Here is a 64,466-nt window from a genome sequence, read left to right on the forward strand (position 1 = left end):
GCCATTGAAATGAAACTAAAATGAAATTAAATAAATTTTAAAAGAATATTGTAAATATTGAAATGAACTGGTAGAAATTGCTAATGGACATCTATTACTTAATCTAATTAATTAGCTTATCTTATCAGAGCAAATGAAACAAAAAGTGTAAAATTACATTTAAAATAATATTGAAAAATATTATATTCACAAATATTAAATATGGTGGCTCAGTGGTTAGCACTGTCACCTCACAGCAAGTAGGTCGCTGGTTTGAGTCTCAGCTGGGCCAGTTGGCATTTCTGTGTGGAGTTTGCATGTTCTCCTCATGTTGGCATGGGTTTCCTCCAGGTACTCTGGTTTCCCACACAGTACAAAAACATGCTGTATGGGTGAATTGAATAAACTAAATTGGGCGTAGTGTATGTGTGTGAATGTGAGAGTGTATGGATGCTTCCTAGTACTGGGTTGCAGCTGGAAGTGCATTTACTGTATGAAACATATGCTGGATAAGTTGGCAGTTTATTACGCTGTGGCGACCATGGTGAATAAAGGGACTAATCCGAAAGAAAATGAATGAATGAATGAATGAATGAATGAAGTGAAATTTTAAATAATATTTAATAGTATTATATTTAAGAAATATTAAATATTACAAAAAAAAAATTATTTAAATGAATTATAAATCATAGAAAATATATGACAATTGAAATCTGGCAAAAAAAGAAAATAGCTTGAATTAAAACATAAAATAAACATAATAACCAAAATGAAACTTATAATCCCTATTTATAATATTGGAATATCCAGACCAATACAATAAGCATTAATTAAAAAAAGGAAATTATATATATATATATATATATACACACACACAAATAATATTTGACTAGATATTTTTCAAGACACTTCTATACAGCTTAAAGTGACATTTAAAGGCTTAACTACAGTAGGCTAATTAGGTTAACTGGGCAGGTTAGGGTAATTAGGCAAGTTATTGTATAATGATGGTTTGTTCTGTAGACTATCGAAAACAAAATTGCTTAAAGGGGCTAATAATATTGACCTTAAAATGTTTAATAAAAAATTAAAAACTGCTTTTATTCTAGCTGAAATAAAACAAATAAGACTTTCACCAGAATAAAAAAAATATTATCAGACATACTGTGAAAATTTCCTTGCTCTGTTAAACATCGTCATTTTTTTAAAAGAAAAATAAAATCAAAGGGGGGCTAATAATTCTGACTTCAGCGCTCTCTCTCTCTCTCTCTCTCTCTCTCTCTCTCTCTATATATATATATATATATATATATATATAAATGTAAACATGTACAAGAACTAACTAAGCAAACAATATATTGTTGTGTTGAACCTGGTTTGCATACAGATAAGTTCTTTTTTGCATTCATGTGACCAGTAATGGAAGTTAAATGACATTTGTTTTTAGCAATATATGCATATCTTGAAAAGACCACCTAAAAATCCACAGATTCTCTGGATTTACTGTATTTGTTATGGGTTTGAGTAGAATTTTAATTTTTTATTTATTATAATAAGGTCTTAAAATCATTGTTTAGTCAGAAAATGACTCAAAAGAGCAAGAGCAAAAAATGTTTTCATTTGTTGTAATTGACAACAAATAACTCTTCTGAAGAGAATTTGGTAACGTGTTGTCTAAAAATGAACATTAATCTGAAAATCTAGTATCTTTTTGTTATTTTATGCAAAGAAATGACAACATTTTTATCTTAAATTCAGACCAATGTAATTAGTCGTTTTCAGAATAAAATCTAAATGATGTTTTACCCCAACACAAAACTATAAACCGTAAATCCAGATAAACAGAGCATTTTGCAGTGGTCTTTTTATTATTATCATATATATATATATATATATATATATATATATATATATATATATATATATATATATATATATATATATATATATATATATATATATATATATATATATATATATATATATAATAAAAAAAAATCAGGAAATTGTCAGGAAAATCACAGTGAGGTCTATTCCAGGAGAGGAAACAGGAAACAATCAGGTTTCTCGAGAGAAAACACATACTAATAACTTCTAAAATAAGGTTAATGACCAAAAAAAAAAACTGTGCTACAAATAGTCTAAAGATAATGGGGTTTTCTAGTCTATTTGGCACATGAGGAGCCTTGGGCAGAACGACAGAGAATATGAGCTCAGAACACCCAAAGCGTGTCTCAGAAAATGTAGATCATCACAAACAGACACACAAATCTCTTCAGTATCACACGCATGCTTTCGGTCAGGAGTTTATAGGAAAAAACAACAATTTAAGGCCCAGTTAACCCTTAATCTTAGCTTATTCTGGAAGAGAAAACATGGAGGATAAGGGAAAATGTTCCTTATAGAGGTTGTTCTTATGAAGATCTGATCCATTTATCACTGAAAAAAGCGATGGTGGCTCAGATCAGCAGCTAGAGATGCACTGATGTCACTATTTAGCTGATACATGGTATAAAAAAGAAAGTCTGCCAAAGTAATGCCAGTAGTATGTTTTATCTATTTTTCAAATTGTAAATTCAGTTTTTGCGTATATTATGAGACACAAGGCATCAAAAATAAAAGTGAAAGAAAAAGAAAGAAAGAAAGAAAGAAAGAGAGAAAGAAAGAAAGAAAGAAAGAAAGAAAGAAAGAAAGAAAGAAAGAAAGAAAGAAAGAAAGAAAGAAAGAAAGAAAGAAAGAAAGAAAGAAAAAGCAGGTTGAATTACAATTTTAAATAAAATAAAATAATGAAAACAGCTGATAAAATTAGCTTGCAATATAGGGAAAAAAACGATTTAAAAAACAGTTAATTAAATATATAAATGTATATATTTGATGGTGATTATATAATTATACAACACATTTGGTACTGAAAAAAGAGGACAATTGCAATTTGAATAAAACAATATAAAGTAATAAAATAAAATCTGATATGCTTCTAATCTGCAATTAATCTATGTAATACTTTTCAATTAAAAAAGATTCAAATGAGATTTTAAAATTAACAATTTTGATAAAATCTGCTTTCTATATTATCCACTTCTGCTTATTAATTATGTAATAATTACAATTACTAATAAAATGGAATAGTTTCAATTAAAAACAGACATAAAATAAATATATCAGATAATATATGCTTCTTATCTGGATTTAATCAAATCAATGCAATAATATAAAACTATTTAAACTAAATAAATAAATAAATATACAGAATTAAAACTTAGTCAAAACCATGATAAAAACTAAATAAAATAAACAAAGAACTGATGATAATATACTTATAATATTTTCAGCATCTGCTTCTATTATCATTTTTTTTAATTATAATTTTATTGCAGTAATTAAGCTGACTATAAAAATGGAATATATTCTTCTAAAATAGACTTAATCAGATCAATGCAAAAATTTGAAACTGTTTTAACAAAAAAGATTAAAGCATGGTTAAAACAAGACAATAACAATAATTATAATAAGTAGATATATAAACAGCATCTGTTTCTATTATCCATATCTTATTAATAAATGTAATAAAATGCAACAATTAAAATTCCTATTAAAATTGAACAGTTGTAATTAAAACAGAAATGAAATAAAATAATATAAAATTAAATGAAACTAAAAGCTGTTTTAGGTGAAAATGAAATAAAATAAGTTAAAATAAAATAATAACAAAATAAATGAAATTAAAATACAAAAATAAACTAATGATAATACTAATAATACTGACATAATAATAATAATAATAATAATGATAATAATAATAGTAATATTTTAAAAATAATAATTATAATAAATAGATAATTAATATTAACAGCATCTGTTTCTGTTATCAATATTTTATTAATAAATTTTATGAAATGCAATAATTAAAATTACTTTTAAAATTGAACAGTTGTAATTAAAGCAGAGTTAATTTAAATTAAAAGCTGTTTTAGTTGAAAATTAAATGAAGTTAAAAATAAATAATACTAAAAATTAAATAAAACTAACTAACATCAAATTAATAAAATAAATAAATAAATAAAAATTAAAAAAAATAAATAAATAAAATAAAATAAAAAGCTGTTTTAGGTAAAAATTTAAGAAAATAAGTTAAAATAAAATAATAATAAAAAATAAATAAAATAAAATAAAAAATAAAATAAAATAAAAAATTGTACTGAAAATAATAATAATACTGATATAATAATAATTATTATATTTTTTATAATAATTATAAGAAAATAGATATAATTAATATTAACAGCATCTGCTTCTGTTATCAATATTTTATTAATAAATGTTATGAAATGCAATAATTAAAATTACTATTAAAATTGAAAAATTGTAATTAAAAAAGAAATGAAATGAAATGAAATTTAATTTAAAGCTGCTTTGGCTGGAAATTAAATAAAGTTTAAATAAAATAATAATAAAAATAAATAAAATTAAATTTTTAAATTAAATAAAACAACTAACTAACATCTAAAATAAAATTAAATAAAATTTAATTAATTTAAAATAAAATAAAAAAAATTAAAATTAAATTAAAAATAAAATAAAATAAAATAAAATAAAATAAAATAAAATAAAATAAAATAAAATAAAATAAAATAAAATAAAATAAAATAAAATAAAATAAAATAAAATAAAATGCTATCAGTATCAGCCTGTAACCAGTCCAACTTAAGTTAAAACCTTTCTAACGGACACTGATATGGCCAGCATTACTGTGCATCCCTAGCAGATAAGAACAACGCTCATAGAAACCTGTGAGATCTGAATCCGGGGATCAGGTTCAGGGTACAGTCTGGTTCAGTGTAAATAAAGACACACGTGTTACATGTTCGGCTCACAGCAGCAGCGGTGGCCAACATGACAACAAACCTTCGTCCTCCTGGAGTCCAGCAGGTGCTGCGTGAGGTTGAAGACCACCAGAACAGAAACAATGCAAAAACACAGCAGAGTGAGTGCAGAACGAGATGAAGCAATGACAAACACACAAACTCACAGCATTATTCAAACACCGCAATTACAGAGAATAATGAGGTAATTCACATTCAGAACACACCGCTAATGGAAAAACTGCAACAGAACACAATTAAAGAGCACACAGGAATTGATGAAGTGAATGTGAATGATCCTTCTGGAAAAAGGGGAGATGAATTCATGGTTACATATTGATAATTTTGACACTCTTTGTAAATATGAGGCAAATGTTGAGGGAAAGTGGCATAATTTTTAAAAACTTTTGGATTTTTTGCTCAAAATATTAATGAGAAAAGGCTCTGATCTTATTTAGAACATTTATTTAGTACAGTATATATATATATATATATACAGTTGAAGACAGAATTATTAGCCCCCCTTTGAATTTTTTTTTTTTTAAATTTCACAAATGATGTTTAACAGAGCAAGGACATTTTCACAGTAAATCTGATAATATTTTTTCTTCTGGAGAAAGTCTTATTTGTTTTATTTCGGCTAGAATGAAAGCAGTTTTTAATTTTTAAAAAGCCTATTTAAGGTCAAAATTATTAGCCCCTTGAAGCTACATTTTTTTCGATAGTCAACAGAACAAAACATCATTATAAAATAACTTGCATAATTATCGTAACTTGCCTAGTTAACCTAATTAACCTAGTTAAGCCTTTAAATGTCACTAAGCTGTATAGAGGTGTCTTGAAAAATATCTAGTCAAATATTATTTACTGTCATCATGGCAAAAATAAAATAAATCAGTTATTAGAAATGAGTTATTAAAACTATTAGAAAAAAATCTTCTCTTTGTTAAACTGAAATTGGGGAAAAAAAATTAAAACAGGGGGCTAATAATTCAGATGGGCTAATAATTCTGACTTCAACTGTTTATATGGCAACAAGGTGGCTCAGTGGGTAGTGCTATCACCTCACAGCAAGAATGATCGAGCCTCAGCTGGGTTAGTTGGCATTTCTGTGTGGAGTTTGCATGTACTTATGTTTGCATGAGAACATCCAGGTGCTCTGGTTTCCCCCACAAGTCCAAAGACATGCGCTATAGGTGAATTGGGTAAGCTAAACTGTCTGTAGTGTATGTGTGTGAATGAGTGTTTCGCAGTGATGAGTTGCAGCTGGAACAGCATCCCCTATGTAAAACATTTGCTGGATAAGTTGGCGGTTCATTCCGCTGTGGCGAACCTGATTAATAAAGGGACTAAGCTGAAAAGAAAATGAGAGAATATATATATATATATATATATATATATATATATATATATATATATATATATATATATATATATATATATATATATATATATAAATTTTTTTTTTTCATTCATTCATTTTCTTTTCGGCTTTGTCCCTTTATTAATCAGGGGTCGCCACAGCGGAATGAAACATCAACTTATCCAACACGGGGAAACTATGCAAACTCCACACAGAAATGCCAACTGACCCAGCTGATGCTTGAACCAGCAACCTTCTTGCTGTGAGGCAACAGTGCTACCCGTTGTGCCACCGCGCTGTCCATGTTTCATTTACATTTTTATATTATTATTTGTTTTATTTAAATTGTATTTATTTTTATGTATTAGTAGCATTATTTTAGTAATTGTTTTTAGTAATTAGTAATCATAGTAATTTTTTTTTTAAACATTTTTGTATTATTACATTTTTCTAAATTGGAGACGCAGTCGTGCAGTAGGTAGGGCTGTGTGGATGTTTCCAGAGATGGGTTGCGGCTGGAAGAGCATCCGCTGCGTAAAACAAATGCAGGATAAGCTGGCGGTTCATTCCGCTGTGGCGACCCCAGATTATTAAAAGGACTAAGCCGAAAAGAAAATGAATGAATGAATGAAATCCTAAATTTAGTTTTTTATATTTTTTATTTTACATTTTCATATTATTGTTTTTTACTATTAAACATTCATTCATTTTCTTTTCAGCTTAGCCCCTCTATTGATCTGGGGTCGCCCTTGTTTTACGCAGCGGATGCCCTTCCAGCTGCAACCCATCACTGGAAAACATCTATATACACTCATTCACACACATACACTACAGACAATTTAGTCTACCTAATTCACCTATAGCGCATGTCTTTGGACTTGTGGAGGAAACCGGAGGAAACCCACGCCAACACGGGGAGAACATGCAAACTCTACACAGAAACGCCAACTGACCCAGCAGAGGCTCGAACCAGCGATCTTCTTGCTGTGAGGTGAACGTGCTACCCACTATTAAACCTTTGAATAATTTTTATAGATTATTTGTATTTTTAAGAGAGAAAAAATAATTATACATTCTTATATTCTTCAATTTATTTGTATAAATTGTATTTATTTTATTTATCATTATTGAGGTAAAACAAAATACAACTTTTATTTTTTTATTATACACTTTTATTTTATTACTTTTTATTAGAATTTTTATTTAATTGTATTTATTAGTACTCCATATATTATTAAGGGAAAACAAAACTCAAAACTACATAATCCTACATAACTGGTGAAGTTAATCCCCGGTCAGATCACACGGTTTGCATTGTCGGTTACGAAAGTCACCATGTCAAATTAAGTGATTTTGTCTTGATAAATCTTGACTTGTCGTTGGTAACAAATGTGCCAGACTACACGTTCCTTCACGATCAGTCATCCTGTGATGTCTACGACGAACACTATTTCCCAAAGCAGTCACAAGTGTTAAATAAGTTGAATCTTCAAAAGTCAGAGCAAAGGGTTTGAAAGGGTTTCAAGAAACAACAACAAAAAACTCTATTATCATTAAAAAAAAACACCCTCAAGCATCTTCAGTATATATTCGTTATATTTGGAGATTAAAAAAAATCATTTTACACAATAAAAGCATTGTTTCACAGCCCACTTTGCACATATTAAAGGGATAGTTCACCAAAAAATGACAATTGACTCATTATTTACTCACTCACATGTGCTTTAAAGAGTTTCATTCCTCTGTTGAACACAAAAGAAGATACTTTGAAGAAAGCTGTAAACCATTGCCTCAAAAAAAAAAAAACATTGAAACTCAAACAGGTTTGAACAAGTGAAGGATAAGTAAATAATGAATTTTGAGTGAACTATCCCTTTAGGGAATATCAGCAGACGACAGTTTTGTATAATATAGTTGTAATGTGTGTTTTTGTCCAACAGATGGAGCACATGAGCTGTGTGTGGGACGCTGTAGTGAACCGCTGAGTTGAGCTGTGGTGTGTCTGCCTGTCTTACTTCCAGATCAACGGACACTCAGTCTTATGTAAGAAATGGCGTTTTGGGCTGCTTCACTTCTGCCATTATACATTTACTTCACACAGACACAAACACACACTAAAACATTCAGACCGCAGATATACAGGCATACACAGGCCTATACTGCCACAGTGCTCAGCATAAATGACTACACATTCTTTTGAATATGAACGTTGTTATGCATTTCCCAGTAAATATAGACATTTTTGGTGCATTTTAACAAAATAGTTTAATAAACAGTATTTTATACTGGTATTTTACACTTATTATGTATTATATTATTCATACATTCATTTTCGGCTTAGCCCCTATATTAATCAGGGGTCGCCAACTTATCCAGCATATGTTTCATGCAGCGGATGCCCTTCCAGCTGCAACCCATTTCTGGGAAACACCCATAGACTCACTCATTCATACACACACTCATACACTATGGACAATTTAGCTTACCCAATTCACATATAGCATGTTATTGGACTTGTGGGAGGAAACTGGAGCACCCGGAGGAATCACACCTAGCCAAGGCTTGAACCAGCGACCTTCTTGCTGTGAGGTGACGTCGCTACCCACTGCGCCACCATGCCACTTGAATTATATTATATATTATTATGTATATAACAGTATTAATTAAACAGCATTTATTAAATCATTAGGAATCATCTTTAGGAATAGAAAGATAATACATTTAAATTCATTTGTTTGGAAAAAAAAAAAGATAAACTACAGAATTTCAAGTAAATTAGATTTTCTTTTTATGTTTCTCTTAATTTTTCCATTGTTTACCAACATAAATATGGGTGAAAAAATGTTGGACTTTGGACTGTGATCTTTTTGCTAGATTAGTTCCAGTTTTGGCTTTGGTACTGACTAATCTAATGTATATATGCACAAATATATTATTGTAAAGCAACTTATATTATTTATTGATTTAAAAGAGAGATTTGTGAGGTGTGTGATCATTTATGTAAAGCAATGCTTCTAGTGGATTTGATAATGCACAATGCCCACGCCGTTTTTCATCCTAATATTAAAATGAACACCTTTTAGCTTGTCCATATTTGGCCCAACTCTTGGTATGGCAACCCAGTATATTTAGAATGAAATTAAAGAGTAATTTTAAAAGCTTTTATTATAGAAATACATTTAAATGTTAAATATATTGCACCATGGGTCAAAAAACGCTTATAATACAGTTGAAGGAAATACAAATAGTCTTCTTCTAGTAATTTGATCTCAATTATTTCATTTCAGTGATCTTAAACTATTCCAATTGAGCAAAATCCATTTTATTAAGGGGTAAAATATGGCTTGGATATCTTTTTGAAATGTTTTAATGAGATTCACTAATCCTCATAATTCATTTATTCATCTTCTTATCGGCTTAGTCCCTTTATTCATCAGGGGTCGCCACAGCGGAATGAACCGTCAATTTATCCAGTGGATAAGTTAGGGTTTTTTTCACAGCGGATGGCCTTCCTGCCGCAACCTAGCAACGGGAAATGCCCATACACTTTCAGATTCACACATATATAGTGTGGCCAATTTAGCTTAGGGACTAAGCCGAAAAGAAAATGAACGAATGAATATAAAAGCCTTAATTATGGAAATATATTTCAATGCCAATCTATATATTACATCGTGGTATACACTTCTATCTAAATGTACAAATGAAGGAAACACAAACATATTTTACATACATGTCATATTTATAATTAAAGATTACATTTCGCTCTAAAGAGTCTTCTTGCAAATTGATCTCAATTGTCAAACTTGTCTGATTGAGTAAAATACTTTATTATTTATTATATTTTATTAAGGGGTAAAATATGGCCTGGGTATCTTCTTGAAATGTTTTATGAGATTCACTAATCCTCATAATGTAACTTCATAAATATTCCATCATTAAAAATGACTAATTGTCTTTTATGACTTTATGACTCACCTGCAGGCTATATTAAGTGTATGCTAAAGATATAGTGATAAACAGTGATGTGATGTAAATGTATCTTGGTAATTTTTTTCCACTTTCCATTTTAACATTGATAAATGCAAAGTAGATTTAGAACACTGTTTTTGAAATGGAAAATGGTAAAACTATGGCAAAACTGTCTGAATTACAACAGAATGTAGATGTATGAGATAAAATAAAACAAAATACTAATTTGGTAACCGTTAATCCATTACAAAATATATATTGAATCACTTATTTTCTAATCATTAAAAATTTATTTTTAGTTTGGCAAAAAATGCAAGCTGTTTTAGGTAACATAATAATAATAATAATAATAATAATAATAATAATAATAATAATAATAATAATAATAATAATAATAATAATAATAATAATTTATTAAAAATAAAATAAAATAAAATAAAATAAAATAAAATAAAATAAAATAAAATAAAATAAAATAAAATAAAATAAAATAAAATTGGTAAATGTACATTTATCACATGCTGGTTTATAAACATTTCTAAAAAATAGTTTTTTGGTCTGGTAAAACTGGAAGTTGTTTTAAGTAAAAACAAAATAGAATAAATAATATAAAGAATTTTTTTAATTAATTTAAAATAATAAAAAAACAAAAATATTTGGTTCATTACCATTTCTTGAAATAACATTTTTGTATGGCAACAAAATGGAAGCTGATTTAGGTAAAATCTAAGCATTAATAATAATAATAATAATAATAATAATAATAATAATAATAATAATAATAATAATAATAATTATTATTATTATTATTATTATTATTATTATTATTATTATTATTATTATTATTATTATAAAACAAAATAAAGTTTTAGTCTAGAAAAATATAAAGCTGCTTTAGGTAAAACTAAAGTTATAATAAAAAATATAATAAATAAAATTAATAAATGAACAAAATAAAATTAAAATAATTTGGTAACTATATAAATTTATTACATGATGGTTCATTAACATTTCTAAAAAAATTATTTTAGTCTGGCAAAAATGGAAGTTGTTTTAGGTAAAAACAAAATAGAATAATTAATATAAATAATTATTCAATTTAATTAAATACAATTTAATTAATTAAGTCAAATTAAATAAAAATAAATTAATTGAATTAAATTAAATTAATAAAAATAAATTAATTATTTGGTTCATTAACAATTAGGTAAAAAGTAAACATTAAAAATAAAATAAAATAAAATAAAATAAAATAAAATAAAATAAAATAAAATAAAATAAAATAAAATAAAATTACATTACATTACATTACATTACATTACATTACATTAAATTAAATTAAATTAAATTAAATTAAATTAAATTAAATTAAATTAAATTAAATTAAATTAAATTAAATAAAATATTTGGTTCATAGGCGACGCAGTAGCGAAGTGGCGCCTCACAGCAAGAATCATCATCTAAATCATTATTCCTTTTTTTATTCAACAGTGAATTATGCTTTGATCAGATTTTGTGAGATTCCCTCCACCTTCTATGTAACTCTACATAGTCTCAGAAGTGACTAATGGTCTTTTATGAGTCAGTGCTGATGGTGTGCTCCGTCTCCACTCATTACTTCTTAAAGCTGTAAGGAATCGTCTGCATTTACTGCAGGCACATTAGCAAATTAATTCAGACCCTTAAACAGACACTCACGTTAATGCACGACTGCAAACACGCAAAATCAAACACGTGAGCTCCTTTAACACAGATTAACTCTACAGATAAATCCTTCGAGATGCACACACAAAAACACCAAAGAGAATTCAATATGTTGTCTGAATAGATTCTACATTTCTACAGCTCTATTTCTGCTGTTTTTCACTGATAGATCGTGTCTCCTGTAGGTCAGGAAGTTTATTGAGGATACAGTCCTCAATCCTTCCCGATTCCTTCTCTTTCCGTCCCCGATCAATAATCTGTGTTGGCTGGTGAAGAATTCAAGGAAACGGTCCAATTATTCCATTTGCATAATTACAAGCGTTTGCAAAAGAACCTCAATCCACTGGGTTGCAAAAAATGGTGGTTGGAATTGACTAGAGATGTATTTAGATGTATTTTCAATGGATTTACAGTGACCCTTGCATGTTTTTTCTTCTTCAGATTTTACCTTTCATGTCGTCTGTAATAAAGCTGACTCAAAACAAAAGAAGCAATTGTGGACTGACTGAAATGAGTTTCAATGATGAAATGAAATGAAATGAGAGTCTGTAATTCTGATCTCATTTTGTGCTAACACTATAATTACTTTCATATAAAAAGCTATATATTTTGTGCAGTTAATGTACAATTTAATAGATTAACTAGGTTAACTAGGCAAGTCATTGGACAACCATAATCTTAAATTAAATTAAATTAAATTAAATTAAATTAAATTAAATTAAATTAAATTAAATTAAATTAAATTAAATTAAATTAAATTAAATTAAATTAAATTAAATTAAATTAAATTAAATGCTCTGTTAAACATCACTTCAGAAATATATTTTTTTAAAATTCTCTCATCATTTTTGGGTGAGCTGTCTCTTTAAGAGCGTGATGTCTGACTAAAGTCAGCTGAGTCATTCAGAAGTGTTCAGCTCTCATGTTGTGTGTGTTTATATGTGTGTGTGTGTGTGCATGTGTGTGCACTGAAGCATAGGCAGGCATGAATATGTATTCCATACGGCAGTGTGTGATAAAGGGAGAGGGAGGGAGAGCTGCAGCCGGAATAATCCACAGCATCACTTCCTCTCCCTCTCTCTCTCTCTCTCTCTCTCTCTCTCTCTCTCTCTCTCTCTCTCTCTCTCATTACTCATTACCCCCCATCACTAGCACAAATGTTTCAGCCTCGTACATCCAAGAAACTATTTTTCAGTCAATTTGTCTTTATGTAGACAAATTGTTTCCTCCGGATTTTGCACCTTTATGCTCTGCTTATGATATAGGGGCAAGGTATTATTTTAAAGAGGTTCCTAGACATTTCTTTTCAAGTGACTACCACGTGAATACATTAAATTAATCAAATTGGATTTTTTTAAACGTTCTATTAAATCAAAAATAGTGATAATACATAGACTTTAGTTTTGATCAAAATAAATTGAGCAGCAAATCATTATTTTAGAATTATTTCTAAAGGATTATTATATTAATATTAATATTATTTTTATTTTTTACACTAAGGCCTAAAGTAATGATGCTAAAAATTCTGTGTTGAAAAAAAAACTTCAATATGCTAAAATAGAGAACAGTCGTTTAAATTTGTAATTATTTTTCCTATATTGTTGCATTTTTTTATCAAATAAATGCATTTTCAATTATAATTTATTTTATTACTTGTCCTAAAGTAAAAACATTTTAATTGTACTAAAATATGACAAACCTCCTTCATTTTTGATCAGATAAATGCAGCCTGGATATGCAAAATATTCTGAGGTGATTTAAAGATTTTATGTTTTGTTTTACCAATCACAGATTTTAGAACAATGGTTCAAACAAAATAAAATAAAAAATACACCGAATGTAAAGTCTTTTTTATTATTATTATATAATCTCACTCATGATAGAAGTTTTACTGTAACGTTGATCGTTGTCAACACAGTTATTGTTTCGCAAGAAAAAATGCTATAGCTATAGAAAAAGTGCTATATCTTATCTTATCGTTTCGTATTAAATCTTGTCGTGTTGTATCATATCATATTGTGTTGTATAGTGTCATATCATATCGTATGGTGTTGTATCGTATCGTGTTGTGTCATATCACATTCTGTTGTACTGTATCATTTTGTATCATTTAGTATCGTATTGTATCATATCGTATTCTATTGTATTGTATTATAACGTATTGTATCATATTGCATCATATCGTATTGTATCAAATCATATGGTATTGTATTTTTCATATTGTATCGTATTCTATCATATCGTGTTGTGTCATATCATATTCTATTGTATAGTATCGTATCATATCCTTTCATATTGTATCATATTGTTATATTCTACCATATTGTATTGTACAGTATCATATCATCCTATCATATCATATCATATTGTATTATATCGTGTTGTCATATATTGTTTTGTATAGTATTGTATTGAATCATATAGTTTCGTATTGTATCATATCCTATTGTATCATATTGTATTGTACCATATTGTATCATATAATATTTTATTGTATTGCATCTCGTTGTGCTTTGTCATATCATTTTCTATTGCATAGTATCGTATTGCATATCATTTCGTATTGTATCGTATCGTTTTGTATCATATCATAACATATCATTATGTATCTTGTCATGTTGTGTCAAATCATATTCTATTGTATAGTATTGTATTGTATCATAATGTTTCATATTGTATGATATTGTTTTGTATCATATCGTCTCATATTTTATTGTATTGTATCTTGTCGTGTTGTCATATATTCTTTTGCATAGTATTGTATTGAATCATATCGTATTTTATTGTATCATATCGTATCAAATTGTATCTAGTGTTATGTCATATTATTTTCTATAGCATAGTATAGTATTGAATCATATCATTTTTTATTGTATCATATGGTTTTGTATCATATTGTACCATATCGTATTGTATCATATCGTGTTTTATTGTATTGTATCATATCATATTGTATCTTGTCATGTTGTGTCATATCATAGTCTATTGTATAGTATCGTATTGTATCATAACGTTTCGTATTGTATGATATTGTATTGTATCATATCGTATCGTATTGTATCTTGTGTTATGTCATATCATATTCTATAGCATAGAATCATATTGAATCATATCGTTTCATATTGTATCATATCGTTTTGTATCGTATTGTCTCAAATCGTATTGTATTTTATTGTATTGTATCATATTGTAACGTATTGTATCTTGTCGTGTTGTGTCATATCATATTTTATTGTATAGTATCGTATTGTATCATAACCTTTCGTATTGTATGATTTTGTGTTGTATCTTGTCGTCTTGTTTCATATCATGTTGTGCCATATCGTACTCTCTTGTATTGTATTGTATCACGTCGTGTCGTGTCATATCATGTTTTGTATCATATTTCTTTAGTATTTTAAACCCTAAGTTCAAAAGACACAAGAAAGATGAAGAAATAACATTTAATAAAATAAGCATCTAAAAATACAATGTTGATTTCCGTGTTATAAACTGTTATGAGCTCTTGGTCTCAGCATTAGAAAATGTAAAATTAAATTAAATATTTAAACCCAGAGAAAACACTGCCTCTAACACAATGGCTTACACACACACACACACACACACACACACACACACACACACACACACACACACACACACACACACACACACACATGCACACACACACACGCACTGTGACGTCCTGCCCCATGACAGATGCTTCATCTTTCTGCACAACATCCATCAGCTCAGTCCAAATGTGGAAATATTTAGCTCTGGCTGTCAGCCTCCACAGTAAATGTTACTGCGCCTCTAAATGAACGATTACAGTGAAAGGCAAAACAACATCCGGAATAGAAAAACAGCATTAGATCAATTTTGTTGTTTTTCATTTTCCCCCCAAAAGCCTATAAATCAAGGTGTCTTGATTCAGAATGTTCTCCAGCCTCCCTCATATTTGTGAAATTACAAGATCCCTCACAACATGCACATTAATGTATATATTTATTTAAATTTAACGCTCACTCAAATTTAATGTATCTAGAGGGACGTGCTAAATAAATTGACTTGATTTATTGACCTTACTCGGCGATGTGGAAGTGTGCTTGTATTTGCGATTGTTTTAGAACTTCCGATTTAGTTGCCTATGGGAGAAATTACCAGGAATAATAAATGGTAGAAAATGGTTGTTCCCTGTCGATTTTTTTTAGGCTGCCAGGTACCACCAGTAGTTTTAGGATTTTCACCTAAATTGACAGCGCTGCGTTTCATTTGAGTAAAATATGAATCACTTTGAAGAGATTTTATCAGAAACAGATATGACTGTACAGACATCTTTATGATCCATCCATTATATTTCTAATTATTTTGCAAGATATTATTCTTATTGAAGTGCAATTTAAAGACTTAAATAAGCTATTATGTTAATTAGGCAAGTTAAGTTGATTAGTTATGGTAACAATGATTTGTTCTGTAGACTATCAAAAAAGAAGAAAGTTTTTTAGGGAGGCTAATAATATTAATCTTAAAATAGATTTATTTTAATTAAAAACTGCTTTAAATCCATGTGGCACCAGGCAAAAGTATAAATCCAGCTTCAGGCATAATCACGAGTACATGTTACGACACACACACACACACACACACGCACACCCGAACACACACACAGACACACACACACACACAGACACACGCGCACACACAGACACACGCGCACACACACGCACACGCGCACACACACACACGTGCACACACGCGCACACACACGCACACATGCACACACGCACACACACACACACACGCACACACACACACACACACACACACGCACACACACACACGCACACACACACATGCACACACACACACACACACACACACACAGAGAGAGAGAGACCGGAGCTCAGCAGATCATACTGTAGATCAATAATCACAATCTGTGCCTGAGCAACTGTAGTTAAAGCTCTTCTCCACAATCACCACTCCACACACACACACACACACACACACACACACACACACACATGCATTTATTTATATCCTCGTTATTCACAAAAACAGTGGCCAGAAAATGCATTTCTCCTCTCTTCAAATCCTCCACTTGTCTTCTACAGAGCGCTGCTTTGCTAATCTGTCTTGTAATTCCCTTCGGCCACTATTTCCCCTCGCAAATGTGCTTTTCAGCCATCCATCCATCCCTATTTAGTTTCCATCGCCGCTTAGACTGGTAATCACGGTGAATGCAAGAGAAAAATCACTGATTAAAGAATCTGTGTCTGTGCTTCGGATTTAGTTTTAAGCAATTAGTGGGAACAGGGAAAGAATGCGATCGAAGATCATTACTTTGTTAGCTGTGACAACAGGGACTAGAGGTCTCGCTTCTCGCTTCTGCCACGAGTCCCTTTTTTTGGCTTAGTCATTCCAGAAACTGTGCAAGGAGACTGATTCATCATAGATGAACTGCAAATATAGCATGGTAAAAATGGAAGGAATTTCATGCTCATTGTATTTTTAACAGAACCCTTTTTTAGCATAGACAAAGGACAATAAAGGTGCAGTATGTCAGTTTTTGACTCTTCTAAAGCATACCATAATATGTTTGCAGATATTTAAGAAACATGCTAAGTGACTATTCTTGTTTATCTGAAAAACAATGCTGAAGTCAGATATTCTGCTTTGAAAATGTAAGTTACATGCTGGAACGGCTGTCTTTGTTTTGGTTCTTTTAACCCGGCAAATGCTACTTTAGCCAATTATATTTCAGCACCCCGGGTTTCCTAGTTGGGAAAACAGCATCTTTCATTCATTGAGTCAGAAAGGCTCTCAAAGCATGCGTACGTGACCGAAGTGCGACCTCCGGTGGACAGCAGCAGACTCTGAAATGAGGCGCATATTCAGAGATCTACATGAGGTGGTTATTAATTAGCAAATAATATAAATATTATGAGCGTAAACATTAGGTCAGCAGGTTACTTTGCTCTACACAGAAACAGAAACTGGTCCGGCCGGGACTCAAACCAGCGACCTTCTTGCTGTGAGTGCTAACCACTGAGCCACCGTGCCACCCTTTGATACATTTAACCACCTCCATTTTGACATTTGATCAACTTAATAAAAAAAAATGTGTATATACATACTTTAATGTCTTTTTTCAAACGTGTAATGGTAGTCTAGGTTACATGTTTTATGAATAGATGAGAATAAAACAAAGCACTTCTGACTAACTTCACTTTCTCTACGGTATCCAGGGAAACCAATCTAAAAAAATCAGTTATTAGATGTTTTGTCAGAAACTCCCTCACAAGATCAAGCAGTGTGACGGACTGAGCCTCTTTGTTCTGATTTAGCTTGCATGCGTCGACTGGATGCTTGAGTTTCCAAAGTATTGAATGTTAAGCTGCTAAGCTTCCACAGACCTCTGGATCAAATGCCAAAACTGGCTCGTTTCTCAATTACAGCAGAAGCCCACGCTAGCGCTGGATGAAATAGGCATGTGATTTAAATGCTAATATTCTAGTTGTACAGCATTAGATTAAGCCCTCGATAATTTAGAATACCATGAAATGTCATATTTGATCCCAATTACTGTACTACAGAATGCACAGAAAGGTGCTAACCTAACCTGCTAAATGCTAACCTGAAAATATACTGAGTACTGTGGTATATTAATGGATATATTTAAAGAAGCCCTATTATGCTTATTTTGTTACAGGTTTAGCTTCATTTAATGAGTAATGTTGCCATGTGAGCATGATAAAAAGGGTTTTACAAAGTTTTTCCAGTGGGATTTCATAAACACTGAACGTTTTTCAGGAACAATGTTATCTTCATTAAAAATTTCTTTGCACATCAGTGGTTACTGGACATCACGAGTCTTTGGAGTAGCATTTTAATGTTGCTGACAAATCCTAGGCTTACTGATGTGTGTTATCCAACCCAGGCTCATTCTGAAAGCCTAGTCCTGTGGACATTTCTGGAGACTGTGAATTATGTAGGCTGAGGTACGTATGGCTGCATTACATTTTTTTAAACGAACGCTACGGGGCGGTGTGACGCCGTTCCTTTTCGCGCTTACCGGCTGACAGCTTACCCCATGTGGAGGGCTTTCCCGCTGAAACCAGTTTGTCCAGTTAGCTCATTGTGTACGTCGGCGGACTTGAGACTCAGAGAAGACATGACCACGACGGTGACGACGACAGGTCCAAGTCCAGGGAAGAGCGGTTCCAGAAATCCAAAAAATCCAAAAAATTAAATGAACGAGTGAATAACAGGGTGAGAATATGACGAAATCCGAAAATGTGGTAAAAATCGAGGACTTTTCTTTTTTTGGACGGCTTTTGTAAATCGTTGGTTGGGTTTTGGGGAAGTAAGTGGGTGGGCGGGTCAATCGACAAAATTGGTTGGGTTTAGGGAAGGAGGAGGGTGGGTCTGTCGATTGGTCAGCCGGTCAGTCAGACATCCAGTCAGTCAGATAGACGCTCGGTCGACAGTGACCTCTGGTGGGTTTATGCGAGAACAGCGCAGGCACGAATGGCACTCGCGAGAGAAATTCGAGATACGAAAAAGAATCTACCTCTCGTAGATTCGCAAAAACTGCAAAAATACGTACCTCCCGGGATGTATTTTGTGGTCTCCAGAAACATCCATGGGACTACGTTTTCAGAATGAGCCTGGGTTGGTGTTATCATCCCCTTTGAGGAAGTACATTGTGTGGTTTGTATTGTTCTGTTTGTCTTCTGTTGATATTGAACCTAGAAATAATGTTGAATTTAGTTGTAGTGAATTTGTCAACAATTTTTTTCCCTAGATGTTCAATCAGGTTTAGTTCAGGACTTTGGGCTGACCATTCCCTTATACCAATATTTTCAGCTTCAAGGAAGTGCTTTACCCATTTTTACTGTGAAATAGGACTCATTGACCTTGATAAAATTAGAATGGCTGGCTGAATGAATGTTGAACACAGGGAATTAACCGCATGTTGTTGAAGGAGCTTCTGATAATTTTGCTTTCCATCATATTACACATTTTTTTATTATATATTTAACTGTCCCTTTAGGATTTATTTCTAAATTTGAAAATACATGTTACTTTGCAAGGGTGGCATGGTGGCTCAGTGGTTAGCACTGTCGCCTCACAGCAAGAAGGTCACTGCTTCGAGTCCCGGTTGGGCCAGTTGGCATTTCTGTTCGCATGTTCTCCCCGTGTTGGCATGGGTTTCCTCGAGGTGCTCCAGACAAAATTGGCCGTAGTGTATGACTTTGTGTGAATGTGAGAATGTATGGGTGTTTCCCAATACTGGAAATGGAAGGGCATCCGCTGCATAAAAAATATGCTGGAATAGTTGGCGGTTCGTTCAGCTGTGGCAATCCCTGATAAATCAGGGACTAAGCCGAAGGAAAATGAATGAATGCATGATACTTTTCAAAAATGCTTAAAAACTGCAGGTGTTTTGTTTGTTGCTGTTGAAGTAAAACAGGCACAATCTAGAGAAGTGGGTGAATGCAGTAGCTTATTTACATTTAAAAAGACACAAAAACAGATTTTGTGGTCCCTGAACCCCTCCAGCCCAAGGCTGCACTTTGAAATTTTGTCCATAAATATTATGAACAGAATTGGTGACAAAGGGCAGCCCTGCCAGAGTCCAACATACACTGGAAACAAGTCTGACTTATTGTCGGCAATGTAAACCAAACTCCTACTCTGTTCATACAGTTATTCGAAGACGATGCTGTTCTGTTGGCTTTAACGAACATGGACCTTCAGCATGCACTGGGGCAATTTGCTGCCGAGTGTGATGCGGCTAGGATGAGAATCAGCACCTACAGTACAAGTCCGAGGCCATGGTGCTCCACCGGAAAAAGGACACTTGCCATCTCCAGGTTGGAGGAAAGTCCTTACCCCAGGTGGAGGAGTTCAAATATCTTGGGTTTTTTGGTTTACGAGTGAGGGAAGGATGGAATGTGAGATTGACAGGTGGATTGGTGCAGCAGCTGCAGTAATGCGGTCGATGAACAGGTCAAAAGGCAAAGCTCTGGATTTACCAGTCAATCTATGTTCCTATTCTTACCTATGGTCATGAGCTTTAGATCATGACCGGAAGGACAAGATCTCGGATACCTACTTTAAAGATAGGGTGAGGAGTTCTGACACCCGGGAGGAGCTCGGAATACAGTCTGTGCTCCTCCACATCGAGAGAAGTCAGCTGAGATGGCTCGGGCATCTGTTTCGGATGCCTCCTGAACGCCTACCTAGGGACGTGTTCCAGGCATGTCCCACCAGGAAGAGGCCTCGGGGAAGACCAAGAACACGCTTGAGGGACTATGGGCGTAATCACACTATGTACAGTTGCCTTGAACTGAAGCACGCTTGTCCCCCCCTCCTTTCTCCCCTGACGGCCTGCACTCACATAGCATTCGAGTCGAAGTTCGCTTACATCATTGATGATGCACTGTTCAGTTTAACAAAACAGAAGCGTTCTCCCTCAGCACACTGGACGTTTCTTTAGTTATATAATTTTAGTCATTTGATATGCAGTGACACACAGTTAAATATTTTGCCAAACAGATCAGCCTCTTTTGATGCTCATAAAGGATCATATAGTCCTCGTGCTGCGGGTATTAGGAGGTTTGTTGAAGGTGCAGCTGTCGTGCAATGAGGGGTTTGCGTCTTTTGACAACAGTTTGCGTTTATTGAACAATAAGAATGATTAATAAATCCATATGAAACTTAAAAGTCACGAAACATGAAACATAAGTCCCTTAAAAGTCACGTCTCGTCTTCAGTTTCGGGCTCAGGCGGTTTGCACTCACACTACAAGCAAACCACGGCAAAGTCAAAGTGAACCACGCTCTGGCACACCTCTTCCAACCGGGTCAGGGCCGGCCAACCAACTGAACCACGCCTTAGCCCGATTTAGAGCACTTCCCTTTCTCAAACGAACTGGGAAACGCGCCTGGGCATGGTTCAGATAGCATAGTGTGAGAGCGCCCTATGTCTCTCGGCTGGCCTGGGAATGCCTCGGGATCCCCTGGGAGTAGCTGGAGGAAGTGTCTGGGGAGAGGGAAGCCTGGAGTTCTCTCTGCCCACACGACCCGGCCCCGGACAAGGGATGAAAAAATGAATAAATGACACAAAAACAGGATGTACTGCTTCCACACAAAACATGTGTTTTACAACATATAAATAAATGACCTTTGAGGTATTTTGATCTGACACCACTTTAAATTTACTCTGTAAATCTTACCTTTTCATTAGCATTCTCAGTGATGCCGAAACACGGATCATTATTCTCCTCGATAGCATCACGCTTAAACACAGACCATCAAATCTTGTTACTGTACAAATCACTAACAAGTCAACCCCCACTAATCCTTTTTGTATTGGCTTTCTTTCAGGCACCCCAGGGGCAAAGAAATTGAGACAGCTGAAACAAGGAGTCGAGAAACGGAGGAGGCGACGGGGAGGAAACGAGCTCAAAAAAACAAGCAACAACATTTGAGCTAAACTAGCAGCGCCCGAGGACATTCACTCATCCGTTCACCTCCGAGTCCTGAGCTACAAAAGAGCCATTAGCATTGAGCACTAGCCACCCAGCGGATGAACCCCATCATCATTCATCAAAGCCCAGCTATTAACATCAAGGGAAAGCATCAATCCTGGAGAGAAGAGGATAATTTTGGAAGAACTAGACTAAGATCAAGAGGTTGCACCGTCTATTTAGATCAATACCACTTTTTTCCTGACCTACTGACCAAGAGGATTAACCAGACTTAACAGTAAGGTCACCAGCAGTGCTCTTACAACTGTTTTCAGATGTATTTTATGCATGCAAAGTACAATGTAGCCTCTTCCAAGCAAATAGAGTCTTACAAAACATGAAGCTTTGTGAGATTTTCGTTAGCATTTGCTTAATATTTTTATGACCCTGTACTAACACTGTGGTTTAAAATTATTCAAGTTAATAGAAATCAATTTCGTTTAATTAATATTAACTGAAAATATGAAATATACAAAAAAAATCTTAAAATAATCCTTAAATATTCTCAACAAAACTAAAATTCATACAAATTAATCAAAAATACAAGCTACAGACTGGCAAATAAAAAATCATTAAAATGATAAAAACAAAACAACATTACCAAAGCTTCAAACATTTAAATGAAAACCTGAAAATAAGAAGTATCTCAAACTATTAACAAAGCTACAGTGCATGCTCAATACAAAATTAACACTGTGGTACACACATACATAAATAGTAATTACTAATTGTATTATATAAATGATCTATTTTTAGTATTTTAAATAGCTAGACAATGTGTTTTTACAATAATTACAAATAATTATGTAGGATTGGGTTTTAAACCACAGCGGTTCGAACTGTAGTTCTGCCGAATGGGCAGTATTAATAGCTATAAATGTGGGAGAGCGTTGATATTATGTGATTGTATTGTATTGCAATATGGAACAGTTAAGTGTTGATGTTAAATCAAAAGTAATTCACAAATACTTGAAAATGAGATGATTTAATGACAATAATTCTCTATGGTTACAACTGAATTAATTACAAAATAACTGTATAAAACGATCAAATATGGAATGATAAAGTATATGATATAAATTGTACCCAGCTTAAATGTATAATTAAAGTTACAAGAGGTAGCAGGAGAGACACAGAAGGAGGGAGAGAGAGACAAAGAGAGCAGGCCCAGAAGTTAGCCTGATTGCAGTAGTCAGAGAAGATATACTCCAGAGAGGGAGAGGAGCAGAGGAGGAAAGCAGACCAGGAAAGACAGGCCAGGAAAAGAAAAGAGGCAGAGCAGCATTTTACCACCTATTTTGTATCTTTCTTGACCATGTGACTAAAGCCCAAATGCTGAGACATTCAAACTGACCAATCAACATGTGACCACATCGTAAAACCCCCAAAGTCCACATACCAGGCCCAGATCTTATCAGTATCTGCCTTTGGAGTCAGTATGGACCTTCTTGAGTCAAAAATACATGTTTTGTCATGTAAACAAACGCATATAATAATTTAGCCTCTTACAATTACAATAATTACAACTATAACACACTGAATAAACAAGTTTAGAATTAGAATGTTCTTTTACAGTGTATGCGCATACTGTATGCTATTCTGATTTGAGCTCTAGCCTGACCAGCTTAATGAAAATGCCCAAAACCCATATAAAATAGCCAACAGTCCAGTTTGGACTGACACAGTTTCAATTTACTAGAAATTCTATGCTAAGCTGCTTTGACGGAATTTACATTGTAATAGCGCTATAGAAATAAAGATGAATTCAATTGAAGTTCTACTTAGCTAGAGACTAGAAGAACAGCAAATCAATTCAGGCTGGTTTAAGATAATGTTTTCAGCAGGTTTCAGCAGATTTACTGTTTAATCTTTATTGTAAATAGTATGTGAAACAGTAAGCAGTATACAGTACAAAACAATCAAAACAAAACTTTCATCTGGATTAGGGTGACTATATTTCAGTTTGCAAAAAGAAAGATGACTCCAAATTGTTTTGCTATTACTTTTTCACAGATTAATTAATACGCATCAGGCTCAGCGTGCAAGATTTCTATCAAAACCATTATGAGGGCTGCACAATATTTCATTTCAGCATCATTATCGCAATGTGTACATCTGCAATAGTCACATCCCAGGATCTGCATTGATAAATTGGGATTATATATATATATATATGGGATTATATAGTCACTAAATTTAAAATACATGAGATTAGCTGAATTACTGCACAGTTTAACCATAATAGAGTGAAAGTTTGTCATCTGCACATTTTTAAGCCAGTTTAAAGCATTCAGACATAAGCAATTTTACCATTTGTAACTTTAATTAAGAATATTTTTATACTATTTAAACAGTGAAGTCTTTGCAGTGTTATTTTATATTAGATTTCTTTCAGCTTTTGTACCTGAATATGGTTTGGCTAGCCTGAAAACCAAAAAGCACTGTTTATTTAACGTTTGTGTTTGCTCTATTGTATTTAGTTATACTTGTGATTTGTTTATTACATTCAGTGCATGATTTGTTCCCTAACAGAATCATGCCAATCAATAGAAAATTAATAAATGGCTTCCAAATAGAGGTTTTCAAGTCATCTGGTGAAATTGTATGTATATTGCAATAAATATTGCAGAAATACAAAATATCGCAATGTCAGATTTTTCCAATATCGTGCAGCCGCTCTATGTGTGACAGATTTTAATTTACAAATATAAAAAACAGATATCAAATGTTTGGACTTTAGTGTGCCAAGACCTTTACAGGAATAGTTCAATCCAAAATATGCACATTTACTCACTATTTCTCCCTAAAGTGGTTCAAAACCATTATGAGTTTCTTTATTCTGTTAAACACAAAAGAAGATAGTTCGAAGACAGCTGAAAACCTGTAACCATTAACTTCCATCGTAGGAAAAACAATACTATGGAAGTCAATGGTTACAGTTTTCCAACTTTTTTCAAAATCTCTTTTTTTGTGTTCATAAAGGTTTGATACAAGCAAAGAAAGAGCAAAGGATGACAGAATTTTCATTTTTAGCTGAACTATCCCTTTAAGGCTGGCCAACATCTTTTAAAGAAACTGCAAGCTCCTTTAAATTTAGTATCATTGCATAAATCTCAATAGCTGAACAAATTTTTAATGGCAACAATAGAAACCACAAGCATTCAGATCCCACCACCAGTCACCCGGCCACCTCCAGACTCACAGCAGGAACATGTGGCCATTATGAAAATGGAGCACGGCTAACAGCATATGATGACGTGCACCTTATACTAATTGTGTTGGATCATCACTGTTATAAAGCCAGCATGACAACACGAGTCTCCTCTGAGGAGCTGGAATCTTCAGGACATGCATGAGTGTCCTTGAGGAGCAGACGTGCTGGATGGGTGAGCTGCAAATACAGCCCAGTGCACACTGTAAGACAGCAGGCCAGCCAATGATGTTATGGAAAGGCGTGCGAATGTTTGGAGCTGATTTGGCTCACACATTTCATTGCTTTATCGTTCCTCAGGCAATTTCATTGGCTGCTGATCACTGCTGCTCTCTTTGCTTGTCAGTAAAAGGATTGGACGGGTTTCAAACCAGTTTAACATTTATCGCAGCATCCAGACTAGTCTCACAAGTGCACTCATTTTGAAAATATATATAATTGTTTGATTAAAAAACAGTGAGGATGTGACATTTTCTCATTGAAATGCATTTTATTAAACCGTCAAATAAATATACAGTAGGCCTACAGCTGATGACAAAACGACTAGCCCTCTTGTAAAATCGTAATTATTTTTCAAACATTGCCCATGTGATGCCTAAGAGAGCAAGGGGGCAATTTTTCACAGTATTTATTTATTTTCTTCCGGAGAAGTCTTATTTCCTTTAGTTTGGCTAATAATATATAATTTTATATATATATATATATATATATATATATATATATATATATATATATATATATATAAATATATATATATATATATATATATATATATATATATATATATATATATATATATATATATATATATATATATATATATATATATATATATATATATATATATATAGTTTATCAACAAGTTTTTTCCAGAAATGTTCAATCAGGTTTAGTTCAGGTCTTTGGGCTGACCATTTCCTGATATCAATGTTCTCAGCTTCAAGGAAATGCTTTACCCATTTTACTGATAAATAGGGAATTAACCACATGTTGTTGAAGGAGCTTTATATAATATACCTTTATATACACTTCCGGTCAAAAGTTTGGGGTAAGTACGATTTTTTAATGTTTTAAAATAAGCTTTTATATATATATATATATATATATATATATATATATATATATATATATATATATATATATACAGTTCTGTCTGGTTCTTGAATCTGATTGGCTGATAGCCGTGCAATTTTCAGCAAGTAACAGCACTCGTCCTGCCTCTTCACCCTTGACCCTTGTGTATTACTCCACCCACATAGAGCAACAAGCAGAGGACATTCTACATTCATAAATTCTAAGTCGATCTCTCTCTTTTGTACTTTGTATTGCTGTATTAATAGCACAGAAACTGGTAGTGTTTGCTTTGCTCTGGCTTTTTCAGGGTAATCACTGTCAAATCCCGATTGCAACAGAGAAATACTGGGACATCTCTGTAGACTGATGGCATTTCATGCCGTTCAGCCTTTAAAATCTTAATAAGTGGGCAAAAATCACCTGTTTTGTCATGACTTTAGATATTATGCTAGAGAATCATTTAAATACTAGCTCTAAAGTGATGTTTGTGAAGTAGTAAAGGTTTCTGCTGTTCTGACGTCAGCTGCAGACATGAATGAATGGTGGAAGAAAGTAGTTCCTCGTACAAAAGTGTTTTTGAGACTCCGTGTTTGATTTTCTTTTTTATACACATGATTATGCAGTTAAACTGTTGTATAAACATACTGGATAACCTTCAAAAACATACAAAAAAATATTTTAAGGATGCCAATAATATTGACTTTAGCATTTTTGACATTTTCTATATGTATATATAATATATAACTTAATTAATCTAGTTAAGCCTTTAAATTGCACTGTCGTAATAGCAAAGACAATAAAAATATAGTTATTGAAACCATTATGTTTAAAAATGTGTTGAAAAAAAAATTACTTAGAAATTGAAAAAGAATGAAAAAATTCAGGCTGCACGGTGGCGCAGTGGGTAGCACGATCGCCTCACAGCAAGAAGGTCATTGGTTCGAGCCTCAACTGGGTTAGCTGGCGTCTCTGTGTGGAGTTTGCATGTTCTCCCCGCGTTCGCGTGGGTTTCCTCCAGGTGCTCCGGTTGTCCCCCACGAGACCAAAGACATGTGGTACAGGTGAATTGGGTAGGCTAAATTGTCCATAGTGTATGTGTGCGAATGAGTGTGTATGGATGTTTCCCAGTGATGGGTTGCAGCTGGAAGGGCATCCGTATATGCTGGACAAGTTAGCAGTTCATTCCGCTGTGGAGATCCCAGATTAATAAAGGGACTAAGCAGAAAAGAAAATTAATGAATGAATAAAAAATTCAGGGCTAATAATTTTGTCTTTAAATGTATACAAATAAATATACATATCCAAAAAAGGAGTTTCCAAAAATGTATGTGGAAGTTGATAAAACAACAAAATAGCTAACAAAATGTATAAGGATATTCATTCATTTTCCCTTGGCTTAGTCCCTAATTATCGGGGGTCACCACAGTGGAATGAACCCCCAAATGTATACATGTATTTGATATATTTTATAGCTGATGTTTGTACCCACATGTTCATATCTCTTTCTGGAAACTGTTCTCTTAGATCTTTGTTTGCATTTGATCATAAAAGTCTCTTTGAAAAATGTCGCCATGAGTCATTTACGCATTTGGCTGATGCTTTTATCCGAAGCGACATGCAATGCATTTAAAAGACACATTTGATCAGTGATTGCATCTGTATTCAAATAAGTCCAAAAACAAATGCATAATAGCACACATACACAGTCTAAACTCCAAGGTCTTCATAAGAAACCCCTGGCATGTCTAATCCTGTTACTTTCTACCACAGGGCAGAACCGTGTCACGGCAGCACTGTCACTGGATATGTACCTACAGCTCTGCTAATGTCCTTCCCCATTTTTAGGACGCACACTGACACACACACACACAGTCACACACACACACAGGTGTTTGCTGGGAGCTGTGGTGACACCATCCTGATTTAACCTTGAGGATTCAAAAGCAGCAGCAGAAACGAGACACACACACACTTTTTGAGAGCAGCCGAGAATAAGCTTGCCTAAATTGCATATCCAATCTCATTTGAGCATCTGAGTTTTTCCTGCCCCAGTATCGCCCCATGATTGCATTCTACACCATACATCTGCTCCTGAATAGTCAGCTTGCAAAAAAAAAAAGACATATTCATGCAGACTAAATGCAAGCTTGTTTTCTCCTTAATACAGACACTGAATAATCAAATCTTTCCGCATATCACATCTATCTACCAATAATGGTATTTGAATCCTCCTCATCGGGATGCCGATTGATAATTGATGATAATTAATTGATCATTTGCATATGCAATGTAAAATTATTTCAAATGTATCCGTATATACGAGGAATGTAAACATTAAATGAAATATGCCCGACAAGATTACTTTAGCATCACTTCCCCAGTCACTGCTGTTCTGCTATAAGCCGGAGCAGCCCAAAGGTAAACCTAGAGCTGAAAATAAACACTAATGGCAGGAATCAAGAGAGAAGAAAATGACAACAGCCAATCAGATTCAGGAATTAGGTTTTCAGTCATTCATAGTGTTTTAAAGACTAAGGGCTTTAATTTAATGATCTGAAGTGCATGGCACAAAAGCATTAAGGGTGTGTCCGAATCCACTTTTGCTATTTTAAAGAAGGAAAAATACTCTTTGCGCCGCTGCGAATGGTTTAACAGGGTTGTGCTTTGCATGATTCCATTTTTTAGAAAAATGAGTGCTAAAACACTGCATGCAAATCAAAGAAATACTGTTCACTCCCCTCTAAATCTCTTAATGCATCATTGCAATGTGGCTGTTTTGTTAGAAAACGAAAGGCAATTTTAGCGCCAATGAAAAGCTGGGATATGTCATTTGCCTAAATATTCAGTTTCTGAGCTGCAGACTTTTATTTAAATAATAAAAAAACAACGACCCTACAGGGGACATAATTTCCTTGTGAATGCCTTATGAATCATTTAAATCACATTTTCCGGATAAATCCCTCAGATTCAAGTATTCAGCTTGTAGGTCTGAAGGACAATCTTGAAAATGAAGATTAAAGAAGTTTGAATTCCAAAGCTCTCCACGATAAAGTAAAACAAATGCATAAATTAGCTGCTGTAGGGTGAAAGGGAGTTTAGCATAAAAACTGAAGAAAGAAGGAATGAATGGAAAGTGCTGCTTAGTTCATTATCAACAGGTCAGATCATACACACAAGGTCAATTGAACACGATTACATTATTAGAAAACTGCAGTGAACAAGTGTCATCAAAATAGTCTGAATGACCTGCTATTGCACTCCTGGTTAGACCTAAACTGTATTTCGATGCCTTGTAACTTGTACATGTAACGACAATAAAGTTGAACCTAGCCTAATCTAATTTCCTTGAATATAATTACAAATCAAAGATTAAGTTGTATTAATATGTATTGCCAAACATATACCTGTGTAACACAAGGCAAGTTTTGGGGTCTAGAGTTGCATATATAGGACTCCTCAAGAGTTTCAGATAAGGTATATTTTATGAAAACATAAAATAAGTTGCTGTTTTCGGGAAACTTCAATCAAACAAAGCTGAAAACTCCATTAAATCTCAATAAAAAAGTAATGAGTGTGATGTGATTCCATGCTGCACTTCCAGCCATATTTGCTCCAGGTCATTCAGGCTATTTGGACGACACTTGTTCACTGCAGTTTTCTAATAATGTATTTGACCAAGCCTTTATTAAGCCACTCCAGTGTTAATTTGCCCTTGTGTGTAGAATCTGACCTGTTGATAATGAACTAAGCAGAACTTTCTATCCATTCATTATTTCTTCAGTTTTTACTCACCTTATTCTCCGTGTACGAGCGGGCGCAGTCATTTGAATCTTCTTGGCTCGAGACTTCCGGTCTCATTCACTTCCATTCATTTTTAGACCTTAAAAACAGCCCGTTATGCTGCTTGATGTTGCAAACTGATATTTTCTTATTATATTATTCTACTTTGTCTGTTTAGTTATGCAAACACTTGTTTGTAGAGAAAGTAGTTTGATCGTTTTCTGCCATTTATTATTCCTGGTCATTTCTCCCATATGCAGCTTTATCGGAAGTTCTAAAACTATTGCAAAAACATATAAAGGCGTACTTCCATATAATAAGGTCAATACTAAACTCCCTTTCAGTACTTATTATTCAGTGTTATGTTTTCATAAAATATATCTTATCTGAAACTCTTGAGGAGTCCTATGTATGCGACACTTGACCCCAAAACTTGCCTTGTGTTACACAGGTATATGTTTGGCTATACATTACAATTTAATCTTTGATTAGTAATTATATTCAAGGAAATTAGATTAGGTTTGGTTCAACTTTATTGTCGTTACATGTACAAGTACAAGGCATCGAAATACAGTTTAGGTCTAACCAGGAGTGCAATAGCAGGTCATTCAGACTATTTTGATGACACTTGTTCACTGCAGTTTTCTAATAATGTATTAGTGTTCATTTGACCTTGTGTGTAGAATCTGACCTGTTGATAATGAACTAAGCAGCACTTTCCATTCATTCCTTCTTTCTTCAGTTTTTATGCTAAACTCCCTTTCACCCTACAGCAGCTAATTTATGCATTTGTTTTACTTTATCGTGGAGAGCTTTGGAATTCAAACTTCTTTAATCTTCATTTTCAAGAATGTCCTTCAGACCTACGAGCTGAATACTTGAATCTGAGGGATTTATCCGGAAAATGTGATTTAAATGATTCATAAGGCATTCACAAGGAAATTATGTCCCCTGTAGGGTCGTTGTTTTTTTTATTATTTAAATAAAAGTCTGCAGCTCAGAAACTGAATATTTAGGCAAATGACATATCTCAGCTTTTCATTGGCGCTAAAATTGCCTTTCGTTTTCTAACAAAACAGCCACATTGCAATGATGCATTAAGAGATTTAGAGGGGAGTGAACAGCATTTCTTTGATTTGCATGCAGTGTTTTAGCACTCATTTTGCAAAAAAAAAAAAAAAGAAAAGAAAAAGGGAGTTATACAAAACCAGGTAACTGTGAAAACATGGTCAAAAAAACGTTTGTAATGAAATTTGCAGGATTCAAACAACAAAATGGGCTCTAGTGAGTGCATTTGTTTGCACAATTTAAACTTCTTTTCTATAATTTAATAATAATTGCTGTTAATAACACTAAAATGTTAGGAGATTTCTCTATATTAAAGGGATAATTCATCCAAAAATTTTAATGTTACCATAATTTACTCAACCGTGACTTGATTCATACCAGTTTGAGTTTTTTTTTTCTTCTATTGAATGCAAAGGAAGATATTCTGAAGAATGTTGGAAACCTGTAACCACTGATATTCATATTAGGAGAAAAAATGGAAGTCAGTGGTTATAGGCTTCCAACATTCTTCAAAATATCTTATTTTGTGTTCAACAGAACAAAAAAATAATAAAAAAAAATAATTAACCTGGTTTGGAACATGTCAAGGTTTAGTAAATGATGACAAAATTTTCATTGTTGGATGAACTGTCTCTTTAAATAAACATACACTCTTAATTGCAGTATAGGCATAGTTATTTTAACCTGTTTGTGTATTTAAATGAATGCTAATTCATTTAAAGGGATCAAGTCAGCAGCTATTGGCACTTTGAGAGTAAAAAAGACACACGGGCAAAACAAAATGAATACCCATGGTTTCTGAGATTCTGAAATGAAACAATATAAACACAATGTTATTTGCAAAATTAGTTTAATCCACATCCTTGATCCAAACAAATGATCCGGAGCATACTTATTTCATAAAAGCTCATTGTATCATCAAGAGCAGTTGGTAGTTTTGTTTTGCTTGTATACGTTTGATTTTAGCATTTTATAAATCACTAAATCCCTCTTTTATGTTGTACTGATCTGAGATCAGTACAACATCTGAGATTAGAAGCAATTATACATTTGAGTGAACTATCCCTTTAAAGTACATGTGAAATCAAAATGTTTATTATGATATAGGGCACATTGTTATTCCTTAGGGGCACAATTATTTCATACAAATTAATTCACGTAAAAAATGTTTGTTTTGGGAATCTGATCAATTGCTCCCGCATTTAGACTGGTGGTTCTTTGTGGATGTCAGTTTGATAGATTGAGCCGCAATATTCTTAAACACACCCCTCTGTCAGTTTGCTACAAGGGAATGGTGCTCAAAAAGAAAGCTCCGCCCCCTACTCAATAGGGTATATCCGGAGCTAGTGTTTCTTCCTATACTGATAAACTTCCAGTGAACGGTTAATGTGACTTTTTTTCAATTTATACGGTTTCTTTTACAGCATCAATGTTGTAACGTAATTAAAATACAATCAGTTAAATAGACTTTGGCATTCATTTAGTTGCTTAAGCGTAAAACGAGACGAAAAGTTGTTTACTCACACGTGCCCGTCAATATTGGCAGGCTAGCACAGAAGCTCCATTGAATATACTGTGGTAAAATAAATGTTCATATTTTAAAGACATGGCGGGGAAAATTTTTATTTAATGCAGTGCTTCTAGAACAATCTGAGACCTACTATATATCGCATATCACTCAGCAAGTAGAGATTGCTGATTTTTAAAGAAAACAGACCTTAAACGCACTAATTTTGTAACGGGATACAGTTCACCGGAAGCGCTTAACCCAGGTTACTGACAAATTAAAAGTCCTTTAGCATACTTCTGCATATACCCTATTATTAAATTTCAGATGGAAGTAAATCAACTTTCCAAAATAAAAGTCTCAGCAACTTCCGGCTCATGTGCACATTAAATTAGGGCTGGGTGATAAAATTGGTATCGATATTTATTAACCGAACACAATGGTCAATATCAATTAAAAATCCAGTTCTGTATGTAGTTTCAGTATAAAGGCTTCAGTTTAATTAAAATGTGGCTGGTGAGCGCGTGACTTGGAAGCAATGCCAATAAGCTTAGGGTGTAAGAATTTCATTTACAATGGAGGCGCATGACTTGCACGATGCACATGTGAAAATGACACTTGTACATTTTGTGCAAGCGGCGCACATGTGAACCGCACACATTTTCCAGCCACACCTAGTTGAAAACATCGAAACTTTTCCGAATGCCATGTGTGCACCGCAATTAATGTAACTAGAACTAACCAATCTGCTTCACACTATCTATGGAATATACACATTTCAGTAATTCTGGCAGACTAATTACCTCAGACAAACACAGCGGACCCAAACACTGCAGCGCTTTTTACTTTTCTCCATAAATGGTTGATGGTCATGTAGTTACAAGTGACTGAGCAGTGAGGAGATTGTAAAATAAAAAAAAGATGTAAGGATGTCGCCAAAGAGGCTTTTAGGATTCTTCAGCCTGATCTCATGAGAAAACGTAAGTATTTTACGTTTTGTCAGTTTAGTGGCTAATTAGTGGCTAATTTAGTGGCTAATTCGAGTTCAGTTGTACAAAATTGTACGATTTTAAAAAAGAGGCGTGGCACCTAATGTACGAATTAGATTGTACGAATTCATATGAATTAGCCACTAAATTAAGAAGTTACAAATTGCCGTGAGATTGTGTCGGATTCTTGTTTTTGTGCATCCCAGCCACTAGCTCCCCATCAGAAAGAGTATTTAAAGCATAAGGGGTAATATAGTCATTCAACTTCCCAATTTGTAATGTTGCAGTATGTATATGAATAATGATGGTGAGTTCCTTTACTTGAAAGCTCAGATTTGATTATCATAATTTGTGTTGTTGACAGAGTTTGAGGTTTACTGTATCATTATTATTCACACCTTAAAGTTTGCTTTGATTGTTCAGTATTTACACTTTACCATAACACACTTTGTAACATTTTATTTATCAAGTTTAAGAGTCACTTTAACACTTATGTTTATTATATTATAAAGAGATCAGATACTTTGTTCAAATATTTAGGTTTTTGACTATTAAAACTATTTGCCTTAGTAATGTTGGTAAAATAAAATACAGTGGATAAATAAATAAAAAATCCTAATATTCCTAAATGCATTGTTAAATCATACTCAATAATTATTGATACTGAATGATATGAAACATGATATTGTGATTTATCGCCCAGCCCTCCTTGAAATACACATAGTCTCTGCTTAAACTCAATATATCATGTTTCCTGTAGCATCTAAGACACAATACATGAAAATACAGCGTAACATTGTATTCACCCACCAGCACTTATTAATAAAATGTCACCAAATCAAGGTTTGAAATGCAATTTAGTCAAGTTAGTGAACTGGTAAAGTGCCTGAATGCTTTGCAAGTTTCTTGATGTGGTATTTACAGTATACAGCCTCCATATGTCATCCAAAATATGCGAGTAAATGCCATATGGTGCCTTAGAGGATGGGTGGAGAGAGTAACAGAGAGCAAGGCGGCTGTAAAGGACACAGGATGAGGAAGAAGCGCAGAGAGTGAGGATGTGTGACAGGAACGGAGCCAAAAAGAGAGCTGGCAGACAGAGAGAGAGAGGATAACAGACAGCGGTTGAGTCAAACGCTGGCAGAGGAGACAAAGAATCAGATGGAGGGAAACAAAGACACACATTTGCCCTTGACATTCCTTCGTCTCAGGCCTGGTGCTGCGTGCTGACGGAGTGTGATTTAACTAGGCCACCGCTTCACGCTCAGACACACTGATCGACAGGAGGAGAAAACCGATGTGTCCTGTCCTCAGCTGTTGAATAGAAGAGACTATCAGGTTCAGGAATGAGAGACTGACCTACTGTAAACACTATAGAGAGCTTTATTATTAAGCCAAATGCTGAAAATCGCATACTTCTATACTATATAATATGTTAAAAACAGCATGTGAGCCGAGGAGTATGTCTGAATTCATAGAATTCGAAAAACAATATGTGAGAAGTGCCTACTAATTCAGGTGAGATTCTGAAGTGCGCATCTAATGGACGCTATGCTATCCCATAATGCACCATGAGAGAATTCATGAATGAGAGTGAAGCAACACCACTGACGCAGATAGATCACGTGATAATAAAGAATGCCGGAGGTATTACGTCTGAGTTTCACTCAATTTAAATGTAGTATATACTAAATAGTAGGCGATTTTGGACGCAGGACAATCAGTTCAACAGGAGCAAGACTAGATTTGCTTTTAACATCGGAGGGAACCTATGAATCTAACATACCCCAACTCACTTTATTAAGCTAATGACTGGCAAAAAGGTAGTTTAATCACGACCTCCGTTTACTTCAGTGTATGTGAATAAACAGATTTTTGCATGTATTTGACTATGTACAGTAAGTGCATACTTTATGGTCAAGATCATACCTGCCAACTAGGCTTTGGCGGTCTCCAAATTTTGATACCGTCAAACCTCCTCCCTATTTTACCTCGGTATACGGTATTACCGTGCATAATAAAAAAATAATTATGTAAGGCTCAGACAGAGTCACCAAACTGTTGGTTTGTGCCTAAACAATTCAGAAACTGAATACCGTATATGCGACCTTAGATTCGCGGTCACATGTTTGTGTTGTTCGTATTAAAGATCTGCGCGGGATGCTCTCTCTCATTCACACACACATACATAGACAGCACCAAACCAGCGACGCACAGCATCATGCTCCCTCTCTCATTCACACACATACATAGACAGCACCAAACAAGCGACACACAGCATCACTCTCTCTCTCATTCACACACATACACACACACATATACAGCGCCAAGCCAGCGATGCACAGCATTACGCTCGCTCTCTCATTCACACACATACATAGACAGCACCAAACAAGCGACACACAGCTTCACGCTCTCTCTCATTCACACATACACACATACACACACAAACATAGACAGCACCAAGCCAGCGACGCACAGCATCACGCTTGCTCTCTCACTCACACACATAGATAGACAGCACCAAACAAGTGACGCACAGCATCACGCTCTCTCTCATTCACACACACACACACACACACACACACACACACACACACACGCGGTCGCTCGTGAGTGAGTGATAGACCGCCCTCTCCCGTTCAAATTACACCAGAGTTCCCGACCACTCCCGTGCTTTATTCGGAAATTTATTCCTGCACCGACATCTGGTCGGGTCCCGCAGCAGGAATGCAGACTTTTAGTTCATATTTCCCACGTCTCCCTTCTCATTTGTGTTGTGTTGGGTTGTGTTCTTTTTCGAGACCAGGTCACTTGGTGCACGACTCGCCATCTTACCTCACCTCTCTCTCTCCTCCACACTGTTCCGTGATGACAATCACGCATACGCATTTTTAGGCATTAAATAAATATATTTAATATTTAATACTTGTCTCCTATATAAGTGCATTGTTGTTTTTTTTGACAGTATAAGGTTATTGAAACTGACACCGTTGCTATTTTTAGATCCCGCGGTATACCATATTACCGTATTACCACCCAAGCCTACTGCCAACACTCCCGTTTTCCTGGGAATGTCCAGTATTTCACACCCATCTCCCGCCACCCTCCTGTTTTGTTATTTCTCCAGAAAAACTCCGATAATTTCACTATCCTACCCACCCCGGTCATCAACTTTGGTATAGTACCCGATTGCGCCACCCGAAAACCAGTTCATGGTACAGTTATTAACACCACATACACCTTCTGGTTCTCAACTTTGTTACTCTGACCACTACCACGTAACCCATTCCTCAAATACCCCCTCACCGATGTCCCGGAAATTCTGAGACAAATGTTGGCAGGTATGGACACACCAAATCAATGCCAAACAACTAGCACAAATGAAACCCAACTGTGTTGTTGACTAGCATTGTTTTGCAACTAGAAGAAAAAGCTGTGCCTGAAGATACCAAACAGACAAAAGTCGAGTAAAACGACAGCTGCATTCTGCATCGCAGGGGCAGTATCTGTTTTCTCATTCTGCAAAGGGAAACCAAACTTACAACCCACAAAGATGAAGCGTAATCAAAGCAGCGTTTAGTACCATTATCACAGTAATTGTCATTAATTAATTATTGAGATAAACTACTGAGAGACTGAATATAGAATGTACTGAATATAATATTCATTCATTTTCTTTTTGGCCTAGTCCCTTGATTAACCTGGGGTCGCCACAGCGGAATAAACCACTAACTTCCAGCTCCAACCAATCACTGGGAAACATCCACATCCACACACCCATCCACACATCCACTGTGTAATATAATATAATAAATATAATATAATATAATAAAATATAATATAATATAGCATAATATAATATAATATAATATAATATAATATAATATAATATAATATAATATAATATAATATAATATAATATAATATAATAAATATAATATAATATAATATAATATAATTAAATATAATATAATATAATTATTTATCTTCTTTTCCTCTTTTTAATAGATTATCACTTTCCTAATGCATTAATTCCCCTATGCCTTCACTCTGCAACGCCCCATAGGGAAGTACAGAGCTCTTAACTACTGCAAGACGTATTTACAATATGCATATCAAGCTTTAAATAAAAGGAATTGCATTTATACTCTGGGTTCATGCTGTGTTTCAGAAAGTGTTTGTGGTACAACAGTTTTGTGAGGGGAACACAAAACTTTGTGAGGGAATGCAAAATCTTAAATCTCTCTCTCTCTCTCTCTCTCTCTCTCTCTCTCTCTCTCTCTATATATATATATATATATATATATATATATATATATATATATATATATTTTTTTTTTTTTTTTTTTTTTTTTTTTTTTTTTTCCCACCCAGTTTTTTCCCCACCACCACATCCCTTCCGGATCTCCGTAGAAATAGGACAGTGTGATTTTTGAATTGTAATAATATTTCAAAGTTTTAAAAACAGTTTTCAAATACTTACTAACCTAAATTATGAACAACATCATTTTTTAGGCATTGATAATACAAATACAAACTATTGGAAGGCTTTGAACATGTCACATCTAGTTATATTTTAGAGTAAGAACTAAAAAATTATTCACTATATGGTTTTGTCATGTCCATTGACGGAGTGCCACATCAGATTAAATGATGAAATGTTAATGTATATAAGAGCCTCTTTCCAGAAGTGCCACATAAAATACAGACAAACCAAAAAGAAGAAATCAGCTGTGAATAGACTTAAAGAGCAGGAGAGTGGGTGGAAAAAAGAGTGAGAGCGTGATTACACAGTTGAATGAGACACAGAGCGGAGGAGAAGAAAGGTACAGCCCACAGATGACACCAAAACTGGAGGCAGGAAGAGCAACCTTGGCAACACCACAATTCATAGACTGGGCGGATTTCTCAAGTCTTACAAGAAAAGTTAATCAGAAATGAAAAATCTGTCATTGTTTGCTCATCAAATCTGTTTGACATTCGGTATGCTGTGTAACTAAAGGAATACTTTTGCACATCAGTCATAAAATTTTACAAATACACATTTTTCCCTTACAGAAAAACCACATGAGCCTCACATGTATTAACAAATATTCATGTGGACAAAATGTGGTCATATTTTTTCACAAATACAAATGTTTAAACACTATGATTTGTGTGTTTTAAATGTGATTTCAACTTGTGCCAACACATGCGAAGCTCATGTGTTTGTTCTGTAAGGGTTTTTCATCATCTTTAGAGTTCCATGAATGACCATATGAATTTGATGTAATTGACAGTTTTCATTTCAACATATTTTCATATAATAAAGTACACTACTCTCCAAAAGTTTGGTATCAGTATGTTTTTTTCTGCTTACAAAAACACAATAATAAAGTACAACTGTTAAATATTGTTACAATTTAAAATAACCCTTAAATATTTGTCAAAATGTAATTGTGTTCGTGACAGCAAAGCCAAACAGAACCTGCTGACTGACCCCAGACTATTGAATTGTAGTGTACTTTGAATGGTTATCTTTATAACAGCCAAAAGAACTCAATAAATAATCTATAAATGCCACAATCTATTATTTATGCATCTCATTCCTAAAAATGAAGATTTCAAAAAGGGCTTTACAGCACAACCTTTTGAATTTAGGGTCATTTTAGAAGGACACACTGGTGCTACAATAAAAAAAATATGGATGAAGGTTTTAAACCTATTTTTCTCCACATTACTGTAGATCATCTAAAGAAACCCAAGAAAATGTGCCTTAATTAGAAGGAAATCTACAAATTGCCTTTGTAGAACTTGCATTCATGGGATAGTTCACCCAAAATTGAAAATCTGCTCACTATTTACTCACCCTCAAGTGGCTCCAAACATTTCTCTCTTCTGCTGAACACAAAAGAAGATATTTTGAAGAAAGTTGAAAACCTGTAACCTTTGACTTACAGGTCAAAACAAATACTGTGCAAGTCAATAGTTACAGGTTTCCAGCTTTCTTCAAAATATCTTAGTTTCTGTTTAAAGATGCCCTATAATGAAAATCTGGGTGTACCAAGGCATAGTAGAATAATAAATGATCAGTATATGGAAATGGGCATACTGTTAGCCTCAGACACCACTGTTTCCTCATTCTCGTGTGGACAACGGGCCAATCAGAAGACAAAACAAATTTTGATGAGACTCACGGGCCATGCCCTCTGCATTTGCATGTATGCCTAATTTGGGTCGTTCATTCGAACCAGATGAACAGCAACGTCATCAAGCTCTGAGATAATAAAAAAGCTCTGAGATCATTAATATGCATGCCTCATGCTGAGTTTAATAAGCAGCAACATTTTCTAGTAATACAACAGTGATAACTTTCCTCCCTTAGTTATATTTATGCGTATATTTCACTTACTATGTATGTGGGACTTTTATTTTGAAAACACAAGCGCCAAATTGTTTACTGTGCGTTACTGGGCAACGACAGCAGAAGACATGTTTCAATATCATCTCAGCATGCAAAATGCAAGATTTACAGATTAAACAATAGGGTATATGCAGAGCTAATGTTCTAATGTACAGCATCGATGTAGTAATATAATTAAAATACAATCAGTTTAATAGACTTTGGCATTCATTTAGTCGCTCAAGCTTAAAACGAGACGAAAAGCAGTTTACTCGCACGCACCCATCTGTATCGGCAGGCTTGCGCAGAAGCTCCCTTGAATATACTGTGGTAAAATAAATGTTCATATTTTTAAGATATGGTGTAATTTAATGCAGTGCTTCTTGTACAATCTGAGACCCACTATATATCGGATGTCACTCAGCCAGTGGAGACACTGATTTTTAAAGAAACCAGACCTTAAACGCACCAATTTTACAATGGTATACAGTTCACCGGAAACGTTAACCCAGTTTACTGTCAAATTAATAGTCCTTGAGCATACTTCCACATATACCCTATTATTCATCTCCACACCGAAGAAGCATAAGGTATGTTTATGTAGTTACATCTTTTGTTAATTTATCACGTTTATTCTGAAATTTGACATGTATGTTTGAACAAACACTATGCTCAAATGCCATCTGTTCATGCAGAGGTTGACAATAATTCCTGTCTGTGTTTTCTTTGACTATAGCTTCAAAATACAACGTGATACATCTCTATCATTCTTTTTTGTCAAGTTTAATTATAATATAACCTTTACAGATCTGGGGCCTCATGTACGATGACTTGCGTTGAATCAATTCTAAAACATTGCCTCCCTAAAACAACCCCTCCCTGCCTCCTCCCTGTATAAATATGGTTATGACTCTACTTTGGCAAAACCAAACGAAAAAGCAATTGCAAAAGCAAGCAAGCAAGAAGAGAAACTTCACAGAATGTGAATTGGAGGTGCTCCTATTGGAGGTAGACCGGAGAAAAACTGTTATTTGCAAGTTTGTCCTCCGGAATTAATAACAAAAGAAAAAAAAAGAGTGGGAGAGTTTAGCTGACACGGTTAACCCAGTGGGGTCTGAACATCGCACTGTGAACAAATTAATAAAGAAATGGTCCGATGTAAAGGTGCAGGTTAAGAGGAGAACAGCGGCTCAGAGGGGAGGGGATGCTAAACTAACAACCTTTGAGGAGAGAGTTGCCTCAATTGTGGGCAACACTTTACTGTTTGGAGTAGTATCCGTGTCTGTGGGAGACACAGATGTATTAGAGGAACACTTTGGTAGGGCGGTATAGCAGCACCCCTCTGCTTTATCAAGGCAGCACCACCGGCATTTCAGATGCCCAATTGCCTGCTCTACAATGGACCGAGTGCGAGAATGGGCGTCATTGTATCTGCGCTCTTGGTCAGTTTGTGTGTTGTTGAGGGGGCTTAACAGCCACATCTTTAATGGAGAACTGCGGTCTCCTGATATGCAGTTAAATAATTACGCTCAATAACATAATATACAATAAAAAAAATTTAGCTGGAATAATATCCTTAAATACATCACTCACCAAAAAGCCAACCATCGCGCACCCTGCCACCTTATCCCAAGCCTCATCCCAACCATGCCGTTTATGAGGATGAATTAATCATGGGTTGACCAAGGCCACCTTGCCACAATATTTGTTAAGCGCGTTTAAGCATCACATATTATTTGCACATTTATTGAATGTTTCCAATTCAAGTACGCAAATTCGTCTTCAGATGCGCCTTTATAGCAATGTGCATGCAGTCGATCGCTCCGATTGAATTGGGAAAACCGGTGATCGCTGCAAATTGGGCTTTAATGTTTGGCTGGTCAACTGCATGGTATGGAAACCTTATATGCCTGCTAGACATGCGGATGATCCCGTCCCATACAGCTGGCATTGCACGGCTCAACGACGACTGGCTTAACCCCAAGCGGTCTGCCAGTTCCCTTTGGCAAGAACCAGTTGACAGGATACTTTGTTGGTGCGATACTTTGTAGCGTGCAATTTAACATAATTGCCTCTAGGAGACGCCAATGGAAATAAAACAAACACACACAAGAAACACACGTATGCCAGACTTGAAGTTGGTGTGGACCAACACACATTCCCACGTTAATTTCATCATTAGTAAATCCAAACGTGAGCGTGAAATCTGGCGTATGCAAAGTTTTTGTGCGTACGCAACGTTGATTCATCAGGCCCCTGGTGAGCAAAATAGGTTAACGTTACACTGATTGGGTTTATACTCGTCCATGTTCAGCGTACACCATGCTGTGTGTGTGTGTGTGTGTGTGTGTGTGTGTGTGTGTGTGTGTGTGTGTGTGTGTGTGTGTGTGTGTGTGTTTCTGTAAGAGTGGCACATCAGAGCAGAGCTCATTAATATTCACGACACGAGCCATATATGGTCAATCATGGACATTTCTGATTCTATGGGTATTTCATGATGTAATAAATGTGCTTTTAAAAGCGCTTCTGGAGATTTTTTGAACTTACCGAAGTCATAAACATACTATGTAGATGTCAGAGAACAATTTAACTTATTAAACCAATGAGGTATATGGCACCCTTAAAAGACGAAAGAAAGTTGAACGAGTTTGGAACAAGTAAAAGGTGAATAAATGATTACAGAATTTTCAATTTTGGATGAACTATCCCTTAAAGGTAATTTTTCCTCAAACACAGAGCCTTATGTACACAGTATAAGTTAATGTAACCATTCTAACCTGATTCTCCTCATGGGTCACCCGCATCTGTTCTTTGAGGATAGAAGTGCGCGCGGCCTCCTCTTTCCTCATCACGCGCTCTTTCTTCAGCTCGGGGCTCCAGAAGCTCTTGATGCTGTTGGTGGAGGATCCCAGCTTGCTGTCCTTCAGGTCCAGCTCCCTCCGAAGGAGCTCGTTTTCCCTTTGCGTGTCCCGTAGCTGTGCTTGGAGCTCCAGAAGTTCTCCACCGCCGCCCCGGACTACCTGACGCAGCAGGGCTGACGGCGTCCCTTGGTGGTGGAGCAGAGACAGAGAGCCCAGGTCTCCATAAGACTGAAGGTCTGCATGCGGGATTCCCACCGTGGCAATATTAGGGGTGCTTCCCATCGCTGTGACCCGACCACCATACATGGCACGACTTGTGGCTCGGCCGAGTGTCATGGTACCTTTAGGGTAGGTCGCCGTGGACCCAACGCCTTCATGGTCGCTTAGGTACATTGGGCCGGATGTGGCGTAGGCAGCATTGAGCGACTGGATGTTTTCCATGGATAAGGTTTTTCCACCCGAACTGCTGCTGTTGGCTCGACGGTGGCCCAATCGAGGAGAACGGGGCAGCCGCGGGGAACGAGCAGGACTGCCCTCGATGTGGCCGACGGCACGTGCGCTGCCATACATCTCCCAAAGTTATGAAACAAGGAGTGTCTGGTGTTCGTGAGAAAAGTCCCTTCGCTGATTGACAAGGGGGTTTAGTGCATCCTAGAGAGAAGAAAAAAGAAATTGATGAATTTTATTTAGATTGTACAAAAATTGGCTGCAAAAGATCAACATGTTTGAACAAAACAAATAAATAATTGCACACAAAAGCAAAGATGGTGTTTGAGTTAAAGGAGGCCTAAAAATTTTATATTGCAGTAATGATAAGGCTGCGTGATACTGGGAAAATTTGCGACATGCTATATAGTTGTTGAGTGTTGCGATTTCTAGCTATATTTCTATTATTTTATATAAAATATTATTTCTACTATTTTTTTTTTTAAATTATGCGTTAGGCCTTAGGGTCACATTTTATTTTGATGGTCCGTTTGTTGAATTTAAGATACATTGCATTTACACGTAAACTAATTCTCATTAGATTATAAGTAAACTGTTAGGTTGGGGTTAGGGTTAGTGTAAGTTAGTTAGTTGACATGTACTTGCAAAGTTTCTTATAGTCAGTTAAATGTCTGTTGAAGGAGCAGTATCAACAGATATTAAGCAGACAGTCTACTAATACTCAAATAGACCATCAAAATAAAGTGTTACCCCATTTAGTTTGTAAAACGTCACAAATGACGGAAAAACTTTGCAAAAATTCAGATTCTTATTGGAATTAGCATTTCACGAGTTCACACTTGCAATAGTTTCAGAATAAAACGTATTTGGCGTGCTGTCCGGGGAGAGGGCTCTGAGCTCGGGGAAGACACCCAAACTCGAGTTATTCCTCTTATCAGGAAATAGAGAGGAATAGGGATTCGAGCGAAGTATCTAGCCCGGCCCCAGAACGCTCCCCCCGGGATTGTAATGCTTAAGAGGTGAGGTGACGGGGTGGTGGAGGGATGCTAAAGTCGTAAGATGCTGCAGGTAAGACAGCTTTGGTATATATAGGGGTTTGGTCAAGAACTGATTGGATAATAGAATAATTGTCAATGACGTATTTGATACTGAAACTTCTGCGCGTGCTCCTCCCGAAATTTGTTTATAAAACATCACTTATTTTCAGCTCTAAGTTCAACTACCAGCACCTACTGGATTGTCATGGATTGGTCAGGCTCTCACGACCCCCACTCACGAAGATCACCATCACCTGACTTCTAATGAGCACACAGCTGCATCACATTCACGAGCACCAGATAAAAGCACAGCACTCCAGTCGCTCATTGTCCGGGCTCGTCTCGACGAAAGCGGACAACTGAGCGACCACTCAGCGTAGTCATCCTCAGCTAAAACAAACGATTTACTTACCTGTTCTCTTTGTATTCCTCCTAGTCTTCCTGGTCCTCCCGAATCGTCCTGTCTTCCAGTCCTTCCAAGTCTGTGTCATCCTCTGTCAGCTGTATCTGGTGTGTGCTGTCCATCCTCGTGTATTCCTGTTACCCAGCCACGGAGGAAAAGACCCCAACATCATTCCTGATCCTCCTGGCTATCCTTCATGTGCTCCTTGTTGTCATTTAATAAACACCCTAACGTTTCCTTACCTCTGTCTCCTGTCCGCTTCATAACAGAAGCCCGGACCTATAACGACGACAACATGAGCACCCCCGATCACCTTCAAGAGCTGGTGGACCAGTTGAAGCGGATTCTACAGCCACCAGCTCCACTTTCCAACGCACCACCAGCACCGAGCACTTCCGCCTCCACAGTTTCTTCTTCGGCCCTTCCTTCCAGTCCCATGGCCCGACCAGCGCCCTACTCAGGCGGAGCGGGGGAGTGCAATGGTTTTCTGTTACAATGTTCCCTCATATTCGAAATGCAACCTTCTCTATATCCCACAGATAGGTCGAAGATCGCCTACATCGTATCTCTACTCTCTGGACCTGCACTTAAATGGGCTGAGACGATCTGGAACCAAGCCGGGCCGGTCATGAATTCCATCACTACCTTCACGGAGTATTTCAAAGAGGTGTTTGGACGTTCTGATGGGGAAGTAGCCGCTGGAGAGCAGCTGTATCATCTAAAGCAAGGTACTCTATCTACACAGGAATATGCTCTCCGGTTTCGCACTCTAGCAGCTGCAAGTGGATGGAATGAGAGATCGTTGTTGACCACGTACCGGCTCGGCTTGGAACCCACTCTCCGAATCCAACTGGCCACATTAGATGATACAATGGGTCTGGAGAGATTCATCCAACATTCTCTCCGATGTTCCGATCGTCTCCGTTCCTATCAACAGGACACCATCACCCCCTCGTCTGCACTCCTCCAATCGCCTGAGTCAACAGCCTCTCCAGAACCAGAACCCATGATAATAGAGTCTGGAAGACTGACATCAGCGGAACGACAGAGGAGGCTGACCCGGGGTCTGTGTCTATACTGCGGTGTCAGTGGACACACCCGTATGGAGTGTCCCCTTCGTCCCATTCGGACTTCAGTGAGTGTATTCAGTACGAATATTGAACAATGTAAACCACTTACTACCACCGTACAAATAACTACTGCCTCTATTTCTCTCCTTGTCACAGCCCTCATCGACTCCGGGTCAGCAGGGAACTTCATCTCCCAATCCCTCTGTCGTCAACTCCACCTCCGTACTGAGGCGTCCTCGCATATATACCAGATACAACCGATAACCCAGTGCACTCGATCTTCGACCCGTATCCATCGACAATGCGAAGACATCCTTCTTCAAGTGGGGTTGTTACATCAAGAGAGGATTCAATTTCTGGTTCTGGAGGGTGCAAATATGGACATCATTCTAGGGCGCCCGTGGCTGGTGAAGCACGATCCCATCATCTCTTGGGGCACAGGAGAGATAAAGAAATGGGGATCTGGATGTACACCTGCCTGTTTTCCAAATCTCCCTCTTCAAGGTCGGAACCCCATTTCTTTGTTTGCAACATCGGTCGAGAGCCCTCCTGAGAAGCAGTCTATCCACATTCCTAAGGAGTACAGCTCCTTTCATGATGTCTTCTGCCCCAAGAGAGCTTCCCAGCTACCGCCGCATCGGCCATGGGACTGCGCGATCGACCTAGTTCCAGATGCCCAGTTGCCAAGAGGTAGGATCTACCCGCTCTCGCTTCCAGAGAATCAGGCAATGGAAGATTACATAAGGGAGGCTCTGAGTCAGGGGTACATACGTCACTCAAAATCACCAGCCGCCTCAAGCTTCTTCTTTGTGGCCAAGAAGGACGGAGGGCTGCGTCCATGCATCGACTACAGGGTCCTAAATAACGGTACAGTAAAATACCGATATCCCCTTCCTCTGGTACCAGCCGCTTTGGAACAGCTCCGAGAAGCTAAAGTCTTCACTAAATTGGACCTCCGCAGCGCGTATAATCTGATAAGAATACGTGAGGGGGACCAATGGAAGACAGCATTCGTGACCCCTACTGGCCACTATGAATATGAGGTCATGCCTTACGGTCTGGTCAACGCCCCCTCCGTATTCCAAAACTTCATTCATGAAGTCCTCCGGGAGTTTCTTCACCACTGTGTAATAGTGTACATAGATGACATCCTCATTTACTCCCGGAGTGAGGCCGAACATCGCCAACACGTTGCGGAGGTCCTACACACATTGAGAGAACATCACCTCTACCTCAAAGCGGAGAAATGCTCATTCCACCAGAAGTCGATTCATTTCTTGGGATACATCATTGACCAAACCGGTATACGTATGGATGGGAAGAAAATTGAGGCTGTTCTATCCTGGTCAGAACCCACTTCCATTAAGGAGCTCCAGAGGTTTCTTGGGTTTGCTAACTTTTATAGACGGTTTATCAAGGACTACAGCAGGATTACATCACCTCTCACTAATCTCCTCAAGGGTAAACCCAAAGGACTGGAGTGGACCAAAGAAGCAGCCGCAGCCTTCCGCCTTCTTAAGAAGGAGTTCACAAGGGCCTCACTCCTGACTCATCCTGACCCAAATCTTCCTTTCGTGGTGGAAGTGGACGCATCCACCACCGGCGTCGGGGCAGTATTATCTCAACATCATGATACACCGCCCCGACTGCATCCCTGTGCCTATTTCTCTCGGAAGTTGAGCCCGGCGGAGCAGAATTACAGCATAGGAGACAGGGAGCTTCTAGCAATCAAGCTAGCCTTGGAGGAGTGGCGTCACTGGTTGGAGGGAGCCAAACATCCGTTCCAGGTGATCACAGATCACAAAAACCTCCAATACATCAAAGAGGCCAAGAGACTATGTCCACGTCAAGCCAGATGGTCACTTTTCTTCTCACGTTTTGATTTCTCCATTTCCTATCGTCCAGGACCCAAGAATCTAAGAGCAGACGCTCTCTCTCGTTTACACGAGCATCACGATCATGAAGAACTCCCAACGAAGATTCTTCCCGAACACATCTCCATTTGTCCGATCACCTGGAACGCTCCTCCAGTCGTTGCCACTCCGGAAGCCCCTGCTCCGCCGGGATGCCCTCCTCATCGGCAGTTCATACCACCTGAACACCGGGTAGATCTGATCCACTCCTTACATACCTCGCTAGGCACTGGACATCCAGGGATCAACAATACTCTCTCGCTAGTATCCCAACGATTCTGGTGGCCAAACATGGCAAGGGATGTGAGGCAATATGTTCAGGGCTGTAAGGACTGTGCCCAATCCAAGAGCCCACGTCATCTACCCGCTGGAAAGCTCCATCCCTTGCCGATTCCGAACCGTCCCTGGTCACACCTAGGAGTGGACTTTATCACTGACCTCCCTTCGTCAGAAGGTAATACCTGTATTCTAGTCATAGTAGATAGATTCTCAAAGTTTGTCAAACTAATCCCTCTGAAAGGTCTTCCCACAGCCTTTGAAACTGCCGACAATATCTTTAATCAAGTCTTCAGGTCATTTGGTATTCCAGAAGATATTGTGTCGGACAGAGGTCCACAGTTCATCTCACGTCTATGGAAAGCCTTCTTCAAGCTCCTAGGTGTGGCCGTCAGCCTCTCTTCTGGATATCATCCCCAAACCAACGGGCAGACAGAGAGGAAGATTCAGGAGGTGGGACGGTTCCTGAGGACCTTCTGCAGTGGTCACCAGAACTCCTGGAGCCAGTATTTGGGCTGGGCAGAATATGCCCAAATTCACTGCGGCAACCCTCCACCGGACTCACGCCATTCCAGTGCGTCCTGGGCTTCCAACCACCGCTCTTTCCCTGGGATGGCGAACCATCTGATGTCCCCGCAGTGGATCACTGGTTCCGGGAGAGCGAGAGAGTCTGGGACGAGGCTCATCAACATCTGCAGAGGGCAGTCCGTCGAAGCAAGGTAACCGCCGATAGGAGAAGGTCTGAAGAACCCAGATACACACCCGGACAAAAGGTGTGGCTATCCACCCGGGACATACGCATGCGACTGCCCTCTCGCAAGTTAAGTCCCCGATTTGTTGGTCCCTTCACCATCGTGGAACAGGTTAACCCCGTCACCTACAAACTACAATTACCCTCTCACTACCGTATTCACCCTACATTCCACGTATCACTCCTGAAACCCTATCACGATCCTGTTCTTCCCTCCACAGAGCCTGACCACGAAGAGGAACCCCCTCCTCCACTGCTCCTAGAAGAAGGAGCCGTCTACGCAGTGAAGGAGATCTTGCGTTCCCGACGTCGTGGTGGCCAGTTGGAGTACCTGGTGGACTGGGAAGGGTACGGCCCCGAAGAAAGGACATGGGTTCCCAGAGCGGATATTCTCGATCCTAGTCTCATGGTGGAGTTTCATGAGAGCCACCCTGAGTTCCCAGCGCCTAGAGGCAGAGGGAGACCACCACGGCGTCGGAGGTGTCGGCCCTCAGGAGCGGGCCCTGGGGAGGGGGGTACTGTCATGGATTGGTCAGGCTCTCACGACCCCCACTCACGAAGATCACCATCACCTGACTTCTAATGAGCACACAGCTGCATCACATTCACGAGCACCAGATAAAAGCACAGCACTCCAGTCGCTCATTGTCCGGGCTCGTCTCGACGAAAGCGGACAACTGAGCGACCACTCAGCGTAGTCATCCTCAGCTAAAACAAACGATTTACTTACCTGTTCTCTTTGTATTCCTCCTAGTCTTCCTGGTCCTCCCGAATCGTCCTGTCTTCCAGTCCTTCCAAGTCTGTGTCATCCTCTGTCAGCTGTATCTGGTGTGTGCTGTCCATCCTCGTGTATTCCTGTTACCCAGCCACGGAGGAAAAGACCCCAACATCATTCCTGATCCTCCTGGCTATCCTTCATGTGCTCCTTGTTGTCATTTAATAAACACCCTAACGTTTCCTTACCTCTGTCTCCTGTCCGCTTCATAACATGGATAGGTAGGAATGAAGATAGTAAAGGCCCATCTGATCAGGCCTTGGTCAGATTTGAACAAACAACCTATTCATTCAGAACATAAAGTTTATTTAATTTATTGCACTCTTCTGCGATGTGGATTTTGCATACACTATTAAAACGATAGGGCTGGGCCAGTTGGCATTTCTGTGTGGAGTTTGCATGTTCTCCTCGTGTTTGCGTGGAATTCCTCCAGGTGCTACACACAGTATAAGTGAATTGGCTCAACTAAATTGTGTGTGTGTGTGTGTGTGTGTGTGAATTGAAAAAGTATATAGGTGTTTCCCAGCGCTGGGTTGTGGCTGAAAGGGTATCCACCACATAAAACATATGCCAGAGTAATCGGCGGTTCATTACGCTATGGTGACTCCTGATAAATCTGAAGCATAGCAAGTAAATATTACAGCAGGCTCGTAGCCAGGGGGTGTTCAGGTGGTTTGAAAGACCCACCTCTTACTGACAAAGGTCCAGCATTTGTCCCATAAATGAGCTCGTTTGTTCTATTTGGACTGCTATGCTAACATAAATAGTCAAAATAACCCATCGAAAACAAATCAAAATAAAATTTATTTGAAAGCAATTGTTGTTATCCATGAATTTTCAAATGTATTTTTTTACAAGAGAGGCTAGAAAAATTTATGAAGCTCTACATTATTGTTTTTATTTATTATTATTATCATTATTCAAATGGCCAAAGTCTGACTGAGTAAAGGTGAATGTTTATTTGCCAGTTTATTTGTAATTTGCCTAATAAATGACAAGACCTCTTTTTTATTAATTTAAAACAGGTTCTTTGTTTTCTAATGATACATGATGTAATAAATGTTCTATTTTAAAAAATAAGTATTTTTTTATATTTCTTTATTTTAAATCTAGGAAATATTTTTGGGACATCAAAACGTGTGGTTTTCTAATAAGCTAATCCAGCTAAAACAGTGCTTAAAATGTATTTAAATCTCATAATTAAATAGAAAATAAGATGAATAACTGCAAAAATGTTTCCCAGTGATGGGTTGCAGCTGGAAGGGCATCCACTGTGTAAAACATATGCTGGATAAGTTGGTGGTTCATTCCGCTGTGGCGATAAAATAAAAAATAAAATAAAATCATATAAAATAAAGGGACTAAGCCAAAAAGAAAATGAATGAATGAATTGCAAAAAGGTCCAGGTTTTGAGAAAAAACAACCACCCCTTTCACCAGGCTGGCTACAGGACTGTACAGCGATAACATTTTTTCGATTTGTTGTACAGCCTTAGAACTGATAAAGCAAATAGGAAGGTGGGTTGACAGATATTCACAGTAAAAAGTGTTTTGGGATTGAATTGGTGCATTGCACTGATAAAATGTTAAACCGCTAAGCTATTCACCTAAAACTGGCTGCAATGAGTCAAATCATTATTGGATACTTTGTAAATTAAAAGTTAAAGTGTATTCAGATTAGTGAAAAAAAGGTTCATAGTGCTGGAAATGTAATGCTCAGATGGTGGATCATTTTCATGTATTTGTGGAGCTGTTCAGCCATTTGGTCATATTGGCAGGAGGTAATGCAATATGACTTTTGGTGATGGAATTGATTGCCTTGTTCCACAATTTATTTGGGCAATTTAGCTGCTCATTTGATGCTGGAAAGCTAGTACCTAACACGAAAGTGGCTTCAACAGTGACTGAATGATTGACCACTTTGACCAATGTCCAAAATATGAAGAGATTCAAGTCAATTCATTCATTTTCCTTCAGCTTAGTTTCTGATGTATCGAGTGGAATGAACCACCAACTATTCCGTAATAGGTTTTACACAGCGGACGCTCTTCCAGCTGCAACCTAGTACTGGGTAACACACACACTCATACACTACGGCCATACTCTTTGGACTGTAGGGGAAACCACAGCACTCGGAGGAAACCCACACCAACACAGGGAGAACATGCAAACTCCACACAGAAATGCCAACTGGCCCAGCTGGGACTCAAACCAGTAAACTTCTTGCTGTGAGGCAACAGTGCTAGTGCTACCCACTAAGCCAACATGCCACCCATCAAGTCAATAATTTTCACAAAACAAGCTACACTTTTCAACACTGCTACAATATAGAAACGACACAAAAAGGCTCTAAATTAAACAACTCATTCATTGATTCATTTTCTTTTCGGCTTAGTCACTTTAATTAACAGAGGTCACCACAGCGGAATGAACCGCCAAATTATCCAGCATATGTTTTACGCAGTGGATGCCTTTCCAGCTGCAACCCAACACTGGGAAACACCCATACACATTTACACACATACACCACGGCCAACTTAGCTTATTCAATTCACCTATAGCGCATGTCTTTGGACTGTGAGGGAAACCAGAGGAAATCCACGCTAACACAGGGAGAACATGCCAACTCCACACAGAAATGTCATGACGCCCAATCAAACAGTTTTCTCTGGCAATTCAAATGAATCCCATGCCAAAATCTCCTCATTTATAAATGTTCAACGAATTCTTTAAAAAAAAAACACAGATCCATTTTCGAGCCAATTAATATTTCAGAGCTCTGCACATCTCTTTCATTTACAACAGCCTAGATTCTAATCGAAACGCAAAGACTAATTCAGTTCCTGTGAGACATTGCAAAACATAATGAGATATTTTGTTCATGCTCATTTAGGAGAAACCGTAACTTCCTCTGCAGTTCAAGATAACGTCAGTGCCTATTCTTTAGGAAGATGAGTCAAAATGAAAAGTGGCCCCGCAGTTTTCCTCCGAGGTGGGTACCACTTGCTGCTCGCGGGGATGACGCTGATGCTGTGGAGAGGGTTGCTATGGCAACAGTGAGTGAGATGATGAAGGAGAGCGCACCTGTTTTCACTCGGATGAAAAGTGAGGATGTGTGGGCATTCACGGGCGGGAGTGCGAAATGTACATTTATGCTGACATTAAACGAAGCTGGCCTGCAGATGGCCTGTTCATCTGTGCTCTTCCGTGCCAGAGAAAGGACATGTCCAGTCCTCATCTTTCCGGCCAGAGAACATACTGTATATAGCATGCCATACTGGACAAACAAACCAACTAGAGGGAGAGGACTGGACGCAAATGCAAAAATTGTACATTTTCTAGTACTTGTGTGTGAAAGACTTCTGTTTTCTGGATGGATGCATTTGGTTTGAGATAAAAGAGCTCTTCAATAAGTTTGAAACATGTAAAAATCACTGCTGAAATTGGCTTTTTACATTAAAATGTATTAACAACCTGGTACAGACATTGGCTTTTTCATTAAAAGGCAATGTTTATTTCCCTGGAATAGATTCTCAAGGTCATTTTGTATCTTCATAGGGACAGTTTTCATTATTACTTTATTAATTGCATCTACATACTGTATGTTGTCTTAAATGTCCAATGCTTTAATGTTAACCAATTACTTCAATTAATTAGAATACTACAAACTGTTTATTCATTTGTTCTTTTTTTTTTTCGGCTTAGTCCCTTTATTTATCTGCACTCTCAGAAAAAAAAGGTACACGTGGTACAAATAATGTTCCTTAGGGAACAGTTTTGCACCTTTGTAAAAGTTTTACCTTATATGATACAGAAAATTCCTCTTATGACACTGTTCTGTACCTTGTAGAGTACAATTAAGGTACACAATTGTTATCATAAAAAAGGTACATAAGTGCTGAACAACTCCTTTATTACAAGATCTATGAACTTAAATATTACTGGAAAGGCAAACATGAATCTTTTAAAAGCATTTGTTTAAAGAAACTCATAAACATTAATTATTAAGTTCTATAATACAAAACAACTGATAAAACAAAACTATAGGTATTGTAAACTAAACATTTAAAGCATTTTTAATAAACATTTGGAAAGGATTTTTTTTGATAAATTCATTTTGATTATTGATATCCGCATCTTTTGGCGTTTGCTTTTTTTTGTAAAACAGATCAAACATTGTGCATATCTCGTTACAATACTTTAGCATAATTCTATTTCTATTTTAAAATTAAGTAAATTAAATTAACTGTTAAGTGATAACAAAACTATTGTGTGAAAATTGGAGGTAAAAAAAGGTTTATATGTACACGGGAGAATGTATTCTGTAATATTTTTGTGAAAAGTGTTGTGAAATATTCAGCAAAAAATAGATCTTTTGATTTATGTTAAAGTATTTTTTATACTTTATTGTAAATGGAAAAGGTGCATTTTTTAATTATGCATTTTAATTGCATTGTGCATTTAAAAAAACTTTTTTAAAACATTGTTTAAAAATGTATTTGATGTTTTATATTTACAGAAAATAAACTGACGCATTTTGGATATAACAAAATGCCTTTAAATAGTTCTTGAAGGAACACATTTGACACTGTTAAGGTCCAAAGTGTCTGTCACTGCAGCGCACTCTCAGAAATAAAAGTACGCAATCTGTCACTGGGGTGGTACCCTAAAGGTCCATATTAATACCTCAAGGGCACATATTAGTACCTAAAACAAAAAAGTACAAAAGTGTTCCCCCTAAAATTTTTAGATACTAATATATACGTTTAAGTTACCAATATGGACCCTTCAAGTACAAATGTGTACCTTTTGAAAAGGCACCACCCCAGTGACAGCTTGCGTACCTTTATTTCTGAGAGTGTGGTACCTTCATGGATCAGATTTGTACCTTTGATGAAGGTACAATATTGTATCTGCAGGTTTTAAAAACCAAAGGTACATTTTGGTTTCCCATGGTACAAATCGTGTCCTTAAAGGTACAAACTGCAATGGTAAAAATTTGTTTCTTTGTCTTAAGGTACAATTCTGTCCCATAAAAAGGTATTGCCCCAGTGCAAGGGTTTGTACCTTCTTTGGTACAACATTGTACCATTTTTTTTGAGAGTGTGGGGTCACCACAGCAGAGGAAACCCACGTGAACACAGGAAAAACATGCAAAGACCCACCCGAGGCTTGAACCAGTGACCTTCTTGCTGTGAGGCGACAGCGCTACCCACTGCACCACCCTATTTAAGCTATTTACCAAAAGGAAATGATTACAGGGTACAGCTCTCATGACAAATATCATTATTGTTGCTGTTGATGTTGTAATATATACAATGACCCACACAAACTCTTATGTTACACTGATATATTTTTGGCTATACTGAAAAATACATTGTATGGGCCAAAAAGATGTTTCTTTTCTGCCAAAATTCATTACAATATCAAGTGAAGATCACGTTCCATAAAGATATTTTGGAAATTTATTACTGTAAACAAAAACAAAACTTAATTTTTGATTAATAATATGCATTGGTAAAATCTTAATTTGAATAACTTTAAACATGATCAGTATTTAGATTATTTAAAAAGCACTTATTTTACCCCTTTTTCAAGATTTAAGATGCATCTTTTGTGTCTCCTGAATGTGTCTGTAAAGTTTCAGCTCAAAACACCCATTAGATTATTTATTATACCTTTCAGAACATTAGAATTGTCTGCTTTGAACACAATGTCACTGTTTTTGGTGCCTTTGCCTTTAATGCTGGTTCTCCCCACCCAACGTTCCCACGTGCCTGTCAGAGTGTGCCTTAATCTCCGCCTCATCTGCGTCAGATAAACAGCACAGTGACAGACATGAAGGATGCAGATCTCACGTAATGTTTGTGAAAAAATACTTCAGTAAGTATTTTCCCAATGATTATTTGATGCATTTGTTGTGGAGTTGTAACAATGAGTCACACACAATGTCGTTACAAAGTTCATACAAGCAGGCACACACAGACACACACACACAGTGGACACACACTGCACACATGTTTAACTTTGCACTGTTTTTGCACGCACAAACCGGGATTGAATCGTCTTCTTTCATAACTGTACTGACACGCTGCTGTGGTGATAAAGACGGTCAAATCACTGTAATTCATTACAAACATGCATGTCCCAGTTGCTTTGCGCACGTCCTGTCTTGTTGATATGATTACTCGCATTACTACAGAGACATGTTAAATCGATTCGGTGGGCGGGGAAACCGCACTCCTACGTCACATTGCAGTGGGCCTCAAAATAGGATTTGGATCCTATTTTAACGTCAGGAAATAAAAAAAAAAAAGATTTATTGTTTTTATATCACTCCAGTATGACTGTGGACACACTATACCTACACACAGTTCTGTCCGAACAGCTTACAAGAGATGATTTTCATCATAGGTGCCCTTTAAATATCAGATTACAGTTGTATCTCAGACAAATATTGTCCTATCCCACAAAAAATGCTTTAATAAAAAGCTAATTTAATTTTTGTTGTTGTTGTTGTTGAAACGTATTCTGACTTTACTCGCTTGTTAAGTCGTGACGTATGGAAGACTGTTTCCGGGTCAAAGCCACTACTCATTTTAATTGATAAAATATTAGTTTATGGCCACTTTTTGGTCATATCATACTTTAAAATGAATTTTATATTAAATCATGGTGTACACTACAGTCTCTGGACTGGATCATAGACACCAGAATTTTAACAATTTGTAAAAATTGTATCACTTCTGATACTAGGCATGGATATACTGTATATATATATATATATATATATATATATATATATATATATATATATATATATATATATATATATATATATATATATATATATATATATATATATATATATATATATATATATATATACATTTATTAGTACCGTTTGATAAGTCTCCCCATACAGTTTGAAAGAGCGCTTGGACTCTGTTACATCTAATTTATTAATCAAACTTGGTTATGTTTTTAGTGTTTTGAGGGATATTGAGTGTATTCTGACCAGCAGTACCCAACTGGCTTTTTCAGCGGTTCTCAATGACATTTTTGATATTAAACAAGTAGTGACAACTTTGCATTCCTGCACCAATAAACGGATGACCATGAAAGACTGCACTTAATTACTATTTTACTGTTTAACTTCCATGTGCAAGCAAGTGTATAATTAAACACAATCTATGCAGCTACATTTTATTACTTTTTATGTTGATACAAACACCTATTTTACAAGAAAAATGTTTGTGAACACTTACAATGTCTGTAAGTGCCGGCTTCAAACCTCTGAATGAATATTTTTCCACAGTCATAGACTGCTTGGCATAAACATTCATTCACAAATGAATAACTATGAACTGTTGGGTAAGGGTATTAACAATTAAGGTGGTCAAATGAATATTTAAATGATCTAGTATTTTAATTATTAAAATGATTAAAGATACATATCAGAGCAATTTTTTTTTTTACTTTTTAAAGGGTAGATCACCTCATACATCTTAATAATATTAATATTCATAATAATAATTCCTTACATTTATAAATTTGCAGGGGTTAAACCCCTACTCTTTTCGAAGGACGTCCTGGGATTTTTAAGGACCACGAAAAGTCAGGACCTGGGTTTAACGTCGCATCCAAAGACGGCACTCTCTGAGCAGTATAGGGTCCCCTTCACTATACTGGGGTGTAAGGACCCACACAGACCACTGGTTGAGCGCCCATTGATGTTCTCACTAACACCACTTCCGGCAGCAACCCAGCTTTCTCATGTGGTCTCCCATCCAGATACTGACCGGGTGCAGCCCTCCTTTGCTTCAGTAGGTGATCAAGTGAGAGTTGCAGAGAGATAATTGCCAGCCAGCTACCTATCTTGTTTTGCTGTCCATCAGGGGGATCAAGCATTAATTAGAGGGCTCAGACCACCTTTAAATATCTTCTAGTGTGCTTTTGAAAACACTATCAGTTGGGTTTAGGCAAAGGAAAGTGTGGGTCAGTCAATAACAGATGGTTGTAATAAGAATGTGTAAATGACACACAGATACATACAAGAAGGACATGTAAATAGTACATACAGTCCAATGAGCAAGCATTACCCAGTAATGTTTTTAAGATTGGCAGAAATGTACACAATAGAGATTTTTGCTTCAGGAAACACTACTAATTAAACTGGGCTTCCTGAAACTTCATTTCTAAAACCAAGGTCATGGGTTTGATGTCCAGGGAACACATGATAGATACACTTGTAAGTCGCTTTAGATAAAATCTAATCTATGCCAGCAGCAAGCGTATGAAGCTTTTAGGTCTCCATGGACGTAACTAAAAGAGACTGAGCTGGAAATGTCAGCAGAGTTAAATGAGAACTAAATGGCAGAAAGCGCTTTTTTGGTCAGTAATATATAGAAGGCAGCTGCTCTCCAGCATAAATGGCTTAATCAAGGTGGCGGGATGAATATCACGAGCCACTGACTCTCGCTGCCACCCACTCTGACGCTGAAAACAGTGTGTTCACAGAGGCACAAAGGGCAAATTACCCAGACTTCAATAACACGACATGCTCAGAGAAAAACTGGCCAAGCTATACATCTGTTGCATTGACTGCGGTTAAACCAAGACAGTTTAAACCCAGAAATGAGTTAAAATTAAGTTAATTATTTCTATGAGGACACATTTTTACAGACCTCATCATTACCCTGGTGAAATATTTTACTCATTAGGCTATCATCTAAAATCAAAGCTTGCCACTTTTTGGCAAACTTCATTCAATGTATTCATCCAATGTATTGACTTCTATCTTTACGTTTTTGTGAAATTTTTACCAAATTCTGATGGTTTCAGCATATTTCAGTGCATAAGAATGTATATTGATTAATTCCTATGCAAAATTCATATACAATTTCCAGGCAATAAACAAAGTGCGTGATTTTACATTGCCTGCTAAATTAACAGTAAAAAGGCAGCCGAGGTTACCAGAAGCTCACTATGTTTCCAGTATTATGGGACTGATTTTTGTACCTTATAATCTTTAGAAAGTTATATATTGTAATATTATATTAAATAACTAAATATTACATAACTAAGCTACCTGAACTGACAAGATTTTACCTCAGAATGTACTGATAACCACTGTAATACTTTAAAAGTAAATTAGATTAAAAATCATTTAAAAGTAAATCATATAATAATTCAGAGTTCACTGTACGAGACAAATTATTGACACAGGGTTAGGGTTAGATAATATCTTTAGGGCAATATCTTTAGGTTATATATATATATATATATATATATATATATATATATATATATATATATATATATATATATATATATATATATATATATATATATATATATTAAAATAAAACATTGCAAACTTATATTCAAGTATATTTAAGTATAAATCTCAGTTAATCTAATACTATCAATTGAATGGATTTTAAAGAGTGACAGTTCAAACTACACAACCACTGTTAACAGATGCCTGTAGTTCACACTGTGGGGAAAATAATGTCCCTTGTCATCAACGTTTCCAAAGACAATGTCCGAAAACCAATAAATTATTAGATCTTCTAAAGACCAGACAGAACCCGCATGTAAAATCCCGCCCTCATCCTGCAGCCACTGGCTGTGCGCATAACATCTGTTTTCTGATTGGCTTTTACAAACGTCAATCATCCCCCAAAAAAATCACTCCTAGAGGCTGACAGGTCATACATGCCCATGTTTTTTCCTAAATGAGAAGAAATCGCTGGGAAAACCACCAAATGCTACGCGTATTTCAGAATGGAATGCACCACAACCCAGATTACAAAATTATAGGTGTATCCAAAAAATATTAAGCTAAATAAACGTCAATCTAACGTTCACATCGAATTGTTCTCGTTAAGACAATTAGACCGCACACAAATATCCACAGAGAAATATCAAACGTCTACGAAGATACATTAACACCAAAGCAAACAAAAACACTGAAGCAAAACTGACTGTTAATCCAAAATCAAATGCATCTGAAACAGCATCGAGCGACGCTTCATCTCGTTCATACTACAGCGGATTTAAGCCTATTTTCCATCATTCAGAAATAATATAATTAGCTCAAATCGATGAATCCGACCCCCTTTCGACCCCTTACTATAAACCCTGCCTTAGTGGGGTGAATGAAAGCCTGTGTCTGTCGTTAAATCACGTTTCGTTACCTTTTCAGCGTCGTCGCCGCTCCATCACTGTGCGGGTCCCCCAGCATCAGCATCAGAGTCCCACGTCCTGCATTCACTCCAGTATCAGCATCCCGCGCTCTGATTGGACACACGTACACAAGCTCCGCCCCCGACACCATAAATGCACTTCAGATTTAAAGGCCCAGCGCACAAGGGGACAAACTAGCCGCGTCGACCACATGAGGCGTTGTCATGTATGTGGATGTTGTCTCAGTTGATAAGCTCAATTTTGAGTCAAAATGTGGCCTGTAAAGACCGTAAAAAGAAGAGTTAAATCAAGGTAATCTATATCATTACTATTACCTAATCTAGGCGCGTCGACCACATGAGGCGTTGTCATGTGTGTTTACGTATGTAGTTTCAGTTGATAAGCTCAATTTAAAGTCAACGTAGCCTATAAAGACAGAATTAAAAGAGTTAAATCAAGGTTAATCTATATTATAACTGTTACCTAATCAATGTATGTAGGCTACTGTATAAATGTATGCATGTATTTTTATATAGGCCTATCTAAAATATTCTGGTGATATATATATATATATATATGTTATGTGATATGTGACACACACACACACACACACACACACACACACACACACACACACACATATATATATATATATATATATATATATATATATATATATATATATATATATATATATATATATATATATATATATATATATATATGTGTGTGATTACATATTTGTTCATATGCCATCATATGTATCATAAATCATATGTCACAAGTGGTAGCACTGGTATGTTAACTAGGTTTTGTAGATTTAAAATACATATGCTTAATGAATTATATTGAATCAATTAACTCTTTTAGCCATTAAATGATGAAAACTCTTTTGGTAATACCTCCCGTTCTCGTTATATATTCTGTGAAGGTCACATCTGAGAAGTTTGCATGAAGTTGAGTGATGAGCTCTTCGCTGTCTGCGGCCATGCCAATCATATGCAGCCAAGTGTGGTCATGTGACACTTGCTGTAATTGGCTTTGATGCCTCTGGTGCTTTGTGATTGGCTGACTGTCATAGACTTTCCCTCCAGCTCCTTCTTCAGACATGATGCTTCAGGGAGGAGAGAGACCGATGGAGGTTTGTCTTTACACCGCTCTCCACTCTCACCAGTAAATAAAAAAAATAATTAAAAAAAACCAAGGATACATTATTATACGATTATGACCAAAATGCATTGCTGTTTAAACATTAAAGGGATAGTTCACCCAAAAATGAAAATGTACTCAATATGTACTCATCCTATAGTGGTTCCAAACCAAGTTTCTTTCTTCAGTTGAACACAAAAGAAGATATTTTGAAAAAAGCTGAATACCTGTAACCACTGACATGCATTGTAGAAAAACCAAACACCATGGAAGTCAATGTTTACAGCTTTCTTCAAAATATCTTCTGTTGTGTTTAACAGAAGCTCATAAACGTTTGAAATAAGTAAAGGGTGAGTAAATGATTATCATAAATTAAAAGTAAATTATTTTAATTTTTGTGAAAAGGTGCGCAAGATCAGTTCTCCCTGCTTAATTAGTTATCCCTGCTTAAAAACACACCACATTTTTACCAATTAAAACCTGCACATTTTAATTGTTTCTAGTGTGTTTTGGAGGTTATTTCATTGAGATTTATTGGTTTTAACATTCCACAAATGGAACTGACAAAATACTGTCAATAAAGACCCAAAGGACCATTATAGCTTCAATTAAAACCAATACAATTCCATTATAATCATGACTGATTCCATGAAAGTTTAATATAGAGCAGAGTATAAAATACACTACCTGACAAACGTTGTTGCCAATTCAAGTTTTAGGAACAACAAATAATAACTTGACTTCTAGTTGATCATTCGGTATCAGAAGTGGCTTATATGAAAGGCAAATGCCTTTAGATGACACTAATTTTGCCAAAATAAGACATCATACCGTGATTTATAGTTATTTAATAAGGACAGTAAGGTCAGACTTTGCTAAGACAAAAGTCTTGTCACTTATCAGAAATAATGTACAGTATAGAATATAAAGTCATGGTGCAGTGGAAACAGAATGAATATTGTGTATAACTCCCATGAGCTTGGAGGACTGCATCCATACATCTCTGCAATGACTCAAATAACCTTTTAATAAAGTTATCTGGAATGGCAAAGAAAGCGTTCTTGCAGGACTCCCAGAGTTCATCAAGATTCTTTGGATTCATCTTCAATGCCTCCTCCATCTTATCCCAGACATGCTCAATAATGTTCATATCTGGTGACTGGGCTGGCCAATCCTGCAGCACCTTGACCTTCTTTGCTTTCAGGAACTTTAATGTGGAGGCTGAAGTATGAGGAGCACTAATGTAATGGGCAGCACAAATGTATTGTTACCTCAGGCTGTTGATGTATCCATCCACTCTGCAAATCTCTTGCACGCCCCCATCCTGAATGTAACCCCAAACCATGGTTTTTCCTTCATCGAAATTGACTGATTTCTGTGAGCATCTTGGGTCCATGCAGGTTCCAATAGTTCTTCAGCAGTATTTGTTATGATTCGGATGCAGTTCAACAGATGATTCATCAGATAAATCGACCTTTTGCCACTTTTCCAAATGATCAACTAGAAGTCAAGTTATTATTTGTTGCTCTTACAACTAAGATCAACGACGAGACTTTTGCCAGGTAGTGTATACTAGAGTATTTTAATTTAATATTCATAATTACTTTATTAGGACGTTTTCAGATATGTAAAGTGTTGTTGCTTTTAATAGCTTTTTCTAAAATGTTCATTTCAATGTGACCTGTGAAGTTTACAGTACAGCAAATGCCTTGATTAGCCAGCATGACTCAATCTTACCAACCAGCTCTGTTAGTCCCATGGTGAAGTGAGTAATGTCTTATCACAAGGCTTTTATATGCTACATGCCGTCCTGGTGCTGAGGGATTTTAGCCAGTGCTGCCGATGAGCGGGTGTGACAGTGGGAGGACAAGTAAACACACACACACACACATACAGTTACACAAAAACACATCAGCTGCGTCAAGTTTCTTTAACAGAAGGCGGGTCGAGGCGACACACTTCACACTTGTTTTAGTTTATCACTTCCTCCCAGTGTGGAACAAATGCTCTATTGATCTTTATGCAAAGATACCACTGCGATAAAGTAGAGTTTTAAAATGCAAAATATTGGTTGTAAAATGTCAGTACAGCGGATTACAATCAAAGAAAATATCAGTTTCCACTTTTTCCAGATGAACTTTCATGCAAAACCATTATTTCCCCCATTATTTCCTTCACTGGGGACACTGATTGCTATACAAAATCAATTTCTGTCAGTGTTTGTGGCCTTTGGGGAAAGATTTTAATTATCGGAGCACAAAATATTGATTTACTGAGAGACTGATTATAATTATTTGCATTTAAATCAAATTGTGGGCAGCCACAGTCTATTTTAAAATGTAAAGTTATTCCACAATTCATGTCTTTCATAATTTCATATCAGTGTAGCTCTGTTTGAAAAGCCGCTGGTCCTTTTAGGACATCTAGAGGTCATGGCAGAAATTGCAGCTCTGAAGCTTTCTAAGTAAGCTTGGACAATGTAAGTAAACCACATTTTACAGTTTTATATATATATATATATATATATATATATATATATATATATATATATATATATATATATATTGCACAAGTACTAACAAATGGTGTTAGAGGAATTATATATATATATATATATATATATATATATATATATATATATATATATATATATATATATATATATATATATATATATATACATTACATTACATTTACATTTAGTCATTTAGCAGACGCTTTTTTCCAAAGCGACTTACAAATGAGGACAAGGAAGCAATTCACACAACTATAAGAGCAGCAGTGAACAAGTGCTATAGACAAGTTTCAGGTGTGTAAAGTCTAAGAAGCAAAGCATTAGTAAAAATTGTTTTATTTTTTATTTTTTTTATTAATTTTTTTTTTTGAGAGAGAAAGAGAGAGAGAGAGAGGGCACAGTTAGTGGTATAGCCAGAGAGGCAGTTGCAGATTAGGAAGGAAAGTGGAGACTAAACAGTTGCGTTTTTAGTCGTTTCTTGAAGACAGCAAGTGACTCTGCTGTTCTGATGTAGTTAGGGAGTTCATTCCACCAACTGGGCAGATTGAATGTGAGAGTTCGGGAAAGTGATTTCTTCCCTCTTTGGGATGGAACAACGAGGCGACGTTCATTCACAGTACGCAAGTTTCTGGAGGGCACATATATCTGCAGAAGTGAGAGCAGATA

At 36.2% G+C, this 64,466-nt stretch overlaps 1 protein-coding gene across 1 annotated transcript; it reads right to left on the reverse strand.

Annotated features, from left to right (window-relative positions):
• Window positions 1-12,023: 12,023 nt before the first annotated feature.
• Window positions 12,024-60,210, reverse strand: LOC130237100 (ERC protein 2-like). The gene is made up of 4 exons (XM_056467907.1): window positions 60,148-60,210; window positions 43,191-43,925; window positions 22,106-22,168; window positions 12,024-12,146 (listed from the first exon to the last, which is right to left on the reverse strand). Exons 2-4 carry the CDS (start codon window positions 43,842-43,844, stop codon window positions 12,024-12,026), a joined length of 840 nt encoding a protein of 279 aa, XP_056323882.1. The 5' UTR covers window positions 43,845-43,925; window positions 60,148-60,210.
• Window positions 60,211-64,466: the final 4,256 nt, after the last annotated feature.

The sequence above is a fragment of the Danio aesculapii genome, chromosome 11 (assembly GCF_903798145.1).
Source record: "Danio aesculapii chromosome 11, fDanAes4.1, whole genome shotgun sequence".
NCBI classification, from domain to species: Eukaryota; Metazoa; Chordata; class Actinopteri; order Cypriniformes; family Danionidae; genus Danio; species Danio aesculapii.

Excerpts from the sequence above, each read along its gene's own strand:
- LOC130237100 (XM_056467907.1), bottom strand. The coding sequence starts at position 43,844 with ATGTATGGCAGCGCACGTGCCGTCGGCCACATCGAGGGCAGTCCTGCT. Across the intron at positions 22,169-43,190 it reads TGACCCATGAGGAGAATCAG|CGTGATGCTATCGAGGAGAA; the intron begins GTTAGAATGGTT and ends TCTGTGTTTAAG. Across the intron at positions 12,147-22,105 it reads CTGAGAATGCTAATGAAAAG|CCAACACAGATTATTGATCG; the intron begins GTAAGATTTACA and ends ATTCTTCACCAG.